The following is a 72,089-nucleotide window of genomic DNA, read 5'->3' as shown; positions in this document are numbered from 1 at the left end:
TCTTCTTGGGTAGTGAAATCATAGTAATATCCCCAAAAGATGATCTTATAATGGGTCAGGACAATACCTTATCCTTGCTCAGGAGCTAAAATTATTAACAAGACAAGGACATATTGATTTGCAAGCTTTGAGGGATTTAGTCTTTGGCACCACTCTTAGATCATATTTTTCTGGCAGAAATCTGGATTTGATCTGCACTCATATACACATTTTTAAGTAGAGCATGTTTTGTAATTTGATGAAGCTGAGGATTAAAAAGTCGTGTGTGCCTCGCTATGCATCCTAGTCCTCCTTTCTACTTACGTTCTTCCTCTCCTTTCTAGCATATGAATTAAGAATCTGAAAAACACTTTATTTTCCCTTAAATATAGACATCACAAGCTTACTGCTTGTGGTAGTGAGTTTCAGCCATGTTGCAGTAAATGTTATAAAAATATTAAGAGTTCTTTTAAAACTTTATTTTAAAAAACAAAGATAAAAGAAAAATTTTTAAACATTTTTTGCATAAATGTATACAAATACAATTGTGTCAGTGCTTGGGTTTTTCTTTTTTTTTCTTTTTTTTTTTAAGGTTTGATACTCTGCATTAAGGTCTTACTAGTTACAATGAACAAAAAGTACATGTAAAACAGGATGTAACCCAGAATTAGTCAACCTGTTGTGTGTAAGGATTGAGCATGACTTTGTTTGTTTGTTTGTTTTGTTTTGTTTTCTTCTCTTTTTTTCTTGGACTTCGCACAGTCTGTGAGTTGTTTCTGGGTCAGTCCAAGCCTCTGGGGTTAGCATCCCACTATCAGTGACTCCATATTATGTCTGTTCTTTTGTGACTAGGTTATCTCACTCAGAATGATATTCTCTAGATGCAGCCATTTTCTTAAGAATTTGGTTAAGTCATTGTTTCTGGTGGCTGAGTAGTATTCCATTTTGTAAATGTACCACAATTTTTGTATCCATTCATCTACTGAAGGACATCTGGGTTCTTTCCAGCTTCTGGCTATTATAAATAGAGCTGCTATGAATATTGTGGTGCATGTATCTTTGTTGTATATTGTAGTGTCTCTGGGATATATGCCTAGAAGTGGAATAGCTGGATCTTCACGTAGTACTGCATCCAATTTTCTGAGGAATTGCCAGACTGATTTCCAGAGTGGTTGTATAAGTTTACAATACCACCAACAATGGAGAATTGTTCCTCTTTCTCCACAACCTCGCAAGCATCTGCTGTCATCTGAGTTTTGGATCTTGGCCAATCTGACTGGAGCAAGGTGGAATCTCAGGGTTGTTTTTATTTGCATTTCCCTGGTGGCTAAGGATGTGGAGCACTTCCTCAGGTGTTTCTCGGCCATTCGGTGTTCCTCAACTGAAAACGTTTTGTTTAGCTCTGTACCCCATTTTTTAATAGGGTTATTTGATTCTCTGGTGTCTAGCTTTGTGAGTTCTTTGTATACCTTGGATATTAGGCCTCTATCTGATGTGGAGTTGGTAAAGATCTTTTCCCATTCTTTTAGCTGCTGTTTTGTTTTCTTGGCAATGTCCTTAGCCTTACAAAAACTTTGAAATCTCAATAAGTCCCATTTGTTAATCTTTGACCTTAGTGCTTGAGCCATTGGTGTTTTGTTCAGAAAATTTTCTTCTGTGCCTGTGTGTTCTAAGGTTTCCCCTATATTCTCTTCTAATAGTTTCAGTGTATCTAGTTTGATGTGGAGATCTTTGATCCACTTACACTTGAGCTTTGTACAAGGAGATAAGAAAGGGTCTATTTTCATTCTTTTGCATGCTGAGTGCCAGTTGGACCAGCACCATTTGTTGAATAGGCTGTCCTTTTTCCATTGAATGTTTATTGCTACTTTGTCAAAAATCAGGTGACCATATACAGGAGGGCTCATTTCTGGATCTTCTATTCTATTCCATTGATCCACTTGCCTATTTCTATACCAATACCATGCAGTTTTCAGCACAATTGCCTTGTAATATAGCTTGAGGTCAGGGATAGTGATTCCCACAGATGTTTTCTTGTTGTTGAGGATAAATTTTGCTATTCTAGGTCTTTTGTTATTCCAGATGAAATTGCACATTGATCTTTCCAATCAATGAAGAACTGGGTTGGAATTGTGATGGTGAGTGCATTGATTATTAAGGGTTTTATCTCTCTATTGGCCCTAAGCTCTCAACTCCTCAGGCTCGACATCTGGTGTCAGGTCTGAGCCGCCAATGTGGCCCACCTTTTCCATGAAATTCCCTTCCCTCTCAGTTTTCTACCACCTGTTCTGTGCCTCTGTCCGGGGTTGTTTCTGTACCCCAAAATCCCACATAAATACAACTCTACAGCCCGATTGCTCTTCACTCAGGTTTATGTATTCAATTCTAAGTCCACAAACCCTCTTAACAACAAGACTGAATCAAATGGACAAAGACACAAACTGCCCTTCTCTATGGGATATTAGACCTGTAAAATACTAATGTTCATAGCTTTTTAACACCAATCAATCCCACCTGGTTCTTGCAGGTCCTTGGGAAACTCCATGTTGCCGAGACCTTCCCCCTCCATCCTCTGACATCCTCAGCCCTCTCAGCCTTCTCTACCTCCCTCATCCTGCCCAGTCACTGGCTTTCCTTTATTTTACTGATTAAAATGGAAAGGTTCAGTTAGAGTCATATGGCTAGGCAGTCCTTCTTGGGGAAGAGGAATTAACATTAAAATACAAAATGCTTCAGGACAATCTACACAGCCTAGCCTTCACACAAAAGTCAGGAAGGTTGTTCCACTACTATTCCGTAACACATGCAGGTTCTTCAACATGAGTAAAGCCAGATATTTAAATATATACCCAAACCAATCTGAAAATGATTACGAATGATTCAGTTAGTGAATATTTTAATATAGATCATATGCAGTCACTGAAGAAGGAAAAGCAGAAGAATGTAAGTGAGGTTGTTTCATCTTCAGACCTGTGTTGAACCTGAGCCACTCTTCTCATCCTTCTATTTTGAGAAAGAGTCCTTTTGTACAGCCAATCCTCTCTGAGAATAACCTATAACAGGCTGGTGATGCTTGGTCTCATCAAGGTTTAGAACCATCCAGCACACACACATACATTTAAGCATGTCTCTAAAGCTACCATCTTGATACTGCCATAATAAACTGTTAGTGAACTTATGTTTCTGTGGCCTCTAACAGATACTTAACATAAGGAAATACTCAGCGAATGCCAGACTTTAAGTATCAGAATAAGATGCTTCTGTAGCCAGTTTACAAGCTCAGCATAGCATGAAAGTTATCATTGTGGGCTATTGAATCTCTATATCCCTGACACATACCCACACTCTCACACAACAGACAGACAGACACACACACACACACACACACACACACACACACACACACACACACACACCTCTGCTGCCTCAGCTGCTAACACTGACCACCACCACTACTACCACCAAACTACACCATATTCTTTTCCACTAGGGAACCCTGTCTAATAAAACACTTCAAGTTTACAGTTTCTGCATTTTCAACATATATTTGTATAACCATGTTGCAGAATTCCATTATTCTGCCATCTTAACAGAATATCTGTTAGGTTCATTGAGGCCTTGCTAAGACATTTTCCATGAAAAAACACTTAGTGTGTTCTGAGAACTATGCTATTTTGCAAAAATTTACTGAGATACCCTTTCCCTATCCAGAAACCATGTTTTCACCTTGTGGGGTTGTACGTGGATTTTATTGAATCAATTCCATGCAAATTATTGCTACATAATGAATTAATGCAATGATTTGTTGTCAATATCTCACAGCTTCTATTGGATAAGGTAACATATATAAGTTCTACTTATGAAATTTCAAACCTCTGCACTGAGATATGACCAAATTCGAAGATATCCTTAAATATCAGCATACCATATCTTTTAAATAATGCATGCTCAGTTTCCAACCCAGAAAAATTCTGCATTCAAAAAATTCAATAATACCTGCACTTGATAATCTGGTCCTGTTCTCCTTTTCTTAGAACACTTAATAAAAGAACTTAAAGCCATAAATTGTCCTTCAGTCCCTTGGAGATAGGCTTGTATCTTCTCTAATTCAGAGTATTCCGGTAAGAGATGTAAACAGTTCGTGTTTGAAGTATGATCATATGCAAGGCAGTGCTCCTGACTTGTATCCTTTGTGGAAGAGCAAAATCCTGTCTTCTTCTGTTGCCAGGTTTCCAGCAGATGCCGTTGGTCCCATCATGCTTACATGGACCAATTCTTTGTGATTTTCCACCCCCTGTCTATTTGATCCCAGCTTGCTTGATACCCCCTCCCTCATTCTCTCTTTAAAATGTCGAATCATCTCTGCACAAATGGGAATAGAGCACAGAATTTTCTCTGCTGTCAATCATTGCTGCTCTCCCTGCTTCAGGCAATGCCTGTCTGGTTTATCTTTGATGCTCTGCTGGGTGCCTCTCACATCATTCTCAGGACATTACAAGAAAGTTGTTGCCTGAAGTCATGGCTTTATTTTGAGTTTTTTCTATAAAGAGTGAACATAACCAACTCGTTCACGTATCGTGACATTGCAAGTTATTGTTCCCTTGCCACACTGTCTTTTGGGCATGACTGCCTCATGAAACAGTGTAATGAAAAGCACTGGAAGGAGAGGCCAAGCATTCAGTGCTGTCACCAACCAAAGGAGATTTCTTTTGTTGTTTTCTATTAGGCGTGAGTTAGCCTATGTCCCATAGAAGGATAGTATAAGATGATGATCAATGAAACCTTTCAGATCTCTGTGTACTATGCTAGTTTTCTAGTCCACAAATCCACTTCATGTCATTCATATGTGCACACCAACCAAAATCTCTTTAATACAGATCAGACTCACGGCAGGTGATACATCAAAACAATTAGAGTCCTGGCAAACCTTCCTATCACAGATAGCTCACTAATGTGCCAAGTATTATGTAGAAAACAGTGGAAAAATCAAAACAGACATGTGAAAATACAAATATTCAAAGATATTAACTCAAACATAGCTTTTATGTTCAAAGCACTGTAAAGTTAGGTAGCTTGGTGTCTTGAAAATTTGAATGTGTAAATGCTAGGAAATTATATATATATATATTTTAAAAACCAGGATACATGTACAGATTTTTAAAACCATTTTGTTTTTTTTTTTTAATTTTTGTTATTACTTGTTTTTTTTAAAGGTTTGCTAGGATGCATTGAAATCTTACTAGTTACAATGAGCAGAAAGTACATGTAAAACAAAACGTAACATGGAAATTGTCTAGGTTTTCTTGGTATGTAAAGATTAAACATAATGATTTTTAAATACCAAGAATTGCCAAAAGGCTGCATTTTTAGCTCATGAATTATTAATTAAGGTCTAGGTGTAGCAGCCTTTGAGAGGGTGCAATACAATTTTTTTTTTTTTTTTTTTTTTTTTTTTTTTTTTTTTTTTTTTTTTTTTACTAAGAAGGACTGAGGCTTCCACCTTTTGGTCTTTCTTTCTTTCTTTCTTTCTTTCTTTCTTTCTTTCTTTCTTTCTTTCTTTCATTATGTCTTTCTTCTTTCTTTCTTTCTTTACTTCCTTTCTTCTTCCTTCCTTCCTTCCTTCCTTCCTTTCTTTCTTTCTTTTCTTTCTTTCTTTCTTCTTTTTTTTTTTTTTTGAGCTTCGTATGTTCTTTGAGTTGTTTCTTGGGTATTCATAGCTTTCTGGGACTAGTATCTAATTATCAGTGACTGCATATTATGCCTGTTTTTTTATTACTGGGATACCTCACTCAGGATGATTTTCTCTAGATCCATCCTTTGCCTTGGAATTTCATAAAGTCGTTGTTTCTAATATCTGAATAGTACTCCATTGTGTAAATGTTCCTCAATGTGTAAATGTTCCACAATTTATCTGGAGGACATATGGGTGATTTTTAGCTTCTGGCTACTATAAATAAAGCTAAGAATATTTCATATTATAATTGCTTACTGGTCATTAATTGATATCGCTATTATTGTGAAAAAATAAAAAAAATCTATTTACTCTATAAATAAGATAAACAACATTTTCTCAAAATTGTAGTTGAATGATCATATTTGTCTTTTTAAACATAATATCTACAACTCAAGGGTACAAAACATTTGTTCCATAATGTGTATTTTGGGGGTCAGGAACTAGCTCTGTTAAGAAAGTGGTTGCTCAATCTTTAGAGCCCATGTAAATACTGTAGAGATGGATGCATGCAGATTGCTGGATACAGTAACTAGCATAGATAGTTGCATAGTTTCATTCCAGTCCTTGGGGATCGCTTGACTCAAGAAAAGTGATGGATATCATGTGATGAATGACGTTGTTTTTTCCTGCATGAATACATGAATAAAATGCACATTCCCATGAAAACATATAGGAATGCACATAGTATGAATGTAGAAAATCACCACGGACCTATGATGCCAGGAGCATGTTGGTAGAGCAACAACTCAGTAATGCCCTAAGCTTGCGTTTGGTCTGCCTACCTTCAATGAATAAACATAGTCAGGATTCCTTGAATTTACCTTGCCTATTTTCAACTTTACATACATTGTATATATTTTAGTATTTCAGCTGTCAGTCTTTATTATTAAAGACCAATCAAAAACATCCATTTATATCACTGTATGCTCTAATATATCTACACCATATCCTACACGCGATTTGTAGGTTATATTACATTTAGAGCACATGGATATTGTGAAATTGTCAACTCATAGAACTATTAATGTTTAGTCCTATATTTCCAACCACCTTTGCGCAACAGTATAGCACAGATAATAGCCTTTTAGAATTTATGTCAGAAATACAGTTATATAGAATTGATAATGTTCTATACAGTAGAACCTCCAATTCATCAGATGTAAAGAAAATAAATCAGAGTACATTGACCATATTATGGGATCCTCACTGCTTCAGATGTGCTCAGACATTCTACTCACAATAGGAAATACATTTGTGTATGATCCTAAAGAGATATAAACTTAAATTTCCAGGCAAGTAGATAGTATCCATTTGATGTTAAAACTGTCATAATTGTTTGAACCACATACATATACATTCTCATATGTTCACATAGTAGTACATTCTAAAAGAAGCAATCATGATTTTCTTAATCTCTGGCATTAAGAAATTTGTACTTTTAATCATGAATACTCAAATTAAAAGATACGTTTTTTTGTTTACCTGAAATCAATGAAAATTCTAGTGTAATAACTGAATAAAAATGTTAAACATGGATATATACCTTTTTATATCTAAACATTGAAACATCAAAACCTCTCATTGCTATCAATCATCTAATGCAAGTAAGTTTTTTAAGAGTTCATATTAGAATTTATACCCAGACATGCAGAGCAATTTGAGCAAGGTTCAGGAGTTAATGTAAGAACAGTCTTCAGGTTTTTTATGTTTTATTCAACTTTCTATGGTCATGATATTATCTCCCTGACTTAAGAACTTTTAATTCTGATCCAGTCAACTGAAGCAACATGGAGTGGGGGGAGGGTCAATGTCAAGACTTCCAGCCTTTTATTTTTATTCTTTGCATAGTTTTATGAACTCATAAGAGGTATGGCTGAATCTCTTTGCTTATTCTACTATTCATCTGTGCATGAGCAAAAAATGGTAGTATGTATCCTGCCAAGTGCTCAGTTTGACCTTTGAAAGTCATTTGATCAAATCCAAAGAAGGGGTTTATCTTCATATTGACTGGAGTTTCTCCATGTTTGAGGTGATTGTACAAGATATAAAATACATAATGTGTTAATTATTTTCTTTGTAGATTTTTTAAAATATGCCTTAGAAAAGAAAGACTAATTGATATTATTTCTTTTTATTAGAAACTTAGGTATTTATTACTATTATTTATTTAACCCAATCAGATTTTTTTTATAAAAAAACTTTATTTTACAAAAGAAAGATAGATGTACAGATTTTAAACATTTTTTGCTTAAAATTATACATTTTTGTCAGTACTTTTTTTCAGATTTTAACATAATTTTTACATAAAACTATATGAATATATTTTTTTAGTCAGTACTTGATTTTTTTCAAGGTTTGATTGTATGCCTTAAAAACATAATTGTTACAATGAGCTAAAGTACATGTAAAACAAAATGTAACATGGAAATAGTTAAAGTTTTCTTGTTTTGAAAATATTTTTTTGTTTTGTTTTGTTTTCTTTATTTCTTGGACTTAATAAAGTCTGTGAGTTGTTTCTGGGGGAGTACAAGCCTCTGGGGTTAGCATCCCAATATCAGTGACTGCATATTATGTCTGTTCTTTTGTGACTGGGTTAGCTCATTCAGAATGATATTCTCTAGATGCAGTCATTTTCTTAAGAATTTGGTTAAGTCATTGTTTCTGGTGGCAGAGTAGTATTCCATTGTGTATATGTACCACAATTTTTGTATCCATTTATCTTCTGAAGGACATCTGGGTTCCTTCCAGCTTCTAGTTATTATAAATAGAGCCACTATGAACATTGTGGTGCATATATCTTTGTTGTGTATTAAAGAGTCTCTGGGGTATATGCTCAGAAGTGGAATAGCTGGGTCTTCAGGTAGTACTATATGAAATTTTCTGAGGTATGGCCAGACAGATTTCCAGAGTGGTTGTATTAGCTTGCAACCCCACCAACCGTGGAGAAGTGTTCCTCTTTCTCCGCAGCCTCACCAGCATCTGCTGTCATCTGAGTTTTGGATCTTGGCCAATCTGACTGGTGTGAGGTGGAATCTCAGGGTTCTTTTGATTTGCATTTCCCTGATGGCTAAGGATGTGGAGCACTTCCTCAGGTGTTTCTTGGCCATTCGGTGTTCCTCAACTGAGAACGTTTTGTTTAGCTCTGTACCCTCATTTTTTAATAGGGTTATTTGATTCACTGGTGTCTAGCTTTTTGAGTTCCTTGTACACCTTGGATATTAGGCCTCTATCTGATGTGGTGTTGATAAAGATATTTTCCCATTCTGTTGGTTGCCGTTTTGTTTTCTTGAAGATGTCCTTAGACTTACAGAAACTTTGCAATCTCAATAAGTTTCATTTGTTAATCTTTGACCTTAGAGCTTGAGCCATTGTTTTTTTCATGAAATTTTCTCCTGTGCCTATTTGTTCTAAGGTTTTCCCTACTTTCTCATCTAATAGTTTCAGTGTATCTGGTTTAATGTGGAGATCTTTGATCCACTTACTTGAGCTTTGTACAAGGAGATAAGAAGGGTCTATTTTCATTCTTTTGCATGCTGAGTGCCAGTTGGACCAGCACCATTTGTTGAATAGGCTGTCCTTTTTTCATTGAATGTTTACTGCTCCTTTGTCAAAAATCAGGTGACCATAAACATGAGGGCTCATTTCTGGATCTTCTATTCTATTCCATTGATCCACATGCCTATTTCTGTACCGGTACCATGCAGTTTTCAGCACAATTGCCTTGTAATATAGCTTGAGGTCAGGGATAGTGATTCCCACAGAGGGTTTTTTTTTGTTGTTGAGGATGGATTTCGCTATTCTAGGTCTTCTGTTATTCCATATGAAATTGCACATTGATCTTTCCAATTCCATGAAGAACTAGGTTGGAATTTTGATGGGGTTTGCATTGAATCTGTAGATTGCTTTTGGTAGGATGGCCATTTTTAAGATGTTGATTTTTCCAATCCATGAGCATGGGAGATTTTTCCATTTTCTGAGATCCTCCTAAATTTCTTTCTTTAGAAATTTGAAGTTCTTGTCATACAGGTCTTTCACTTGCTTAGTTAGAGTCAAACCAAGGTATTTCATAGATTTTTGACGATTGTGAATGGTACCTTTTCCATAATTTCATTCTCCACAAGTTTGTCTTTTGAGTATAGGAAGGCTACTGATTTGTTTGAGTTCATTTTGTATCCAGCCACTTTGCTGAACTTGTTTATCAGCTGTAGGAGTTCTCTGGTGGAATTTTTGGGGTCACTTAAATACACTATCATGTCATCTGCAAAGAGTGATGTTTTTACTTCTTCCTTGATCTCCTTTTGCTGTCTAACTGCTCCAGCCAGGACTTCCAGTACTATGTTGAATAGGTAGGGGGAGAGTGGGCAGTCTTGTCGAGTCCCTGATTTTATGGGATTGCTTCAAGTTACTCGCCATTAAGTTTGATGTTGGCTGTTGGTTTGCTGTATATTTCTTTTATTATGTTTAGGTAAGGGCCTTGGATTCCTGTTCTTTCCAGGACTTTTAACATGAAGGGGTGTTAGATTTTGTCGAATGCTTTCTCAGCATCTAGTGAGATGACCGTTTGGTTTTGGTCTTTGAGTTTGTTTATATGGTGGATTACATTGATGGATTTCCTTATTTTAAACCATCGCTGCATACCAGATATGAAGCCTACTTGGTCATGATAAATGATCGTTTTGATGTGTTCTTGGATTCGGTTTGCAAGGATTTTGTTGAGCATTTTTGTTCATAAGTGAGATTGGTCTGAAGTTCTCATTCCTTGTAGGGTCTTTGTGTGGTTTAGGTACGAGAGTTATTGTAGCCTCAAAAAATGAGTTAGGTAGTATTCCATCAGATTCTTTCTTTTGGAATAGTTTGGAGAGTATTGGTGTTATATCCCCAATAAATGTCTGATAAAATTCTGCAATGAACCCGTCTGGACCTGGGCTTTTTGGTTGGGAGGCTTTTGATGACTTCTTCTATTTCTTTAGGTGTTATAAGGTTATTTAGATGGTTTACTTGGTCCTGGTTTAACTTTGGGACCTCGTATCTATCTAGGAATTCGTCCATTTCCTCCAGATTTTCCAATTTTGTGGAGTATAAGTTTTTGTAGTAGGATCTGACGATTTCTTGAATTTCCTCAGTTTCAGTTGTTATGTCACCACTTTCCTTTCTGATTTTCTTTATTTGGATACTCTCTCTTTGCCCTCTAGCTAGTCTGGTTAAAGATTTATCAATCTTGTTGATTTTCTCAAAGAACCAACTCTTTGTTTTGTTGATTTTTTCAATGGTTCTTTTTGTTTGTATTTGGTCTATTTCTGCCCTAATTTTGATTATTTCTTGCCGTCTACTCTTTTGGGTATATCTGCTTCCTTTTGTTCTAGGGCTTTTAGCTGTGCTGTCAGGTTGCTGATGTGAGCTCTCTCCAGTTTCTTTTTGGAAGCACTTAGGGCTATGAGTTTTCCTCTCAATACTGCTTTCATTGCATCACATAGGTTTGGGTATGTTGTGTTTTCATTTTCGTTGAATTCTAGAAAATCCTTAATTTCTTTCTTTATTTCTTCTTTGACCCTGCTATCCTTTAAGAGAGCGTTGTTTAGTTTCCATGTGTATGTGGGCTTTTTGTACTCTTTGTTGTTGTTAAAGAACAGCTGTAGACCATGGTGATCTTAGAGGATGCATGGGAGTATTTCAAACTTCTTATATCGATAGAGGCTCGTTCTGTGTCCAATTATGTGGTCAATTTTCGAGAAGGTGCCATGGGGTGGTGAGAAGAAGGGGTATTCTTTTACTTTAGGATAGTATGTTCTGTATATATCAATTAATTCTAGTTGGTTCAAAGTCTCTACTAGTTTTGCAGTGTCCTTGTTCAGTTTCTGTTTCCCTGACCGGTCCATTGGTGAGAGTGGGTTATTAAAGTCTTCCACTATTATTGTGTGGGGTGAAATGTATTTTTTGAGCTTTAGTAGGGTTTCTTTTATGAATGTGGGTGATTATTATTTGGAGCATATATGTTAAGGATTGAGAGTTCCTCCTGATAGATTTCCCCGGTAATGAGTAAAAAGTGTCCTTCCTTATCTTTTTTGATAACTTTTTGTTGGAAATTTACTTTATTTGATATTAGGATAACCACTCCAGCTTGCTTCTTGGAGCTGTTTTCTTGGAAGTTATTTTCCCACCCTTTTACTCTGAGATAGTGTCTGTCTCTGTCTCTGAGATGAGTTTTCTGTATGCAGCAAAAGGCTGGACATTGTTTATGTATCCAGTCTGATAGCCTATGTCTCTTTATTGGGGAGTTGAGACTATTTATGTTAATAGATATCAAGGAATAGTTGTTTCTGTTTCCTGCCATTATTCCTTTTTTGGGTTGATTTGTGTCTGTGTTTTTTTCTTCTTATAGTTTTCTTGTTTAGGAGTTTTCTTGTTTTTACTAGGCTTTATTTTTCCTCATTGTATTGGGTTTTCCAGCTATAATTCGTTGTAGTGCTGGGTTTGTGGTCAGATATTGTGTGAATTTTGATTTGTCTTGAAACATCTTCGTCTCTCCATAGATGGTGATTGATAGTTTTGCTGGGTATATCAGCTTGGTCTGGCACTTGTGCTCTCTTAAAGAGTGCATGATGTCTGTCCAGGCTTTTCTAGCTTTCATAGTCTCTGTTGAGAAATCGGGTGCGAGTCTGATTGGTCTGCCTTTATATGCTACCTGACCTTTTTCCCTTACTGCTTTTAGTATTCTTTCTTTACTTTGGGCACTTGATGTTTTTACTATTATGTGTTGGGAGGTATTTCTTTTCTGGTCCAACCTATTTGGAGTTCTGAAGGCTTCTCTTATGCTCCTGGTCCTCTCATTCTTGAGGGTAGGGAAGTTTTCTTCTATGATTTTTTGAAGATATTTACTGTGCCTCTTACTTGATACTCTTCTCCCTCTTCTATTCCTATTATCCTTAGGTTCAGTCTTCTCATTGTGTCTTGTATTTCCTGGACATTTTGGATTAGGAGCTTTTTATTTTTTGCATCTTCTCTTGTTGTTTTGTCTATGTTTGCAATGTTGTCTTCTGCCCCCGAGATTCTCTCTTCCATCTCTTGTAATCTATTGGAAATGGTTGCTTCTGTGACTCCTGATTTCTTTTTTTTTGTGTTCTGACTCAAGGGTTATCTCTTTTAGCGTTTTCTTTATTGTGTCAATTTCTGTTTTAATTTCCCTCTTCCATTTCTTTATTTCTTTGGTACTGTTTTCCTCTAGTTCTTTGAGTTCTTTGAGTGTTTTTCTTGTTTCTTCTTTAAAAGCTTCTGAATCTTTTTGCTTTTCCTCCCTTTCTTGTTTAAGTATCTCTATCAGTGTCTTGAGGTCTGATTTCATGTCTGTTTCTTCTTTTTCTGGAGTGTTTTGAATTCCGATGTTTGCTGTTATGGGAGAGTTTGGTTCTGGTGTTGCTAGATTGTCTTGGTTTCCTTGGGATATATCTTTCTATTTCCTCTTGCCATTTTGATGTCTGTGATATGTTCTTGCCTTTCGCTTGTCTCTGGTCTATGACCCTGGATCTCCACTGGTCCAGGTGTCAGATGGGCCAAGCCCTGTTTTATGCCTCAGAGTTGTCCAGTGTGAGCAGAAGTTCCAACGTTTTGTTTCTGGTTGCTGGATCGGGCAAGGCAGGGCTGGGCAAGTGAGGGTGTGCACTTTCCATGTGCACTCCGCAGAGATCTCTCTTCTCCCCGGTAGCCCAGGTCTCCAACCCACCAGTTGCTTAGCCTCTATGCGCTGCCATTCCGGGTGGCAGATGGGCCAGACGCCACTCTGTGTTATGAAGTCGCCTCTGGGTGGAAACAGAATTTCTAATTTTCTGTTCCCAATCGCTGGATCGGGCAAGGCAGGGCTGGGCAAGTTAGGGTGTGCACTTTCCGTGTGCACTCTGCAGAGATCTCTCTGCTCCCCTGCAGCCCAGGTCTCCCACCCACCAGTTGCTCAGCCTCTATGCGCCGCCGTTCCAGGTGGCAGATGGGCCAGGCTCAGTTCTGTGTCCTGAAGTCGCCTCCGGGTGGAAACAGAAGTTCTAATTTTCTGTTCCCAATCGCTGGATCAGTTGCTCAGCCTCTATGAGTCGCCGTTCCAGGTGGCTGATATACCAGGCTCTGTTCTGAGTCCTGAAGTCGCCTCCGGGTGGAAACAGAAGTTCTAATTTTCTGTTCCCAATCGCTGGATCAGTTGCTCAGCCTCTATGTGTCGCCGTTTCAGGTGGCAGATGGGCCAGGCTTTGCTCTGCGTCCTGAAGTCCACCCAATCAGATTTAATGTATACCCGAATTTGAATGATACCTTAAAGATTATAAAATACATTTAAATGTTTTTCATATGTCCTCTGGTTAGGTGTGCGGGAATCAAATTCTAAGCCTAACAGTGTCTACTCAAATGTTCTTGCAGTCCAATGCTTACTCACTCATTGAATTTCTGTCTTCCTCTCATTTGTTTTTTGGTATTCTTAAACATGTATTCAAGGCATTTTCATTATTCTCTCCCTCAACTCTCTTGTTTCTCCCCAATTTTTGTCACCTTCCTCTTTTCCTACCAGTATGTATCATACCTCATCAAGTTTAACCTGGGATATTTGTGGAATTAGAACTATTCATCAGAGTGTGGGTAGGTTACCAGTAGGTACATCAGAAGACAATGGCTCTCCCTCTTTCTAAATCTTTTAATAAGACATAGCCTACCAAAGGGAATCAAGGAGCAATGACCCTCTTCACCACCAGTGCCTAACTACAGATTATCCCATTCTTCTGGAGGCATTTGTAACAACTGTGAGTTCATAATAGCCAGGGCTTTGTCTTTACCAAAATATAATATTTTATTACCATTCTCACATTGTCCTAGCCACCAACTCCTATTCTGCCAGATTTCCTGAGTTTAGTCAGTGATGTCACTAAGATCTAGTATAGATCTGATCTGATTCTTGTGTTTTCTGTATATCCAGCTCCATATCAGTGCTTTTAGACATCTTATCATAGACACGGCTCCTTCCCATATAAAAAAGCAGTATGCATTTCCATAAATATTTTAAAATTTCAGGTTAATGATCTCATACACAAAAAATAAATTTTACAGAATTTTTTTGAAAACTAGTTTTGAAATGTTTCAAAATTTTTTCTAATTTAAGGACACAGAGTTCCATCAAACACCTTTGCATATATTAAGATCAAACATAATCAGGAAGGATCCTAATGAGGAAATGATCTAGCCATGGAGTGGAGCTAAAAGTTAATTTATTTGACATAAAGCAAGGGGTCTAGCTATGATCAATTTACTCATTTTAACAGTGAAAGCTATAATAAAGACTATGAATTGAGGGTCAGCATTTAAAATTTTTCCAGTAATCCAGTCTCATAAATATTCACAGGTTGAAAATAAGATATGAATATTACTTTAAAGTGAACATTAGCTTCTGTTTATATTCTGTTGCTCTCATGTGTAAATAATGTGTCTGTCACAAAGTTAATATGAAAGAAACTAATCATAAATTTTAGATAAATGGTTCTATAAATCTTTAAAGAAAGGCATCTCATATGTGAAATATAAAAATTTTGTCCATTAGATTTGGGGATCAAATGCTGGTCAGTACAGATTAGGGACAGAAGAAGATAGTGAGAGAAAAAGAGGTGCTAACAAATGATTCTTAGTCTTAGAGTTTGCATGGTAGGTAACATGGATAAATATAAGTGCTATACCTTTTGAATTGCAGCCTCAATGAGGATTTTGAATGTTATGCTATTAGGAAATAAAAATTATTTGAAGAATGTAGATGCTTTCAAACTAATTTCAACCTTAAATAAAGTATAGAAGATTCAAAACCTCATATGATTCAATACCCTCAAAAGCCCATAGGTTTTTTTTTTTATTATTATTAGTATTTTAAGTACCATAAAGCCCTAAATTTGGCCAGGTTACAAAAAATAAAATATTTATCTCAAACCTCCCCAGAATATTTATAATACATTTCTATCCTACCAAGGCTTAAGATCTTTGTAGAAAAGAGCTAGAAAAAGGTGCAAGATAGAGGTAAAAAAAATCAAGCAAAGTTTCTCTAGACATAGTAAGGCAACTGTAAATATGAAATCACAGTCATCTCACGATAAAATGAACAGGAAGATATGAAATTAGAACCTATGCTGGGGAGATATTGTCAACTAATAGAGAATCAGATTGGGAATGCCTGTGTGTGTGTGTGTGTGTGTGTGTGTGTGTGTGTGTGTGTGTGTGTAAGTGTGAATATTTGTTTTTAACCTTGCCTTTTAAGTTAATCAATCTCCAGAAGTCCACAAATCGAAGAATATGTGGGCAGCACAAATTTGACTTTATGGGTATAAATTAAAATATGTTTGAAAATAATGATGATGATGATTATTATTATTGTTATAATCCAAGAGCTATGATAATAGCCTTGTGACAATTTTTGCTATTCACAGATCATTATGCTTAATCTATGCCCAACAAGAAATGTATTTACATGTTATATTCTGTCCTACATGTACTTAATGCTTATGGTAACTAGTAGGATTTTTATGCATGCTATCAAACCTCTAAAATAATTAAGTATTGACAAAGTTATTCAAATAATGATATGCCAAAATACCCTTAAAAATCTGTAAATGCATCACATTTTTTTAAAAAAAATAAAGCAGTAATAATAAAAAATAAATAAAATGAGCACAATTTTTAAAAAGGAGTAAATGTTTGGTAGGTAGTCCACAGAGGAATAGATCCAGGGTAAAACAGAAATGGCTGAATGAAAATGATCATTACACACGGCATGGAATTCCCAAAGAGCTGAAACAGAATCAGAGAAATTCCAAGCAAGCAACCTGCCAACATACTAAAAAGTATTTCACAAGATTTATTCTTTTTTCCTCTTACAACTTTATTTTAAAAAACAGAGATACATGTAGAGATTAGTAAAAGGCTTTTAGCATTAAATTATATAAATATATTTTTATTAGTCCTTGATTTTTTTAAAGGTTTGATAGAATACATTGGGATCTTACTAGTTATAATGACCATAAAGTGTATGTAAAATGAGCATAACATGGAAATATTTAATGTAGTCAAAGTTTTCTTTGTGTATAAAAATTAAACATAATGAATTTTAAATACAAAAAATTGCAACAAGGCTATCTTCTTAGCTCTTGAGTTATTAATGATTTAAGGTCTAGGTGTACCACACTCTGAGAGGGTGTTATACACTTATTGTTTGTTTGATATTTTTGTTTCTTTTTTTTTTTTGAGCTTCATATGGTCTGTGAGTTGTTTATTGGGTATTCAGAGCTTTCTGGGACTAGTATTCAATTATTAGGGACTGCGTATTATGTCTGTTCTTTTGTGACTGGGTTGTCTCACTCAGGATGATATTCTCTAGATACATTCTATTTCCTAGGAATTTCATAAAGTCATTTTTTTCTAATACCTGAGTAGTACTCCATTGTGTAAATATTCCACAATTTCTGTATCCGTACATTTACCTATATATGGGTTTTTTACAAATTCTGGCTATTATAAATAAGGCTGCTATTAACCTGGTGAAGCAACTGTTCTTGTTATATGTTGGAGCATCTTTGGAGTATATGCCCAGAAGTGCAATAACTGGTTCTTCAGGCAGTACTATGTCCAATTTTCTGAGGAGCTGCCAGAATGATGTCAAGAGTGGTTGTACCAGTTTACAACCTCACCAAAAGTGGAGGAGTATTTCTCTTTCTCTGCATCTTTGCCAGCATGTGCTGTCATCTGAGTATTTCATCTTAACCATTCTGACTGGTGTGAGGTGGAATCTCAGGGTTGTTTTGATTTGAAATTCCCTGATGTCTAGGGATATCAAGTATTTCCATAGAGACTTCTCAGCCATTCAATATTCCTCAATTGAGAATTCTTTGTTTTGCTCTGTACCCCAATTTTTAATAGGATTGTTTGATTCTCTGGAGTCTAACTTCTTGAGTTCTTTGTATATATTGGTTATTATAACTCTATCAGATGTGGGATTGGTAAAGATTCTTTCCCAGTCTGTGGGCTGCTATTTTGTTCTCTTGACTGTGTCCTTAGACCTACAGAAACTTTACAATCTCATTAAATCCCATTTATCAATTCTTAATTTTAGAGCACAAGCCATTAGTTTTCCCTTCAGGAAATTTTTCCTTGTGCCAATATATTCTAAACTTTTTCCCACTTTCTTCTCTAACAGTTTCAGTGTACCTGGTTTAATGTAGAAATCTTTCATCCACTTGCACTTGAGCTCTGTACAAGAAGATAAGAAAGGATCTATTTTCATTCTCCTGCATGCTGAGTTCCAGTTGAGCCAACACCATTTGTTTAAGAGACTGCCCTTTTTCCAGTCTCTTAAATATTTGACAGAAAATTTGTCAAAAATCAAGTGAACATATGTATGAGAGTACATTTCTGGATGTTCTATTCTGTTCCCTTGATCTACCTGCCTAGTTCTGTACAAGCACCATGTGGTTTTTAACACAATTGCTTTGTAATATAGCTTGAAGTCAGGGATGGTTATTCCAGCTGACATTTTGCTGTTGTTGAGGATAGATTTTGTTATTGTTGTCATTTTCCTATCCCAGATGAATTTGAAAATTGCTCTTTCCAACTCTGTGAAAAATTGAATTGGGATTTTGATGGGGATTGCATGGAATCTGTAGATTGCTTTTGGTAAGATGTCTATTTTTACAATGTTGATCCTTCCAATCCACGTGCAAGGGAGATCTTTCCATCTTCTAAGATCTTCTTCAGTTTCCTTCTTCAGATATTTGAAGTTCTTGTCGTACAGGTCTTTCACTTGTTTAGTTAGGGTGAGACAAAACAAATCAGTAGCTTTTCTCTACTCTAAGGAAAAAAGTGTTGAGAAAGAAATTAGGAAAAAGACACCTTGACAATGATCACAAACAATATTATATGAGTTTTAATCTTCTGGCAATGGTTGATCAGGATAAAATACTCTCCTTCAGATAGAAGAACATGCTTGTAAGTGTTCTACATAGTTAAAAATGACACAACAATGCCAAATTGTTGTTTCAATCTAATATCCATAGGTTCTAGATAATGATTCATCAACTGAAGGTGCACTCTGCTTCCCAGAGGACCAAACTTAATTCTAGCACCCATGTCTGGTCACTCACAACTGCCTGTAACCCCAGGTCCATGAAATATAGTGCTTTTCCTGGCATCTGCAGGCATTGCACACATCTTAACAAACCATCAAAGAGACATTTAGATATAAGTTAAATTAAAAGCTCTAAAATACCTTCATAGTATTCTGTTCATTTTCTCAACATAACATGTTGCAACATTTTCATAAATAAGAAAATATTGTTTTCTTAATACCAATGGCTATCTTACTCTGAGGATAATCAGTGATTATCTCCTCTATAAATGTGAACAATTTTAAGATGTTTAGTTTTCGAAACTAATCTTGAATCTTTAAGACTACAGCTATAATAATGTCAATACTGTAAAATTAGTCAAAATGGGAGAGTTAATTTATGTTTGCTAAAGTTCTTCCTTAGTTATAATTATTTCACTAATATTAATTATTATTTACACTTCAAATGTTCATTTTGAGTCCCTTTCACTCCATTAGCTTTCTTACCCCTTCCTCTTTCCCCTTCCCCTCTAAGAGGGTTCTCCCCAACCCATACACCTAGCCATTCCCAACTAACCCCTCTACCATCCCCTATCTCTGGGGAATCATGCCTCCACAGGGCCAAGGGCCTCCCCTCCCACAGAGGCCAGACAAGATAATCTTCTTCTACATATGTAGCTAGGGTGGCAGACAAGCCCATGTATACTGTTGGCTGTTAGTTTAGTTCCTGGAAGCTTTAAGAGGTCTGGTTTGTTGATACTATGGTTCTTTCTATGGGTTTGCAATACCCTTCAGCTCCTTTAGTTTTTCCACTAACTCTTCCATAGGAGTTACAAAGCTCAGACCAATGGTTGGCTGAATCTGCATCTGTCTTAGTGTTGGTCAAACCTCTCAAAAGACAACTGTGCCAGGCTCCTATCTGCAAGTACCTCTTGGCATCAGCAATAGTGTCTGGGTTTGGAGTCTGTGCATGGGATACATCCCAACATGGGATAGTTTCTGGGTGGCCTTTCCTATAGTCTCTGCTCCATTTACACAGCATGTTCTTAATGGGATGCTGCACACAACTCATGTGGTCTTCTAATAAGGCAGACAAGTAACTGTTTTCATGTAAGAACCGAAAGGCAAAAGAATACTAAAGTTAGAATAGTTTCTTACAATGTTTCAAAATGTATGTAAGTAAATAAGCTAATCCTTTTTGATATCTCTCTAGGCATTGCCATCTCCAATTATTTCAAGTAAATAGAAGAACAAAGTACTCATTTTTTTATGCTTATGCATCAGCTTTTAATTCTCTTATCATTGTTTCTTCATCCTAGATATCCATGGCCATTTGTACTCTCTTTCTAATGCTGTTACTTCTTGGTCTTACACAAGCCTTTCTCCTGTAAGATAAACCTATCTATCACTTGCCACTTCCTTCTTTTCTATAAATTCCTCTTTTTTTATTCCTATCTATGCCTTTTCTTCTTGAGACCACCTTAACTCTCTATCCTTGAAGTCTCCAAATTCACCCTAATTAATACAGCAGTCACTGGACTGGAAGGTACATATATCTCCTCATAATGACAAGTTTGACAAAGTCTTGAAATAAGCAAATTCTACAAAGTACCATGTCGGCTTTAATGCTATATGTGGTTATATGTGGGATCCTGTCCCATGTCTCTGAGGGCCAAGCAGAAGGTCTGTTCCTAGTTCACCACAGCCTCATACCACCTCCATTCTTCATTCTTGAGAAACACATGTTTTATTTATTTTGGTGTAATTAGCCCTGAATAATGTGTATAGCATATTCCCAAGAAAGAGAGATTGAAAGTAAAATAGCAGAGACCACAGATCAATTCCAGGCCAAAAGGTAACCATCCACGAACACAAAACTCAACTTCCTGGCAATGCTCAAAGGAGAGGAAGTGTGTCACATATTCCCTTACATGCTGGTCCCACATATGTTCGGGCCCAAAGAATGCAAGACACATTATGGGTTTTGTCCTAGTGTGAGAGAATTCTGATTAAAATAAAATAAAACTATCATTAATTCCAGTTTCTCAAATTTATATTTGCTTATGGGAAAGCCTTATTAACATTATCACATCTTGCAATGTCTGATCTAAATTTTCCCGTTTCCTAGTATCAACATATCAACATATCATAAATTCAAAAAATAATTCCTTTCTAAACTATGTGGATTCTGATTTCACATGTTTAATATGATGCCAAATGTGTAAATACCACTCATAATACTAAATATATATTGTATGTAATATAAGCCTCCATGTAAATTTTTTATGAATTTTCTGTATTTACAGTATCACCAAATAATTCTTTTAGAATGTACTACTATAAAATGCACTTTGTAAGTCAGGATTCCTTGCAGTGACAGCAGTAGTTTCACATATCTCCTACCTGCCAAGTTTATTTATTGTATCAATGGGCAAATTTCAGTGAGTGGCCTACATTATTTCTGGTATGAGATGAATATTCAGTGGCATTCAATGACAGATCACACAAGGGCAATATTATGCACTGATGACACAGGACTACATAGTAAAGGAGTAAAACCCTAGTGTGTTGTAATAAGATGGTTTTATTGTGTTTATTTACTTTCATCACTTTAAAAATATTCAATGTAACTAATTTGTACTTACAAAATTTGTACAGGAATATAATTAAATATGACCATATGCACCTTACATTTGCTCTTTTAAATTTCTCTTGAATACCAACCCTGGCATCCATTACTAATTTTATGTCATATTTTAAAAAGTCATTTAGCAACCCTCAAAAAGATTTTGTAGTCATCCCTATATGTGCACTTTTATATATACAGTAGAGCATGAGCAATCCACAAGAGAATTGAAGGTCAAAGAAGAATTTATCTCCTTTCCCCAGAAAGTATCAAATGCCAATAGCACCTTAGATAAAGGTGGGAGTTTGTCAGCTCCTTCCCCAACTACACTGGGATTTTAGTTACCCTTCTATAGAAAATAGCAGAATCTGTGAGTTTGTGTGTGTGTATAAATCATGTCCTATCCAAAAGACAGCATTTCAAAGTACTCCTGCCCTTCCATTGGGACTTAATTCATTCTACTTTTCTTTTTTCTAGAAAGCTTTTTTAGCACTTAGTCTTGGCAGGATTTGTCCAAAGATTGATAAAGTTCTTTCTTATAGGTCTTAGCACTCTAAGGAACTTATTCTCAGAACTTTGAACAGTTACAAGTTTTTGGGATGACTGCTTCTCACTGAAAAATCTCACTGCAAAAATAAAAAGTTTGTGTGACCGAAGGTCAAAGAAGCCCAGGTCCAAAAATGCACATAAATATTTATAAGGGTATTTGACAACATGGCCATTTGACAAAATAAAAATAGCAAGCTTTATCTTTTGGTCTAAGAGCTAAGCAGCAACAAAATTTTGATTAGGGTTACAGTTCCAACCATGAATTTCTTCCTATGGTGTATGGTTAAATTCAATAAGAAAGTAGGAATATACCCCATAACTGTAGAGTTAGTATTTCATCAGTAGACACATCTTGCTTGACAGGTTGGTGTTGTAGCATCCAATGTCAGAACTAGTTGAGAATATTAATATCCCCAGGAGCCAACATACAAGCTCTGACATTATGAAAGCCAGCCACCAAGGAAGATATTTCCTGGTCAGTTTAACATTGATTACACTTGTAGTGTAATTTTCTTTTGCAAGTTTTGTAGGAGAGATGAAACCAATAGAAATAAACACAGTAGGTGAGTTCACAGATGATATGGGAATAAAGTAAAACAATATAGACTGAATGAAAATAAATATGCTTAACAGAAATCTTAAGGGTCCTTAACAACACAGTCATAGTAATTAGAAACCTTATAATTGCATGAGAAAGATAGGAAAATGGATTTAATGGAGCATTAATTTTATGGATATTTTAATACTTTAATAATGTTATCTATTATATAATTATTATCTATTTTAAGTTTTTATATTGATATTATTCTAGTATAGAAATTTCTTTTTGGATCACATCAATTTTCATTTTCAAGTCACTCAGAGTTTACATTTAAAATAATTTTTTTTGTTTAAAAAAAAAAAAAGCTCGGTATACAGTTTTCCTGGCCAGACAATGGAGGCAGAGTTTGAGCTGAGATATAATGACCCTAGTTTTGTACATTTGAAACTGTTCTGTCAGGAAATATTTCAGCATGATCATTCAACATACAGAGACTTAATGGGTTGATGTGAGAGCTCATTCCACAATGTCTAAACTTTAGACCCTAGTAGAATTAGTAGTGTGAGTGGATCTTGAAGAGAGATTCACAGTATGAACTTTAAGTATAAGTGGATAACAAGAATGAGCACAGAACATACATGCTGTTCTTGTAAGAAAAGGAAGATTTGTGAGCACAGTGGGTCAAAAGATGTCAGAAACTGGTCAGAACTGGAAAGTCATGAAGAAAAGCCATGAAGAAACAAAGTTTAATGTCATTTTGGTTATGTACTTCCAGTATACAAAACTCAGAGAAAGCAAATTCATGTCATTTGAGGAATCAACCTGAATTTTATCAGAACAGTTTGTACTAATCAGTTTTTCATTGATACAAGATTCCTAGGTGATGAGTTAGATGTTGCTTTAGCTTACATGTTGGTGTTTTATACAACCTCCAGTGAGAAGATCTGATAGCCATGAGAGTAACTTGATGGTGAATTATCTTAAGACAAAGGAGAAGAGAGACAGAGAATGAATCTCTGATGCTCCACAGTCACTTTTGAGATCATACCCCTGAGGAGACCCCATTAATCTACAAAACCAAAATGTTCACAGCAATTCACAATGCTAACATAATGAACATGAAATATTTATAATTGGAAATATTGGGGACACTGCTCCAATCCATGGCAAACTACTACAAATGTTTACATATTCATTTATAATCACATTGTAAAAAATGTCCCTTATTATAAAAATATTGTTGCATAATGGAAATGTAGAAATAAACCATTTTTTGAATTATTGGAAACTATTTAAAATGTTTGTTCTGAAATTGACTATTGACCCTTCCGTTTTCTTCATTATCAAATCTCTTTCTGGCTAATTATTGCAACAAATGATGAAAATAAATTAAGAAAATTACATAAATCTAGTGAGTGTTTTCTAGTTGGATATCCTATGATGATGTTCAAATATGCATTGTCCAATTGATTTTATCTGGCCTTGTACTTGAAGCCTGAAGTAAAATAGTGACTTAATGTGACGTCCAAGTACAACGACCATATATTATCTTAGCAGTTACCTGACTCGGCAATTAAAGTCTATTCTACACATTCCCAGAATGTATTAAATCCTGCTTTTAATTTTTTTTTTTTTTTTTTGGATAACACATAGCAGTTGAAGATGTAAAATCTCTCCTCTTTGCCAAGATGATAAAGAAGTCCAATATGTTCTAATTTAATTAGTTTTTATAAGCAGTTATAATCAGCACCTCTTCCTAGTTATTCCTTGAATAGAAAATACTATATAGATTTTAAAATGAGATGTTATTTATATTTTTCAACACTTGGTTTCTCAAGATTAATCTTATCTGAAATACATTGTGCATAAATACCAAAAAATACTACATCATCAGTAATGCAAAGTTATATAGAGATAGGAAAATATATATCATTAATATTTCAATAATGCAGCTACTATGAAAATGAATTTTCAAGCCCTAAACCATATTATGTATTAGAGCTTTTTTATCCCAGGTGTTCTTAAGAACTGATCATAATTTAATGAACATATCTCCCATGTAATCATCAAAAAAATCAAATTTCCAGCCTAAAATCTGAATTTGATATGCTGTTCACAGATAGGAAGTAGTAGATAAGACATAATTGGGGGAACCTGGGAGGGCTTGGGAGATGGGGAAACCATCATCAGAATGTATTTCATGAAAGAAATGATTTTCAGTAAACAATAAAAACTATTGGTTTTTGTCAAGAGAATCTCTCAGGTAACAATTTGCAAAAGAACATGACAATATAATTAATAGAAAGAAAATAATTTTAATATTTTCTAAATAAAATGATTAGGCCTATATTGATTATACTGAATGATGAACAGGTAACTTCTATGAACTTTAGAAGAATCGAGGAAATATAATTCACTTGTTAATTCTTGTATGTGCTCCCTTGGACTTAGCTCCTAAATTTGAGAATATGTCCATTAGGGATGGAGCCTAGGCACAGAAGGTAAAGTCCTGGCAATGCCAGCTAAGGATCTACACAGAGGTTTGCAATCAGATCTCTAGGGAGGGGCACACTGGAGGATTCCTGCAGCTTGGCCTTCAACCCAGCTAATTGGAATAGCTCCAGGTTTGGATAGATGCTATTTTTTTCTCTCAAAATGTAAAGTATATAGTGATTGACGAAAACATGTATGTCAACCACCATCCCACAGGCACACAGAGTCATATATACACATCATACACAAACCCACATTTTCATTCTGATTAAAATCATTAAGGCTTTAAATTAAGTGTTCTTTTCCATAGAATAGTGAGTGTTTATAGGAATACAATCAGTAGATATGGTACAAACTGGGGGCATTCTAATATTTTCAAGAAGTTTTATAAACATTCAAATACCTGAGGGACAATGAATTACATTAATTTATGAAATAATTATAAAGCATTTGTACTTTGAAAAAAATGCATCCAAATAAATGGACAGGTATTTGCAACACAAGTTTCTTGCAAACACTGATAAACTAAATATTTTGGCATTTTGTATTAGTTATAAGAACTTACATATAAACTTATGGCCCAGTCTGGTTGGTGCAAAAATGTGATTCACTATTGTTCTGCCTGCCAATAAATACAGTATCAGAAAAATTATATGTATTCTGTCTCTCTGTCTCTTTCTCTCTCTCTGTCTGTCTGTCTCTCTCTCTCTCTCTCTCTCTCTCTCTCTCTCTCTCTCTCTCTCTCACTCTCTCGCTCTCTCTCGCTCTCTCTTTCTCATAGAAGAAAACTGAGTTTTCAAAAAAGAAACCCCAGAAATTCTAAATTCAAAGGATTCTTCCTAGAATTGAAGAGCATGGGTGCTTTAAAATGAAAGATTTTATCCTTCCCCCTTGTTGGCTGTGCCATTTCCCCTAATGAGAATTTTTGAGTTTTAACACATATCTAGGGCTTAGTGTATCAGCAGACTGTAACCCATACTTCATTTGTGTAGTAGAAGCACATTTATCCTGCATCAAAATTATTGATATCTTTTCCTGTCAGTCATGATAATGTTCATTTTTTCCTTTCCACACTGAGTCTTTTGCACAGTGCCTTTTTCAGATTTCTGTGCATTCGAGACAGCTATGTTAAACCGTGGTTTTGACAGTTTCATGCAAGATACACTCTCAGATGTCTCCTTGACATTTTTACTCTAGCCATGAAGTAGACTCTGCCTACAGATTGTAGCATTTATCCTCTGTCAGTCACTGAAAACTTTTCTGTCACCTTTGCTTTCTCCACATCTCTTCCTGTGCTGGCTTTAGGGAACTACTTTCTTGGAAATTTTTCCCATATTTTAATTTTCAGATTATGTATGATCCTCAATTTAAAGGTATTTTTCTGTAACTCTCAAAGTACTGCAATTTATTTTTTAAATCCTTACAGAATATATTTTATTCATGGTTTTAATCTATTTACATGATGTAGACTAACATTTTCATTTTATTTCATCATGTATCTCTAGTTTTACATTGTCCCTCTCTCCCCATCTTTCTTTCATTTTAAAAGTTATTTTATAGTTGATAGAGAAAACATTATTATCTATGTTCTCCCAATACCATGGCTCAAAGAACATGTGAATTCAGTGCAACATTGCCTCTACACTAGGTTTTAGTCCAACCTGAGTGCATTGGGAGACTCTGATAAAAAAAGTAAAAAAAGAAAAAAAAAAAACCAAAAAAAAAAAAAGCATAGAGATTTTCTGTAACAATTGTGCTTGTTGCCTTCTCCTAAATTTCATGTGGTTATCAAAGTATATCAGTGATCTAACTAAAATTGTTATTTATTATCATAATGCTTACCTAATGACTGTTTTACTTGAACTAGGTGAGATTAATTTTAATTCAACCCTTGCACTCTCTTTTGCTATCAAAAACTGTTTATTCAACTTCAGAGGCTTATTTCTGAGTTATGGAGGAGCTAAAAATTGGAATTTTTTAAATAAAATAACACTCAAAATACTAGATATTATATAATATCATATGTATTTGTCTCTAGACACAGAAAATACTTTCCTTGTAAATGGTAAATTCAAAATCCCTATGACATCAAAAGCTCATGGTTTTCAAACTGGGTATCTCTTGGTTTTACTTATGTTCCTAAATCGTTCTACTTACATTACCAAGGCTGAGTCTGTGACATTCAGTGTGAAAACATTGACCCACTGTCTCATTTTCTCTCTCATTTATCATCCTTCGATTTGCCTCTATTCACAAATTGAATTTAGCTATACCACTACAGAAGATTACCTAAAGGAGAAATAAATAATGTCATAATTAATATATTTTAAATGTTCACGTTCATATAAAATACTTGATAGGTAAATCTTATTTATATCAGTAAAACAGTCCTCACATATATGTATACATTTCTATGTGCATGTATGTATTTTATGGTGCTAAGGATTGGATCCAAAGTTATGTACATTGTATGCAAATGATCTGCCACTAAATTATGGTTCTAAGCGACAATACTATTATTTATAGAGTAGGTTTAGTTTTCTTGTGGTTTTGAAAATTATTTATAATGACTTCATATGAGAGGTTGTTCAATTAAAGTATTTTTGACATTGTTTATTATTGTGGCTGAAAAGTAAAAGTATATATTAAGAAACTTTTAGACTTTATTTTTTAAGTATGATTGTATTAATTTTTTGAAAATAACTCTATGGAATGGAAATCAAGTTTTCATTTTACAGTTTATAATTAATATATTTGATTTTATTAACCGATTTTAGTAAATGGCTTTATTTTTACAGATACAAAATATTTTTTATTTCTACAATGTATATTTAAGAATACTTAGAAACTTTGGAAATCTATGAAGAGTTTATCAAAAGCTCAACTCTAGTCTGGGATTCAAATGATATATAGAACACTCTAGACAATTTAGTGAGATTCAGTATAAATTAAACCAAAATGTTTGGTTTATTACATATTACTAGTGTGAGAGGTTTCTTGTAGAGTTACAAAAATTCATGAATAGTACCACAACAATGGTTACTGTTTTCTAAATTTACAGATAAGTTTTTAACATCTTTGTTCTTAGAAACAGTAAAATAGTTGATTTATTCTTTATCATGCATTCAAATTATGGTCAATTAAGAAAAGGCAAAATTCTTGTAAAAAAAAAAACACAACCTCCTCATTCTTGGAGATGGTTCCTTATCCTTATTATTATTGGAGATATAAGCAATTGTGAACTGCCCTTTTCGGTGGCTTGGAAATGACCCCAAGTTCTCAGTAAGAAGAGTTTGCATTATTAATGGGTTATCTCCACATGTCTCCAAATGTATACTATAATTTTTAAAGTACTTAAATCATTTTTATGTTATTTCAATAATTTATAACTGATATTTTTACAACACTCCTATTTTTCAAATTATTCAGCGTATTTAAATTAGAGTAAAATTTAGATAACTTTGGCAGGTTATATAAAGTTGGTGAAGACCTTTCTCTCAGCCAGTGAAACTCCTTGAGTATCTAAAACCACTTTGAACTTCCTTACCATACTAGAAGTTGTCAAGCTGCATGATTTTTTTCATCTCTTCAGGAACTATATGTGCAAGATGCATCATTATCTTCTCCTGTAGAATAATTTCTGTTTTAATATTAGAGCAAAGGGCATTGAAGAATAAATGGATAACTTTCTAACAAAGTAGATGGGACATCTTCTATGGCAATCTTGAAATCTATATTTATCAATCTAAGTGAAATTTGCCAAGTTACTAAAGTTTAAAAAAATTGCATTTCATGAACCTCAATGGTAATGAGCTGTCCTACATGTCAAAGCCAATTACTGGTGGAATTTTCATTTGTTTTATATTTGAAAAATTCCTTTTATTGTTTCTTTTGTAATTTTCCCAAATAAAATGTTAGGTTTCAACTATTTAATATGGTTCAACAATGCATTGTTCAGATAATATTATGTAGCATATAATTTTGGTAACATTTTATATTCTACTATACATTTATTTTTCACATTTTTGTCATATGTATATGACACCATTGCTCTCTTGAAGAAGTACATGTAGCTACTTGTATTGTCATGGATAAGATGTTCAGCAATATGTAAATATGTATTAATATTATGTTCTTAACAAAATATTATTTACTATGTTTATAAAAACATATTTTGCTAAAGCCAATGCAATTACCACATTATTTTTAGTTAAATGTTATTTCATTTTAACAAAAGTTAATCATAATTTTATTTCATATGACCATGGAGAAGAGCTATAAAAGTTCACATTTTATAAACCAAAATATATTCTAAATGTTTTCTCATGATGTACAAATACAGCAAAACAAATTGTCCCACAATGTATTGGATTTATGGAGTTACTACCTAATGTCATTTGCTGTTCCTATTGTCTTGCTGACAAAAGTACCAATATGAACTTAATTGTGATCCAGTCTATTTGCATTGTTGACAGTGTGTCTCCAAGGTGATATTTGGGATCAGAACACATGTTTTACAATCAAACAGTAAACAGTGTTCTGCTTCATCCCTCAGCAAATTCTGAAACCATGGCGATGTTCCCATATCCAGTTGTTTTGAACTACGCGGGAATTTTCATCAAAGGCATTTTCTACTATCAGAAATCTTTTGTCCTCTTGACTCATTTCCTGAAGCACAGTATCATCACCATAAATTTTTATGATGTAAAAATGACAATTTAACATTTTAATAATTTAATTATATTTACCAATGACCTAAAGAATATCCATATTTTAATAAACCCAATTGGTGTCTATTTCCAGGATTTTTCTTACATAGTTATATAACTAATGAGAAATCCCTGGGTGTATCACCGCTGTATCTCTTTGTGCAACCTTGATAATGGACATGCTATTTTTTTTTGCCTCTATGAACATGATCATGCTATATTTTACATTAATATAATCCCTCATACAACTTTTGTCTTGCTGCACCTGGTTTGTTTCAGTTATTAGGGTTTGTTATTTTTTTCACTGCAAAAAAAATTTAAAATGCTTGAGAAAAACATAGATTTATTTTGGCTCATTATCATGTCATCTTCTAGTCCTCTTCTGAATGGAAGAAACATCATTAGGATTTTAATTCTTTGAGGAAAGTATTTTGTTTTCATACCACAACACATACGAGCCACAAACTCATTCACAATATGGTAGAAGTCAGTGTTTGAAAAGAAAATGCAGTGCCATGTAGTATCATCATAACAATATTACCGATCAGTTGGCAAATGTCTTGAATTGCATCTAGTTTAGCTATTGTAAATCATTCTGTAACAGACAGGAGTATACAATTATGTCTTCAGTGCAACTGCTTTCTGCCAAGCCCAGTGTGGCCCTGGGGAGACAGAGTGACTTGATAACTTGGTTCCCTCCCTGGGACAGGATCCTGGTATGATCCTCCATGAATGTTGATGGCTGCTGTGTGTGTAAGACTTGATTTTTGTTATATTGCACAATATTGTCACTTTTCTCCAAGAGGATCCTCTCTGCTAATATTAATGACTCCTTTGTAATCAGACAGCAGGAATCTAGGAGGTGAAGTGGCAGCTGATGTCTCAGAAAAATCTCATAAATGCTGGCATCTACAAGACAGCCCATAAGACTATGGAAAAGGAGCTCTAAGTACATAACTTCTATGCAAAATATAAGAATGTAGTATGAATTATGATGGGTGTCACTAAGCTAAAGGAATAAAATAACTGAATTCAGATGTCAGAATGATACAAAGGCTGCCTGATATAAAGGCAGGTAAATTCCTGTATTCAAGGTCAGCTTGGGACTCAGCTAGGTTAGGCCCAGTGTGATACAAATTGTAATTTCAGAGCAGAGTCCTGCCCAACTAGCTTATCCCTGTGCTTAATAAAGTCAGACAGATCCTCGAATTATTTTGCAATGTTCCCAAGATAAACAAAAGAAAACCTGGAATAAATGACTAGATTGATATGTGAATAAAAACTGGGCTTTCAATTTGCCTGAGATAAGCTAGCAAAAAGAGACAACAGTTCTTTCTTAGTGTTTTGTCTAGTGAGACCTGAGGTGTCTGCAGATACTTGGACACCAACACAGCTCTTTAAGAATTTTGTAACAAAATTTCTGAATTGGTCAGAAGATCCAATAACTTTTTATAGCATCTTTTCTGACTTTGGTCAGAAAAGCTATGAGCTATCGAGAGAGCTTTCTGAATTTTAACTAGCAGACTGGGGGAGTGTGGTCAGCAGAAGCTAGGACATCAGCATCACCTTGGCCTCAAGGTTTGGCTATGAGTTATTCTTTTAACCATTCCCAGACACCCCTTTTCTCAGAACCCCTACCTATGCTGAGGCAAGTTTCTTTCTTTCTTTCTTTCTTTTTTCTTTCTTTCTTTCTTTCTTTCTTTCTTTCTTTCTTTCTTTCTTTCTAATTAATCATTCCATTCCTTTACATATCAAATTATATCCTGCTTCCACGTAACCCCTCCACCATCCCCCCATCACTCAACTTCCATCTCCTTCCTCATCTTTGCCTCTGTGAGGGTGCTCATCCAACCATCCTCTTTCGCCCCACCCCTACAGCATTACCTTATACTGGGATATCAAGACTCCACATGACCAAGGGCCTGCCTTCCTATTGATGTGAGACTGGCTATTCTCTGCTACCTATGTTCCTGGAGCCATGGATCCCTCCCTGTACACTCCTCGCTTCACTCGTAATCTAGTCCCTGAGAGTACTGGGTGGTCATGCCAGCTGTGGTTTTTCTTCCTATGTAGTAGCAATCTCCCTCATTCCTCCATTCCTTCTGCCAGCTCCCTGTCCAGGGTCCTTCCACTCAATCTGATGACTGGCTCCAAGCATCCACATCTGTACTAGTCAGTTGCTGGCTGAACCTTCCAAGGAGCAGTCAGTCATACCAGGTTCTTGTCAACAAGTGCCTATTGGCAATGGCAACATTGTTGGGTTTAGTGTTGGTAGACAGGATAGATCCTTAGTTGGGGCAGTCCTTGGATAACTATTCCTTCTGGGACTGCTTTTGAGTTCAATATTTGGCATGAGTATTTTGCACCATCCCACCACTTGGGGCCATTCCTATCTTCTGAAGGTGGTCTCTATAGGTTCTATCTTTGCTTCTCTGTTAAAATCATCACCATTGGGTACTGGGACGTTCTTGTTTCCTTGGTGTCTGGGGCACTTCAGTGGCTATCCACAGTTCCTCATCTCCCTTCCCCTTCTGCTACATATTTTTTTTCTGGTTTCCTGATCCTCTGTACTTTTCCGCTGTAACCTCTAGTACCTGATACTGTTCCCTCCTTATTTACTTCTCTCCTCTCACCCTCCCAGGTCTCCCATTCCCCTACTTCCCATGATTATCCTGTTTGCCCCTCAGTGCAGGACTGAAGCATCAATACCTTGTTCTTCCTTCATTTTAAGTTCTATATGATCTGTGGAATTTATACTGGCATTGTGAGCTATTAGGCTAATATCTGCTTATCAGTGATTATATACCATGTGTGTTGTTTTGTGTTTGGGTTACCTCACTCAAGATGATTTTTCTAATTCCATTCATTTGCCTAAGAATTTCATGAAGTCATTGTTTTTATTAGCTAAATGGTACTCCAGTGTGTCAATATACCACATTTTCTTTATCCATTCTTCTATTCAGAGACATCTGTGTTGTTTCCAGCTGGTTTGAAGAGGGTGGAACAAATGTTTTTGTTATATATTGGAACATCTTTTGAGTGTATCCCCAGGAGTCATACAGTTGGGTCTTCAGGTAGTGCTATGTACAAAATTCTGAGGAACTGCCAGATAATTTTACTAAATGGTTTTGCCAACTAGCAATCCTATCAACAATAGATGGATTTTTCTCTTTCTTCACATACTTGCCAGAACCTGCTGTCACCAGAGTTTTTGATCTTAGCTGCTTTGACTGGTGTGAGATTGAATCTCAGGGTTGTTTTGCATTTCTCTGATGACTAAGGATGTTGAAGTTTTCTTTAGTTGTTTCTCAGCCATTTGGTATTCCTCTGTTGAGAACTCTTTGTTTAGCTCTGTACTCCACTTTTTAAAAGTGCTATTTGGTTCTCTAGAGTCTAACTTCTTGGGTTCTTAGTATATATTGGATATTAGCCCTCTATCATGTGTAGGATTTGTAAAGATGTTTTTCTAAATCTGCTGGCTGCTGTTTTGTCTACTGGTAGTGTCCTTTGCTTTACAGAAGTTTTTCAGTTTTATGATGTCCTGGTTGTCGATTTTTTATCTTAGAGCAAAAGCCATTGGTGTTCTGTTAAGGAAATTTTCTCCTGTCCCCATGTATTAAAGGTTTTTCTGTACTTTCTCTTTTATTAGACTCAGTGTATCTGGTTTTATGTGGAGGGCCTTGGTACACTTGGTTATTAACTTTATATAAGGAGATAAAAATTGCAAATTTCAAGTCATTGGAAATTTTTTGAAATCCTTAACTTGTACTTGTATCTTAACTCTGCAGGTTTGGGAACACAGATTTCTAGATTTTATAATATTTATAATCGTGGGGTTTTGTAGGTTTATGTTAAGGTGATACATGGTTAGACAGTAGAGTTGTAAGCTGGGCAAAGTCTTAGAAAGCAGAAGAGTAGGTAGGAGGCAGGGATGAGGAAGGAGATGGAAGCTGACAGATATGTTCCTCTCAGCATATTTCTAGTTTGATGAGGTTGTCATGATTCTTTCTAAGGGTTTTTATGGGTCTAATTCATCTCGTATAGATGGGCATTTTATATCTTTGTTCATTGATTATAAACTTATTGTGTACAGGGTATGTGGAATAAGAATTTAACATATGAACCTGTTTAATGAGTTAATAGATGTGGAATAATGTTTCCACTGAGTAGTGGAAAAAAGTGATTGAAAACAACATCCACCTGGAACAGAAGCAGAAGGGGCTGTGGAGTGAACTGTGCCTGAGTTTTAGAGGAGGCAGGGAGCCTCAAGTTAGAGATCCCTGCAATGCCATATGGCTCCCGGGGGGGGGGGGCAACACTAGTGGAGAGTGAAAGGCTACCTCTTTTAAATATTTACAAGAGGGTTTGATGCTCTTGATATTCTTCTAATTTGTTACCACAGTAGCACTGATTAGAAAATTTTATTATTAGAATTTAGAAGTTGTTTTCTGCAATTATAATGCAGATCGGGTGAATGGTGCTGAACATCTTCTAATGCTCAGAAAGGAGTTTCACATCTAAAAGTGAGCAAGTTCAAGAAGTTATTGTGATTGCCTCTTGTTTACAAATGTCTAAATGGTTCTTTATACACCATGACTTCAAACTTTTCATCAGAACTATTATTTATCATTTATTTTTATCACTGAGTGTATAAATTTTAGTTTATTATATTTCTGCACCTGGGGATAAAATATTTTAGCAGATAAATGTTAATTTATTCTTTTACCTAGTTCAGCTATAATTTTTATAGATCCTTAGATATTCGTACATTTTTCAAATCATTTGTGTGTGTGTGTGTGTGTGTTTCACAAGATAATGCAGTCATTGTGGGGACATACATCTCTAACCTCTTTCTATTCACAATGTTTTTAACAATGATGTTAGTTTCATCAGGGAATCAATTTTAAAACATCAAAAGAAGGGTGCTCTACAACACTGATTGACATGTACTAAAGTCATAGAAACATTTTATCCATAGTGTTCTCACATTTAGATTATGTTGAAATAAATAGATTTTTTTTCCATAAAGAGAAATTTTAAATCAGCCTACTGAAAGGGCAATATAAACCCTATTTTTCTGCATTTAAAATCCACATTTGTCTTCATTTAAAGACCATGCCTGACTTCAAAAAAGCCTTAAGGCACCAGCTTAAGAAATAGATCATAAGTTCCAGAAAGTAAGTCATGAGACACTAGTTCTAGTAACAAACCATAAAACCCAGAGCAAAATCATAAACCCCTCTCCCAAAGAACAGCCTGGGGATAACCACAGTGGAAAAATATGGTATCTTACAGGGGGCTATCTGCACTGGCAGCCTTACTTCTTCACATCTTTTCAAGGTCAGGACATAGAAATTCAGACCACTGACCACCGATGACCCTTTAGATTAAGTAATCCTTTTAGAGAATTAACTTAGTTCCCTATAAGAAGGCAAGTCTGACATTGTCTGGGGTCACCATTTTAGAGAATGGTTGAAATAGCATTCTGGTTGCTTCTGCAGAAAAAAAAAATTCTCTTTATTTTTGCATACTATCTGAATCTGGGATGTTTCTTAAGTAATTTCCTGATCTTTACACCATGAAAACTTCAGTAGTTGCCAAGGTACATGGTGAAACCCAGACAATTTTACCATTTTGAAGTAGAAGACCTGTCAAAATTTATAGGCAAGTATTTTACATTTGCTATAGGGATCTATAATACATGTTAATGATATATCTTTCCCCCTTTCATGAATAATCCTTAATGATATACTATTGTTGCATGTTAAAATTAATTTGTTTAATGAGCTTTCCATAATAATTTGAAAGTATATAAAGCATGCTTATGGGTACAGAGTCTGAAAATATACTTATATACTAAATATACTAATGAAAGTATGAGCACACTATGTTTGGTCCTGAGGTTATAAGGGGATTAGGCAGCCCAGATAGAACATATCTCATGTACAGGCAGCAACGTTTAGGATAATTCCTGTTCTAGGTCTTCAGCACCCATATGAAGGCCAAACTGCACATCTGTTACATATTTCAGGGAGGCCCATGCATAGCGTGTGTGTTCAGACTCTGAGATTGGTTGCTAGTTCAGACTCTGAGATCCCAAGAGTTAATGTTAGTGCTTCTTCTCTTCTGGGTCCAATGTCTTTCCAATATAAAAGAAATATACAGAGAAAATAAATAGACTATGCCAAAAAGAAAAATGCACATGGAATAAAATAATAAATATACGAAACATACAGGAAAATCAACAGTATATTAAAAGCTTAAAAAAGGACCAACTAAACAATAAAACAGACTTATTAGAATAACATTTGGAGTTTCAAATTGGAGACACTAAAAATTAGAAGAACCACTACAAAGGTAAGAATTCTAGAGACCACAAATATTAGCACACACTACTATAACCATCAAAATACATACACACACACCAATAGAGAATTCATTTTAGAGAAAGAAGCCAAAACTATACAATGAAAAAAGAAAGTGTCATCAAAACATGGTGCTGCTTTAACTCAATGTTTCTAAGTAGAGGAATGTAAATAGATCCATATTTATCACCATACTCAAAACTCAAATCAAGCACTTCAACATAAAACTGAATACAATATAGTTGATAGAAGAAAAGTAAAGAATTGCCTCGCATATGTAGGCACAGGAAATAACTTTTTAAATAGAACACTTAGTATTTAATCACGTTGATTAAGAACAAATAAATGGGGTCTCATGAAACTACAAAGCTTCTGTAAGGTAAAGAATACCATCAGTAGGACAAACTGACAGCATCCAGAATGAGGAAAGATCATCAACAATCCTAGATGTGACCAAAAGCTAATATCTAAAATATAAAGAATTTAAAAGATAAGAAACTAACAAAAGAAGCAACCGAATTAAAACAGGTTAAAAATCTAAACAGATAATTTTCAACAGAGAAATAACTAAGAGCCAATAAAGTACTTAAACAAAATCTCAACCTTAATAGTCATTATTAAAATGCAAATCGAGAGATCTCTGCAGAGTGTGCACAGAAAGCACACTCACTGCCCTGCCTGATCCAGGGGCCAGGAACACAACATTGGAAACTTTGTTTTCACCCGGCAACATTGGGGTACAGAACAGGGCTCGGCCCATCTGCCACCTGGAGCAGCAGTTTCTAAAGTTTTAAATATTGGTGAGTAGGAGATCTGGGCAGCTAGGGGGCAGAGAAATATCTGCGAGGTGCAAACGAAAAGCTCGCCCCTGCTCTGCCTGATCCAGGGACAAGGGACACAGCATTGGAAGTTCGGTTTTCACCCGGCGACTTTGGGGCACAGAACAGGGCTAGGCCCATCTGCCACCTGGACCAGTGGAGATCCAGGGACACAGGCCATGTACAAGTGAAAGGCAAGAACATATCACTGACAACAAGATGGCAAGAGGAAAGCAAAGAGTATATCCCAAGGAAACCATGACAACCTGGAAACACCAGAACCCAGCTCTCCCATAACAGCAAACATTGGAATGCCAAATAATTCAGAAATAGAAGATGCAGACCTGAAATCATACCTCAAGATGCTGATAGAGATACTTTAACAACAACGGGAGGAAAAGCAAAAAGAATCAGAAGCTTTGAAAGAGGAAACAAGAAAATCACTCAAAGAACTCAAAGAACTACAGGAAAAAGGAACCAAAGAAATGAAGGAAAGGAAAAGGGAATTTAAAATAAAAATTGACACAATAAAGAAAACATTAAAAGAGATAACCCTAGAGGTAGAACACCTAAGAAAGAAATCAGGAGTCACAGAAGCAAGCATTTACAATAGACTACAAGAGATGGAAGAGAGAATCTTGGGGGCAGAAGACAACATTGTAAACACAGATAAAACAGCCAGAGAAGATGCAAAAAACAAAATGCTCCTAACACAAAATGTCCAGGAAATCCAGGACACAATGAGAAGACTGAAACTAAGAATAATAGGAATAGAGGAGAGAGAAAAGTATCAACTAAGAGGCACAGTAAATATCTTCAACATAATCTTAGAAGAAAACTCCCCTACCCTTAAGAATTAGATGACCACAAGCATAAAGAAGCATTCAGAACTCCAAGTAGGTTGGACTAGAAAAGAAATATCTCCCGACACATAATAGTCCAAACACCAAGTGCCCAAAGCAAAGAAAAAATTCTAAAAGAAGTACTGGAAAAAGGTCAGGTAACATATAAAGGCAGACCAATCAGAATCACACCCGATTTCTCACCAGAGACTATGAAAGCTAGAAGAGCCTGGACAGAAATCATGCACACCCTAAGAGAGCACAAGTGCCAGCCCAAGCTGCTATACCCAGCAAAACTGTCAATCAACATAGATGGAGAGATGAAGATATTTCAAGACAAATCTAAATTTACACAATATCTGAACACAAACCCAGGACTACAATGAATTATAGGTGGAAAACCCAATACAATGAGGGAAAATACATCCTAGTAAAGACAAGAAAACTCCTAAACAAGAAAACCAAAAGCAGAAAAAAAAAACACTCAGTCTACTAAATCCAAAAAAGCAATAATAGCAGGAAACGGAAACAACAATTCCTTGATATCTATTAAGATAAATGGACTCAACTCCCCAATAAAGAGACATAGGCTATCAGACTGGATACATTAAAAAAAAATGCCAGCATTTTGCTGCATACAGGAAACTCATCTCAGAGACAAAGACAGACATTATCTTAGAGTAAAAGGGTGGGAAAAAACTAACAAGAATACAGCCCCAAGAAGAAAGCTGGAGTGTCTATTCTAATATCGAAAAAAGTAAATTTCCAACCAAAAGTTAGCAAAAAAAGATAAGAAAGCACACTTTTTACTCATTACCGGGTAAATCTGTCATGAGGAACTCTCAATCCTTACCATATATGCTCCAAATAAAAAAGCACACACATTCATAAAAGAAACCCTACTAAAGCTCAAAAAACAAATTTCCTCCAACACAATAATAGTGGAAGACTTTAATACCCCACTCTCTTTAATGGACAGATCATGGAAACAGAAACTGAACAAGGACACTGTAAAACTAGCAGAGTCTTTGAACCAACTGGAATTAATAGATATCTACAGAACATATCATCTTAAGTAAAAGAATACACCTTCTTCTCATCATCCAATGGCACCTTCTTGAAAATTGATCACATAATTGGACACCGAAGGAGCATCAATCGATATAAGAAGATTGCAATACTCCCATGCATCCTCTCAGATCACCATGGTTTATGGCTGGTCTTTAACAACAACAAAGACAACAAAAAGCCCACATACACATGGAAACTAAACAACGCCCTGTTAAACGATAGCAGGGTCAAAAAAAAAATAAAAAAAGAAATTAAGGATTTTCTAGAATTCAATGAAAACGAAAACACAACATACCCAAACCTATGGGATGCAATGAAAGCAGTACTGAGAGGAAAACTCATAGCCCTAAGTGCTTTCAAAAAGAAACTGGAGAAAGCATACATCAGCAACTTGACAGAACAGCTAAAAGCCCTAGAACAAAAGGAAGCAGATACACCAAAGAAGAGTAGACAGCAAGATATAATCAAAATTAGGGCATAAATAGACCAAATAGAAAAAAAAAATAACCATTGAAAAAATCACCAAAACCAAGAGCTAGTTCTTTGAGAAAATCTACAAGATTGATAAACCCCTAGCCAGACTAACTAGAGGGCAAAGAGAGAGTATATAAATTAGCAAAATAGAAAGGAAAGTAGAGACATAACAACTGAAACTGAGGAAATTCAAGAAATCATCAGATCCTACTACAAAAACTTATACTCCACAATATTGGAAAATCTGGAGGAAATAGACGAATTCCAAGATAGATACAAGATCCTAAAGTTAAATCAGGACCACCTAAACCATCTAATTTACCCCATAACTCCCAAAGAAATAGAAGAAATCATCAAAAGCCTCCAAACCAAAAAAAGCCCAGGTCCAGAAGGGTTCAATGCAGAATTTTATCAGACATTTATTGCTGATATAACACCAATACTCTCTAATCTATTCCAAAAGATAGAATCAGATGGATTACTACCTAACACATTTTTTGAGGCTACAATAACCCTCGTACCTAAACCACACAAAGACCCTACAAGGAAAGAGAACTTCAGACCTATCTCAGTTATTAAAATTGATGCAAAATACTCAACAAAATCCTTGCAAACCAAATCCAACAATACATCAAAACGATCATTCACCATGAACAAGTAGGCTTCATCCCTGGGAAGCAGGGATGGTTTAATATAAGGAAATCCATAAATGTAATCTACCATATAAACAAACTCAAAGAACAAAATCATATGGTCATATCACTAGATGCTGAGAAAGCATTTGACAAAATTCAACACCCCTTCATGTTAAAAGTCCTGGAAAGAACAGAAATCCAAGGTCCATACCTAAACATAATAAAAGCAATATACTGCAAACCAACAGCCAACATCAAACTTAATTGTGGTAAACCTGAAACAATCCCACTAAAATCAGGGACTCTAAAAGGCTGCTCACTCTCGCCCTACCTATTAAACATAGTACTGGAAGTGCTGGATGGAGCAATTAGACAGGAAAAGCAGATAAAGGGGATACAAATTGGAAAGGAGGAAGTAAAAACATCATTCTTTGCAGATGACATGATTGTGTACTTAAGTGACCCCAAAAATTCCACCAGAGAACTCCTACAGCTGATAAACAAGTTCCACAAGGTGGCTGGATACAAAATTAACTCAAACAAATCTGTAGCCTTTCTATACTCAAAGGACAAACATGTGGAGAAAGAAATTAGGGAAAAGGTACCCTTCACAATAATCACAAAACTAGGAAATAACTTGGTGTGACTCTAATTAAGCAAGTGAAGGACCTGTATGACAAGAACTTCAAACCTCTAAAAAAGGAATTTGAGGATGATCTAAAAAAATGGAAAGATCTCCTATGTTATTGGATTGGAAGGATCAACATTTTAAAAATGGCCATCGTACCAAAAGCAATCTTCAGATTCAATGCAATCCACATCAAAATTCCAACCCAGTTCTTTATTGAGTTGGAAATATCAATGTACAATTTCATATGCAATAACAAAAGACCTAGAATAGCGAAATCCATCCTCAACAACAAGAAAACATCTGCGGAAATCACTATCCCTGTCCTCAAGCTATATTACAAGGCAATTGTGCTGAAAACTGCATGGTACTGGTACAGAAATAGGCAGGTGGATCAATGGAATAGAATAGAAGATCCAGAAATGAGCCCTCACGTATATGGTCACCTGATTTTTGACAAAGGAGCCATAAACATTCAATGGAAAAAAAATAGCCTATTAAACAAATGGTGTTGGTCCAAGTGGCACTCAGCATGCAAAAGAATGAAAATAGACCCTTTCTTATCTCATTGTACAAAGCTCAAGTGTAAGTGGATCAAAGATCTCCACATTAAACCAGATACACTGAAACTATTAGACGAGATAGTAGAGAAAACCTTAGAACACATAGGCACAGGATAAAATTTCCTGAACAAAACACCAATGGCTCAAGCTCTAAGGTCAAAGATTAACAAATGGGACTTAATGAGATTGCAAAGTTTCTGTAAGGCTAAGGACATCCTCAAGAAAACAAAACAGCAGCCATAAGAATGGGAAAAGATCTTTACTAACTCCACATCAGATAAAGGCCTAATATCTAAGGTATAAAAAGAACTCAAAAACTAGACACCAGAGAATCAAACAACCCTATTTCAAAATGGGGTACAGAGCTAAACAAAACGTTCTCAGTTGAGGAATATCGAATGGCTGAGGAACATCTGAGGAAGTGCTGGACATCCTTAGCCATCAGGAAAATGCAAATCTAAACAACACTTAGATTCCACCTCACACAATTCAGATTGGCCAAGATCCAAAACTCAGATGACAACAGATGCTGTAGAGGTTCCGGAGAAAGAGGAACACTTCTCAACTATTGGTGGGGTTGTAAACTAATACAACCACTCTGGAAATCAGTCTGGCGATACCTCAGAAAATTGGACATAGTACTACCTGAAGACCCACCTATTCCACTTCTGGGCATATACCCCAAAGACACTTTAGTACACAGCAAAGATACATGCACCACAATGTTCATAGCAGCTCTTTTTATAATAGCCAGAAGCTGGAAAGGACCCAGATGTTTTTCAGTAGATGAATGGATACAAAAATTGTGGTACATTTACACAATAGAATACTACTCAGCCACCAGAAACAATGACTTAACCAAAGTCTTAAGAAAATGACTGCATCTAGAGAATATCATTCTGAGTGAGATAACCCAGTCACAAAAGAACAGACATAATATGCAGTCACTGATAGTGGGATGCTAACCCCTGAGGCTCGCACTGCCCCAGAAACAACTCACAGACTGTATGAAGTCCAAGAAAAAAAGAAGACAAAACAACAACAACAAAAAAATAAGTCATACTCAATCTTTTCCCACCAAGAACACATTGACTAATTCTGGGTTGCACCCTGTATTACATGTACTGTTTGCTCATTGTAAAAAAAAAAAAAAAATCTTTACACACCAAGAAAACTTTTACTATTTCCAGGTTGCATCTTCTTTTATATGTACTTTATGTTCATTGGAACTAGTGGGATCTTGATCACACTATCAAACCTTAAAAAAAAAAAAGTACTGACAAAAATGTATTGTATACTTTTATGGAAAAAAATGCTTAAAATCTGTACATTTATCTTTGTTTTTTAAAATAAAATTGTTTTAAAATAATCCAATGACACATAAAAAAATAAAAATAAAAAAATATAAAATGCAAATCAAAACAACTTTGAGATTTTATATTATATTCCTGATAATGGCTAAGATGTAACACTCAAGATGTTAAGCAAGGGGAATACTTCTTTATGTTGCATTTATGGAAATGCAAACATAGATAATGACTTTAAAATCAGTTGGAATGTTCCTCAGAAAACTGAGAGTATTTCTGCTTCAATATCCTGCTATATGACTCCTTGGCATATACCCAATAGATGTTCCACCATACTATAAGGACACTTGCTTAACTATGATCATAGGAAATATATTTGTAATAGCCAGAAACTAGAAACAAACTAGATGTTTCACAGCTGAAGATTGAATTAAAAAAATGTAATGTATTTACACAACGTAGTACTATTTAGCTATTAATAACAAGGACATCATGAAATTTGCAGGCAAATGGAAGGAGCTAGAGAAAAATCATTCTGAGTGAGTTAACCTAGACTTCTGAATTGTATTTACTTCTATGTGGCTATTAGCCATAAAGTACAGGATAGCCATGTTTAATAAGAACAACTGAAGCTAAATAACACAGAGAACCTTAGGGAAGATTCTTGAATCTCACTGAGAGGCGAAATCACATAGCCAGGAGACTGTGTGCATGGCTGTTACTAGGTGAAAGAGGAGGACCAAGAATAAAACAGGAGTGATCCAGTGTGGGGTGGACAAAGGGAGAGAGATTTGGGAGAATGATTCCGGATGGAAGACATCTTTGGGACAAGTTAGAAACCTAAGACAAGAAAAACTCTCAGGAACCTGTGAGTGTATGACTCCAAAAATACTGGATATAGAATCTAAAACAGCTACCTCTTAAAGCCAAATACAGCTTCCCCTGGAGGTATGGGTAACACCAATCAACCCACAAAACTTTTAACCTCAATTTTTTCTACTTGCAAATAAAAATGGCACAGAAATGAGTGGCCAACCAATGACAATCCCAACTTGAAATCCATGCCATGCGAGTCTACTCCTCACACTGTAAATAGTGTCCTCTACTTGCTCTTCTATATTGCAGACAGGAACCTATCATAACTGTCCTCTGAGAAACAATACTAAGTTGCTGATGGTGAAAGATAAACAAATAAACTTTAGGCAGAGTGGGAAATTTGTGGAGGAGGGGAAGAAAGCATTGAAGGAGAGAAAGTTCAAGGATTCCACAAGACAAACATACAGAAGGAATTAATGAAGGCCCCCAAAGGACTCACAGACTATATTTGCCAGCCAAAGAACATGCGTTGGACATACCTAGGCTGCCTATGCATATATCACATGTGTAGCTGAGACTTCACTTGAGAACCCTAACAACTGGACAGGGACTTACTCCGTTAATACATTTGGACCACTTTTCCTAACCAAGTTGCCTTCTCTAGGCATAATTGGTGATGCCTAGCCCTCCTGCAATATAATGTGCCAAGATTACTTCATATTTATGGGAGAACATATCTTCTCTGAGGAGAAACGAAAAGTGAAATGGGAGAGGGAAGGGGAAAGGGAAGGAATGGAAGGAGGGGAGAGGTGAAGCTGAGATAGGCTTTAAAGAAAAGAAAATGAGTACATTTTTGATTGTTTGTTTGTTTTGTTTTTATAAATAGGGAACTTTATATCTCTCTTTGCCCACATTCAAAATAAAATCGGAAATAGCTTATAATAGTAACTGCAAAACAAGTCTGAAAGCCTTAGAATTAAAAAAAAACACAAACACAAAAACACACCGAGAGAGAGAAAGAGAGAGAGAGAGGCAGGCAGAAATAGAAACAGAGACAAAGAGAAAGGGTAGGAGGTAAGTAGTAACCAAACTAACAACAAAAATTAAAAGAAAAAAAAAACTTGTTTTTATGGGAAAATCAACAAGATTTTCAATCTTTAGCCAAATTAGCCCCAAAACAAAGGGAAAAATTAAAATTATAAACTAAAGAGGAAAAGTGTGACATGACAACAGAGAGCTGAAAAATATATCTGTACTGCAAAAAATTGAAAAATCTAGAAGAATGAATAATTTTAAATATACATAACATAGGTAAGGTGACTGAATATTAGATAAACAATTTAAAGGGACATAAAATCCTTAGTAAAATAGAAGTAGCAATTAAAGTATTTCTACACAAACATACAAACAAACAGCAGAGGGTGAGCTAGTTCATTGTAGAATTCTACCAGAATGTCAAAGAAAAGTTCATACCAATATTCTCATTAAGTTTACAAAAATGGAAACAAAAGGAACATTGACTAATCATTTCTGTTAGGTCACATTTACCTTAATACTTAAAGAAAAAAAGAAGACAATGAAAAAGACAATTACAAAATAATTTTTCTTTGATCATAGATGCAAAAATTCTCAGTAAAAGACTTTCAACCTCCATACAGCATTTTTTCCAGCCCAGTCATGTATGTTTCATCAAAGAGATTTAAAAAGACAACACATGTAAATGCATAAATGGGCTATTGTCTATAGTGTCTTTATCCTTGTGTTCTGTTACAAAATCCTCAAATTCTGTCTCCCTGATCACTTTCTCCATCCCTTGATGTTCTCTTGCTGAACTCTAGACTGTGGCTCCAACAATTTTTTTTTCTTCCCAGTCTGTTAAATTATTTTATCAAAAAAACATGAAAGCTTTAGGCATTGCAATTCTAGTGAGGCCTGAACTCAAGAGTTCAGTCTTTTGTCTTTTTTTTTTTTTTTTTTTTTTTGTGCAATCCCTGTTTGCCTCACTAGTTACTTACGAGATATTGGAACTTTCTCTGTTCTCCAAATTATTTTAACAATCACATAACTAAGTACTTTTTTGATTTTTTTTATATTTTTCATGTATATTTTCAATGTTATCCCCTTCCCCCTTCTCCCACCCTCTCTCCCTATCTTCTTGTTCATGAATATTATCCAACTCTCACCCACCCACCCCTACCTCATTGCCCTGACATTCCCTTACACAGGAAAAAACGTCTTCACAGGACCAAAATCTTCTCTTATTGATGCCAGACAATGCCATCCTCTACTACATATGCAGCTGGAGACATGGGTCCCTCCATGTGTACTCTTTGGTTGGTGGTTTTGTCTTTGGAAGCTCAGGGGGTGGTTGTTTGGTTCATATTCTTGTTTTCCATATGGGGCTGCTAACCCCCTCAGCTCCTTCAGTCCTTTCTCTAGCTCCTACACTTAGATAATATTTTTAGATTCATTTTATAATGTGATTTCTTAGAAAAAGTAGCACACCTCATATAACATCTGATTTCCATGGCTAAATCTCAGGGCATTTTGATTTTATATACATAGAGCCCATGTCTACTTTATACTCATGTCTAACTCATAAGTCTGCAACATAATTTCCATGCATATGCTCAACCATCAGTGCTTCGCTCATTTCCAGGCATTTCTCTAACACAATGATGTGAAGCAAGTTGTGTACTTTTATCAGTCACGAAAATAAGGCACCTTAGTCCATTTTCTTCTTGTTATCTGTGTTACATCTTTCACACAGCACATTACTGAGACTTTCATATTCAAAACTTATAGAAATCGCGTATACAGGGTTAGTGTGCACTGACTTACCAGCAGGATCACTGAATAAGTAAAGGTTCTTCAAAAATAATTTGAAAACTAAGTATTCTTTATCCGTGGAACCACATGGAAGAAGAAACCAAGTTCTAAAGAGTTTTTTATGGCATACACACACAAAAAAAGAAACTCACTCATACACACACACACACACACACACACACATACATACACACACACACTGAGAGAGAGAGAGAGAGAGAGAGAGAGAGAGAGAGAGAGCATATAAGAGCTCAGAAATCCATGTATTCAAACAAATAAATATCTGCTATTAGATATAAATTTAAAAATTAATCTCCTACTGATTAGCAATAAAATAAGTGGCTACTTAATCATTTCTAAATGATTTCAAGAACATTTGTTTCTTATAAGAAAACAATTGGCCATTGTTTCCTGAGTTATATTTTTTTAAGTTTAGCCAGCAATAGCCACCACATTCAACTATTGTTTCTCAAATAAAGTATCCCACAGTTATCATCTTCGAAGAAAATAATGATTTCATAATTATTATCACTAAAATATTTACCATATGTATTTAATTATATTTAATTAATGTATTTATAAATTAATTACATGTGATTATATATTTAATTATTATAACTAAGAAATGGTTTTCCTACAAGTAATATAGAATACTAGACTTCAAATATTACTATATTCAGCATATAGATTTCAAGATTTTAAAAAAATATACCACCTCAATATTTTAAATTTGATGTATTAATATAAATAAACATAAGTACAACGTCCTAGCATCACATTTGATGATTTACTCTAATAAACATTTATTTTCTTGTTCATGGTATAGTCTGTTATTTGACAGGTTTTAGGATAATGAAATCGTCATTGTTTCATTTTATCATTCAAGCATATAAATTCAAGCATTCAAACCCCACTAGACTGTGGTTATCACTTTCTCTAGAAGACGTGGTGATATACTGTTTATTTGTGGATGCAGACAGGGAAAATAGGACATGGAAAAAGGCAAAACTAGTCTTAGAATTAGACAGACACAAATAGATCCAGGTTGCCAAGTTTCTATTAACATAACCTTAGTCATTCCACATGAAAAGCAGGGTGTCTTAGTCAGAGTTTTTATTCCTACACAAATCATCATGACCAAGAAACAAGGTGGGGATAAAGAACTAGTTCAGTTAATACTTCCACATTCCTGTCCATCACTAAAGGAAGTCAGGGCTGGAACTCACACAGTGCAGGAACATGGAGGCAGGAGATGGTGCAGATGGAGGGGTGATGCTTACTGCATTGCTTTCCCTGGCTTGCTCTATTTGCTGTCGTAGGGAACCCAAAACTAGCAGCCAAAAGTTAGCACCACCCACAATGGGCTCACCAACCCTCCATGACTAACTGAGAAAATGCCTTACAGCTGGATCTCCTGGAAGCATTTCCCAAAGGGAGGCTCCTTTCTCTGTGATAATTCCAGCGTGTGTCAAGTGGACACATAAACTCAGCCACTACCAAGAGAATTCTGAGTAGAATATGATGAAGAAATTAAGTAGCAAATAGAGAAGATAGGCATGGCAGGTGCTCAGTTATATATATGAGAAAGTAAAATTAAATTAGTTCTGTACTCATACAAAAAATAAACTTTATGGATATTACAGACATAAACATAAAATTAAACACTTTACATTTTAAAAAGAATTATTGCAATGCAGTGGCTTCAGGCTTGAAGGATTCCTTAAGAAAAATCCAATAAACTGTACCTGCAGTGAAACACATTAATACTCATATGCATAAGAGGATTTTTAGAAGATTTGCTCATAAAAAGAAATCATACAGGGTTTCAGTAAAAGAAAAAAAGATTCAGCATGAACACATGAGCAGCAGTCCTCTCTTACTTGGTCTGCTCTCAGAAGTGTATAACAGAGCTCCAGCTTCTCTCTTGTACCTGGAGAAATGTACTTGGTAATGGTATTCTGTCCTCCCTAAAGCATCTTGTTAAACGTTTAGTTCCCACAAAATATCAGTTCTCTTTTTTTTTTTTTTTTTTTTTTTTTTTTTGGAGAATTTTAGATATAAATTTGCTCAAAGACACTCTCTACATTTTTACATAAAATGAGCTATTGACAAATATCAACTCTTATTTTATTTTACATAATTCATCTATGTGTTGCTTTGTAGGGGAAATTGTGTGGGAAAGTTCAACTTAGGGACAAATATATGAGATACAGCTTGTGTCAACAACAACAACAACACAACACCCTGCAATTTATTCTTAAATTCAAAATGGAAATTTTTTGACTAGTCATTTCATTTCTATGTATCTTTTTGATTTATGATTCAGTTGTAGATTATTTAGTGAAAGAAATAAAATGTGCATCTTTAAGTACAGCACAGTGACAAATATGCAGAATGTTAAAGCGATTGATATCAACTCATGTCTATGAATCTTGAAAAGCATCTTTGAGCTTCTGGAAACATGGTTATAGGCTTTGAGTTTACTCAGTTCATAATGACTCGGAGCCAAAATTATCTGCTTGCACACTACCTAGCATTACCTACACATAAGAAGTGTTACAGATAAAAAAAATCCTTTTATTAAATGTCATGTTGGTAAACAGCCTTTCATTTGATGACTTCCCCTTGCTAAATATTAAACTAGAAATAATAGAGAGAATAAAACTGTTATCTGCTTTCCCAGACCCAACCACATGAAATTGAACTGCAGCTCTCTCTCTTCCTTGCCACATCTCTATGGGTACCACAAACCATCCATTCCTAACTATCCTGGTCCTCCTCATTGCTTAATCACAGCCCCCAACTCCGTCACTCACTTCCCACTAAACCTTCTGTTACTAGTGCGTACCAGAAAACCAAGTAGGATAGCTGCAGACTATTTCTATGGAGCATTCCTGCAGTCTTGTCCCTGGTGCTGCAACAGAAAATGAGCTGAAGCCTTCTTTTTCCCATGCCCACAACCCTTCTGTACCCTACAGACTATCCCTACAACCCTCTCTACCTCATCTTATTGCTGTGTCCCAGAACAAACTCCAAAGAGCACTCCATGCTAACCCAGGGCATCAAGTAATCTGACTCCAGACCCACATCTCTCACAATTCATCTTGAGGAGCAATCGCCCCTTCCCACCACCCCAAGTCTGTTATCTAGATATATATCTGGAAACATGCAGTGGTCTCTTATTCATCTCTGACCCAATCAACCAAAGGATCATAGAGGCCTCCTTCAACCTTCCTTCCCACAACTCTTCAAAATGTAGTGACCTCTAAAACTAATATAGTCACTGTGAACAAACCAGCTGCACAGTTCCGATAGACAGAAAATCCATAGGTATCACATTCTCTGTTAAGTCATAAAAAACAAATTGAGTATGCACACATGAATAGAAGTGCACTTTAACTTGTTCTGCTCTCATAGGTGTCTAAGATTTCTCTACTATCCCTCTAGAATAAATATAGCTGGGAATGGTATTCTTTCCTTCCTCAACCATCCTTTTTCATGATTTTTATTGGATATTCTCTGTATTTACCTTTAAAATGCTATCCTCCCCACTCTGATCCCCTTCCCCCTCTACTTCCTTCCATGAATGTGTTCCCTTTTCCAACCCCCCTCCCACCTTAGTTCCCTGCTTTTTCTCTATAGTGGGAGAACATGCCTTCAGTGGACCAAAGTTCTCTTCTTCCATTGATGCCAGAGAATGCTATCCTCTGTAACATATGTAACTAGATCCATGTGTTTCTCCATGTAAGTTCATTGGTTAGTGTTTTAGTCCCTGGTAGTTGTGGAATGTTTGGTTGGTTGATAGGGTTGTTCTTCCCCTGGGATTACAGACACTTTTTGCTTCCTCAGTCCTTTCTCCAGGTCCCTCATTGGGACCCCCATGTTCAGTCCGATAGTTAGCTGCAAGCATTCTCAACTGTATCTGTATGACTCTGGAAGAGCCTCTGAGCAGGCATCCATATCAGGCTTCTGCCAGTAAGGACTTCTTGACATCATAAATAGTTCCTGTGTTTGGCAACTGTATATGGGGTGGATCCCCAGGTGAGGCAGTCTGTATTTTTTTCTTCAATCCATGCTCTTCTATTTGCCCCTATATTTCCTTCCCTGGGTATTTTCTTCTCTCTTCTAAGAACTGAGGCATCCACATTCTAGCCTTTGTTCTTTTTGAGTTTCATAAGGTCTGTGAATTGTTTCTTGTTATTCAGAGCTTTTGGGGAATGGTATCCACTTATCAGTGAGTGTTCTTTTATGACTGGGTTGCCTCTCTCAGGATGCTTTTAGCTCCAGCTATTTTCCTAGGCAAAGAACTCAGTGCAAGTGCTTCAAAAATATGCATAGTAATGGCTACCTCAGTTAGCAATCAGAGTGAAAATTATTAACCAAGAAGAGTGTTTCCAATGTGTAAGAGAAGTTTACCCATGGTAATACTACAAATGAGTGGAAAACTCATGCAATACTTACTCCAGCGTTGGAGTTATTGAAAATAGCTGCAAAAATGGGGAGAAACAATTTAATATAAAATTTTAGCTCATAAGTAGATTATACTCCAGTGGAAGACCCTACCTACAACTAAGAATATTGTGAGCAGCACAAATCGAAACTCTTTGACTCTCACTCTTCTTGGAACTCTCTTCTTCCTGTTGGCTTACTTTGTTCACCCTGGGTATGAGGGCTTTTGCCTTGTCTTGTTGTATTTTGTTTTGCTTTGCTTTGGTTGTTGTCTCTTGTAGCTCTGCTCTGTTTTATAAGAAAAGAAAGGAAGAATAGATTGAGGGGAGAGGGGGAAGCAGATAGGGTAGGAGTAAAAGCTGTGGTCATGTTTTCTTAATGGGAGAATAAATTATTTTTAATTTAAAAGAAGGCAGGTTTCCTGTGTTGGGAAGGGTAGATAGATCTGGAGACAGCTTTAAGAATGGGAAGAAAACAAATATTGGGATGTAAGTATTTTCCAAGAACTAGGTGATGAATTAGGAAAAGATTGTGTCATAGATCTTGAGGAGATTAGGTTAGTTTATATACTAACTCAATAATGAATTCCTAGTCTGACAATGCATTAACTAGGTCGTTGATATTTGGTAGTTATTGCCAAGTTCAAGAAAAAAGAATATATTTAGTGTGACCTAGAAGGAAATATCTGGTTCTCAGGCCTGTTCTCAGTTTCTCTATTTTCTTTTTCTTTCTGCCCACCAAAGGGTAAGTCAGCTTTCTTCTGTCAACCATCCCTGCCCCATGGTGGACTTTGCATTGTTGTGGGCTAGCCACCAGAGAAGATGGCTCCCATCTAGTTAAAACCAACAAATTGCTTTCAAATCAATGGAAAATTCTTAGTGACATGACAGCCAGCATACCAAATACTAGGTATCCCAGTGTAGACCTAAATCTTTCTTAGGATAAGCATTTCAGCTTTATAAAACAAAACAAAACATTGTTGATTTGGATAAGTAAAAGAAGCCATTAATCATCTCATCACACCTTTGTGAGCCCATCAGTTTGTAAATTCATATATATATATATATATATATATATATATATATATATATATATATATATATATTTGTTTCTTTGGTGTGAGTAATGTTTTGTTCACACACTCACCATTCCGATTCATGATTGCAATGTTCAAAAGCTAGGTCCAATATCAACCTTTTGGCTCTAATGGATATTTTTTATCAGTAACTTTTTATCTCTGAGTTTAATTTATTTTTTATATGAAATGATGTAATTTGAATTTGTAATTTCTTATAGGATAGGCATATATGAACACATGGAGTAAAATGACATTATCTGGTTAAACATGTTTATCTTAATATATTTGGAGTTAAATTTATATCCGGTTTTATTCTATAGGATAAAATATTTTAAATTTCAGAAAATACTACATGTGGATTTATAATATTAAGTACCCATTCATAATGCGTACATAATATACTTGACACATTTTAATTACATAAATCATAATATCTCAGTAATTCTAACATAGGTACATAAAATTGTGAAGAATTTTTCGGTGGCTTATATTTTGTCAGAAAAATTCTCTTAATTAAACATCTATCCTGTCACAATTGTGTAGGATCAGACTAAACATTTTCCTTTATTTTACACTTGTACATGAAATTTGACAGACTTAATGGTTTGGCTGCAGTTTTATATTTTTCTTTGTTCCTTATTTTGTTGTTTTTTCTATTAGCCACGGACAGAGATATCTATCATATCATTAACTATAATACAATCCCATTTATTAAAACAAATTAAATTTCACTATAGTTTAAAGAATGTTATAATTTAAAAAGATGCTACATATTCTTATTAACTTCGACAGAACATTCATTTTAAACACTGAAGTAACAATATTTTCTGGTTTACCAGAGGAGTCATAATTTCTCAGTTATAAGTCTTCTACAAAGTTCATGGTTTAGGGGATAAATACATTGACAGATACAATTTAAATTTTTTTTGGAAAGACTTCTTTCTGTGAATTTATGTCTATAAAGTTTTAACTGTTAAGTCTTGGTCCCATAATAAGTAATGCTTAAAGTACTGGCAATTTTCATCGTTAATGAGAAATTATAAATCTGAAACACTTAAAAAATATTCTGGATAAATTTACTTCAACGAACAAGAATAGTTAACCAGAACCAGAATGACAGAATCCAAAATTTAAGGTTAGTACATTTAAGGAATTTTCAAGAACTATGAAGTTTGGTGAATTAAGGTTTGTTTTTCATTTTCACAACTGGTGCTGTCTACATGCTGAGTTTCATGGTCTAAATGGTATTTTGTAATGAGATAAGTTATGCGAAGGTTTCAGATCCTATGAAGGTCTTGGTCTTATTGTAGCATCAATCTCAACATGATTTGATAAATAACAACTGATTGATCCTTCTGATATAATAAACTATGCTTCTGTTAATCAAAAGAAATTAACCATTGGACAAACCAATAGACTAGAGTACTGGACAAGAATTTTATCAACTCTCACTATGAAGAGGGCTAATACTGAGAAGAAGTAAAGATCTCAAGAAACTATTAATATAACAAATAATTTAATTAAAACATTGGGGGTGGGCAGATATAAAGAGTGAATTTTTTATAGAGGAATGTTCAATTATTGAGAAACACTAGTTCTAATGATCCACATCATTAGTCCTCAAGGAAATGCCAATCTAAAGTATTTTGCTATTTCAACTTACACAGATCAGAATGACTAAAATCACAAACATTCCCAGCAGGTGATGCTAAAGATGTGCAACAAAGGGCACACACCTCCATTGTTGGTAAGAGTGCAAGATTTTAATCATCATTATTTGAAGTAAATATGGAAATTTCTCAGAAAAATGGACATTGATCTACCTTTCAATTCAGCCGTACCATTGTTGGGCATAGACACTTGCTCAACTATGGGCTTTGCATCTTTATACATGATATCCAGAAACTAGAAAACACTTAGATATTCCTCAGCAGAATATGGTACATTTACAAAATGTACTATTCCTCAGTTGTTAAAAAATGACATCATGGAATCTGTAGGCAAATGGACAGAACTTGAGCAATCATCCTGAGATGATCTAGACCCAGCAAGACAGATTTAGAATATATGCACTTAAAAATGTATGTGTCTGTTATGTAAATGATAATCAAGCTAAAATACACTGATCCAGAGAAGTTATATAAAGAAGGCTATGTGGGGATGTCTGGATCTCCATATGAAACATGTTTCCTTCACCTCAACTACCCAGATATAATCCCCTACCATTTCTCTTAGGAAAAAAGCAGACATTTAATCGAAAACAACCAAACAGGACAAAACAAGAAAGAATACCACAAGGCAAAAGCACTCACATCAAGGATTGATAAGGCAAACTAATAGGAAGAAAATATTCTTGAAGGCAGGTAAAAAAGTCAGAGCTACACCTCCTTTAACACCAAGCTAACAGGTAGAAGACATGGTGTTCATACTTGTGACCCTGTGCTTGCTACTTCAGTCTGTTAATCCATATGAACTATGTTTAGTTGATTCAGTTTGCCATGTTCTGATCTTCTCCAGATTTTCTTCATACCCAGGAATGTCTACAGTTTTATCATCTTCTTCCATGGTGTTTCGTGAGCCCCGAATAGAGGTACCAAATGGAGATCTTAAATTCAGGCTCTGTTTTCCCATAAACTGTACAGTTAAAGAGACTAGAACATAGGCCTGAAGGGACCATCTCAACCTCTCTAAGCTTTATAAGCAATCTGGATGCCGCCCTTGAGAAAAGGGGCATAACTGAATTTTTGGGCAGTTACACTTTGTGTGTTGTAGCATCAACCTAGGCTATTTAGAGATCTCCACAGGACCCTCTCAACCAACAACTCAATCAACGCACTCCAGTGTCAACACTGGAAGCTTGCCTTGCTATAAAAGATAGTTCAGATTCCATATGCTACAGTACTAGGAGTCTTCACTAGGGTCACACTCATTGATTCCTGAAACTTACCACTGAGCTAAGTTTTTCTATACTGTCCCTCAATTTCAAATGTCTCTCCCCACATTCTCTCCATACTTTCCTTCTCCCCAACACTTCTAATCCTTCCTGCTTCTGTACCCCCTCCATACCCAATTCATAAAACAAGGACTAGATTGCATCATGATTTGAAATTAGTTTTGTCAATAGCTAGCACATGTGAGCTCTCAAGTGTTCATGATAAAAAAAAAGAGGTGAAAATACAAACTTTCTATTCAAATGCTATTATTTATTTGTTAAGATGGAAACACACACCGGTCTTTAATTTTATAGAATAAATGATTGTTTTTGGTTGTTCTGCAATGAAAATGTAGGTTAGCAGGGGCTTACAAGTAATCTCTGTCTACATCCTGTGTTTAATCTACTATGAAAGAAATGTCAACACTTTGTGTATATAAAAAATACACTACAAACTTGTTTTTGAATTCACACTTATCTCTAGTACATTTGAATCATCTGCATAGTTCACTTAATTTTCTTTCATATTTTACACAATATATTTTGATTATGCTTTTCTCCCTCACCCAAGGTCTCCCAGATGCTACCCGTTTTCCCATCTACCCAATTCCACTTCATTCTCCTAAATAAATGGATTGAAACCAAATTTGTGGTAAGTGTTAGTAAGTGCTGTGACTCAAATCCAGGTGAGAAACAGTTACTTGTGGAAACCATTTGCTAGTGCTCACATCGGAATCCGGACTCTCTTTCAGCAGGTACACTACCACAGGTGTGAAACAGCTGATATGGCAAAAGTTTGCTCTAATGAACACATTAAAACAATGAGTCAAGGAGAAAAAAAAGAGTGCTATTTCAGTGGATTGGGTAGGTATCTTTTCTGCAAATCTTTATTTCCCATTTGAATCACAGGCTAGATTGGAATTGGCTGTTTATAACATGCCCCGATCTGCAGACAGAAAGTACTACAGCAGGGACGATACCAAAGAAACAACATTATTCAAGAGGTCTGCACCTATAGGGAAGAGAAAGATGAAGCAAGGACAGAAAAGCCAAAACTCTACGCATGGTAGCAGTGCCCAGAAATGTTCACAGATGTACAAACAGCAGGAAAAATGTGTGAGAGAATCAATAAAGATAGTACCTAAACAGCAGGAGCAGGCACAGTAAGTTAGCAATGAGAAGGGAGAAATATGGGCACTCACAACATGGTTTGAAAGTGCTAAAATGTGTTATAATAATTCTGGTGATGGGACCTGAACTAATTAAAGTTAGAATATGGTAAAAACATAACTGTATACGTAGAAGTAGTCATTAATGCATAGAGAACTGAAAATAAAGTGTCACACAGATAGCTACATAAATCCTCCATTTAGAGGTGCACAAGTGTCTTTAGTACAGAAAAGAACTCTGCATTTTACCAGAGGAGAAACTTACACACCAGGACAGCAACAAAGTCTTTGCTCTACAGTGGTGTCCTGTCTTCAAGGTACACTTTGGCAAAGATGACAGAAAACTTGTGGGAGAAACCAGGCACCATATAATTTGACTTAGGCTACTTCATGAGATGGAACCAACACTAAATACAACTTGCATGACCAAGCAACAGTGCCTTACTCTGTCATCATTAGAGAAGCATCCTCCTGCATCAGATGGAAAGAAAACAGAGCCAAACATTACACAGGAAGTGAGAGGCTTTGGAGCATTCAGCATTAAGTAGGATGTCTCCATCAAATCCTTTGCCTCATGGTTTAAGAAAACCTGCAGAAGATGAGGCAGAAAGAGTGTAAAAGCCAGAGGGAGGAAGGACACCATGCAAAATAAGGCCCTTTAAAGCAACAGGATCCATGCACGTATGAACTCACAAAAGTTAAGGCTGCATGCAGATAGCCTTCATGTTTTCTACCAGATGAAGTCTTACTGCTGAAAGTAGAAGTGGACACATGTCCCCACCTCTCATCCAGAAGTTATCTTCATTAGTAATCATGTGCTAATTAAAATTAATTGTTCTCTGATAGAGTCTCACTGGGAAAACAAATTAACCTCAAGATTTGGATGAATGTCCAAAACAAACAATGCCACCTTTGGAGTTTCCTTTCCCAGGCTTTTTAAATATCATTTTAAAATGTGTACAAACACAAACACACACACACACTCACACACACACACACACACACACATACAACTCTACATAAACTTCAGGGGCCACACAGCCAGAAAGGTAACTCCTAATGGGGGACATAATTGAAGACTGCTTGAAAGACCAAGGATTGTTAATACAGACAATGCCAGCCAAACAGTAACTGCTGTTTAGAAGAGAACATGCCTTAATTCAAGAGGGCACAGGGGGAGGTTATTAAAGAAGCTTGTAGCAGTGTTCAGATGACCTTGTCGTGACATTCCTCACATGCTCATGGAGTCTCTGCCTTTAGTTCCATGACACCTCAACGCCAAGCCCCAAGGACAAGCAGAGAGGTACAGCAAACTCTCCAGGACATATGCAACATATTTTCATTTATTCTTCCTCTTCCTCCTCCTTCTCCCCCTCCTCCTCCTCTTCTTTCTTTCTCCCTCCATATTCCTGCCTATCTCCTTTCAGATACATTAAATATAAAGTATCTAATGTTGTTGTGGGACTTCTCAGTATGCAAATGAATGGGTATTTCATTCAACATCTGTTTCATGTGCCTTTTCGTGTTCTCTTCCTTTTGGTAGGTTTTTTTTTTTTTTCTGATGAGTGTGTGAAGTTATTTTATTATAGTATATTTTATTGTTATCAGTTAAGAGCCAGTTTGGTTTCTAATGAAAGACAAAATGTGGGTAGATTGTAGTAGGAAAGGAAGTAAGGAGAAATTGAAGGGGAATGAAGTGCTATAATCAAGAACTAAGAAAATATTTGGTATCAATAAAAGAAAAAAATTCATTATTCATGAATCATTCCAATTTCCCATATGGACTAATATAAAGTTTCCTGTGGAATGATCATTTCATGTCTAGGACTGCTTTGTTGTGTCACACCATCAGATCTGACACATTTGTAAATAATAAATAAACATAATCCATGTTAATGTTTCTGACTGTTATTTGCATGTTTATACATAGCTGGACTATAGAAACCTGGTATTTCAAAGTACTGCTAATTATATTCCTGTGGATATCATTTTTATGTGATTAACATTGAAATCACAAGACTTTGATTAAAGCAGTTATTCTACAGGTTCCATTGAGTTTTTGATATTGGAATAACTTTTTTTAAAATATTTCTTGCCTTCACAAACTGAACTGCTAGACCATGAAATCAAGTTAATATACCTTGAGAACATTTAAAACTGTGTACTCAGTCTTGCTTATTATTGTTGGATCATCCTGTTTAGATTCACTTGTCTTTGAGTAGATCACAAACCTTACAGTGTTTAAGAGCTCCTAAGTACTCATATTTAAAGTTAACCCAAATGCATAGCTTCAATCTTAAATTATGTGCACTTCTATGCTACTGATTGAGGATGTGTATTTGTGTGTGTGTGTGTTTTCTTATTGTTGTTTGTTCTTGCAATACCCTGTTAAAAGCAGGACAAAAAAAACCTGAATTAAAAATTTTAAATATTCATCTAAGACATTGGATGTAATAGATTGAGGTTGATTATTTTCATTTGTGGTTCTATTGTTTTCATTCACTATAAGTAATTAAAGCAACTCCTGGCCTTGTGAACTCTGGTAAAATGTCACGTAAAAATGAGATATCAAATTCTTCTTCCACACTATTATTTCTTTACCCTATTATAAATATAAATTAAAGCCCCCTTTTTATGGACAGATAAAAAATTTGGTAAAAGAAGCAGAAACTTGAAATGTGGGTCACTTTTTAACTATTTCAATAACTTGATATACATGGTATTTTAAATAAATGTATAGGAATTGAGTGAGAAGGATGATAAATCTGAAATCCTTAGGTATTATGCATACAGTTAAGGGAAAATATTTTAACAAAGCATCTGATTACATATCTTTCTTCCTTTTTATAGTCTTTTTGAACATTTGTTTATAATACAGCATTATTCCTTTCTCAATTCCCTTCCTACAGTTCATCATCCCTGACATCTCATTCTTCATCTCCCTGTCTCCTGTGAGAGTCTCCTTTGCTACCAAGCCTACTCCTTCTCCTACAGAGACCAGACTAGGCAGTCCTATACTACATATATTTTGAAGACCTCAGACAAGCTCATGCATGATGCCTGGTTGGTGGATCAGTGTCTGGACTGAAAAAGCATTTGGCAAAGTACAACACCTATTCATGCTAAAAGTATTGGAGAAATCAGGAATTCAAGACCCACACCTAAACACAATAAAAACAATTTACTGCAAACCAACAGCCAATATCAAATTAAATGGAGAGATACTTGAAGCAATCCTACTAAAATCAGGGATAAGACAATGATGCTCACTCCCCCTGGATCTTTCCCATATAGTACTTGAAGTTCTAGCTAGAGCAGTAAGACAACAAAAGGAAATAAAGCTGATAAGCAACTCCAAAACTACTACCAGAGAACTTCTACAGAAGATAAACAACTTAGCCAAAGCGGCTGTGTTTAAAATTAACTCAAACAAATCTTAACAAATGGTAAACAGGCTGAGAAAGAAAATAGTGAAACAACACCCTCCACAACAGTCACAAATAATATAAAATATCTTGGTGTAATCCTAATGAAACAAATGCAGGATCTGTATGAGAATATCTTCAAGTCTCTCAAGAAAGAAATTGAAGAACATCTGGGTTCTTTCCAGCTTCTGAGTATTATAAATAAGGATGGTATAAACATGGTGGAGCACATTTATTTGTAATATATTGGAGAATCTTTGGGTATATGCCCAGGAGTGGAATAGCTGAATTTTCAGTAAGTACTATGTCCAATTTACTAAAGAAGTGTCAGACTGATTTTCAGAGTCATTGTATCAGCTTACAACCCCAACAACAGTGGAGGAGTGTTCCTATTTCTGCATCTGCTTGCCAGCATTTGCTGTCATGTAAGTTTTTGATCTTAGCCATTATGACTGGTGTTAAGTGGAATATTAGGGTTGTTTTGATTTGCATTTACCTGATGACTAGGGATGTTGAGAATTTTTTAAGTGCTTCTCAGCCATTCAATATTTCTCCACTGAGAAGTCCTTGTGTAGATCTGTACCCCAATTTTTGATAAAATTATTTGATTCTCTAGGGAATAGCTTCTTGATTTCCTTGTATATATTGGATATTAGCCCTCTATCAGATGTAAAGATCCTTTCCCAATCTGTAGGCAGCCATTTTGTCTTTTTAACAGTGTCCTTAGCCTTACACAGTGTAAAGGGATAACATCTCAAAGGTAAATACAGAGTATCTAATGAAAAAAAAAAAAAAAAGAGAAGAAAAAGAAAGAAAACTACTATGCCAAGAATTAGATTAATAGATCAAATAAAGTACATATTAAGTAAAATTTTGTTCAAATAAAAAATTTAAATTAAAGAAGACCTCAGAAATTGGAGAGATCTCCCATGCTCATGAATTGATAGGATTAACATATTAAAAGTAGTCATCCTATCAAAAGCAATCTACAGATTCCATTCAATCCCCTCAAAATTTGAACACAATTCTTCAAAAACATGGAATGAGGAATTCTCAATTTCAATGTAAAAACAAAAACCCAGGATAGTGAAAATAATTCTTAACAATAAAAGATCTTCTGGGACCACTGTCCCTGACTCAGCTGTAGTATATAGAGCAATAGTGATAAAATATGCATGGTATTGGTACAGCGACAGACAGGTGGATTAATAGAGTGATTTTGCTTCTATGTTCTGCCTATGTATATTAAATTTGAATAATTTTATATTTCTTGCTGCTCTGTTGTACATGTAAAAATCATTTACCTATCTATAACATAAATTCAGAAACACATCTATGTCACCAGATAATAGTATTCTCAATTTAATTTTCTCTTTTAGCTAAATGTTGCAGACATTTTTCTACTATATGATAAAAAATGTCCTTTAATCTTTTTTTTTAATTAATCAGTATTATATGTCTCACATTTTACTTGTCTTTTTGTGTCTACAATTGTACATTATACAGATTACATTCTTGGAATTTAAAAAAGATGTACTCGTGATTTTCTCATCTAAATATAAACATACATAACCCTTTTAAATTTAAACAAATTGTAATACTGAATTGATAAACAAAGCTATTTGACTGCCTTTTTTTCATTTTGTACAAAACTCCAAACTATGCTTCATAACATCTGCTTTAGCAATAATTCCTAAATATACTTTTAATTAATATTAAAATTATTACTAATATTGTTCCATATTTATACACATAGTGCAACTGATTTCGTATTGTTTCTTTGTGTATGCTTTATTGTTTCACACACATCAAAAGAGACATGCACACAACACAAATATATGAATCTTCTGAACATTAAAGCATACAACCCATATTATGTTGGGGAAGCCAACAAAGTAGGATAGAACCTTGGCCAGTTATACATCTGATAAAGGATTAATGACAGAAATGTATAGAGAACCAAGGGACCAGAGTAGTACCCAGGTATGGTAAGGGTGGGGTGGGGAGAGAAATTTCTGGAGAAACAGATAGTAGACTCTAGGCTGTGATCAGAGACAGGAGTGATACTGAGAGGGTTACTTAAGCTGAGCCGAATTCAGGAAGGATACATTAGAGGGAGTAGGAGGAAGAAATACAAAACCAGTAATGCTTGAGAAAGCCACAAAAAAAATGTTGTTTTTAAACTTAGTTTTTAAGTCATGCATAATACTGTATATTATCACCATACTTAATTTTCTCTTTGCAGTTCAAGACATTTGGTTAACTGTTAAAACACTTGTTCACAGTTAAGCAATTACTAAAGATTCGTGACTAAAATTCATTTTAAATGTTTTATGATGATATTTCTTTGTTAAAAAAATTACTCCATTCGTGTACATCACAAATGATATCCCACTTTCCCTGTTACTCCTTCCCTGGATCCCCATCCCACATCTGTCCTATCCCCTTCCCATTGCCTATATGAAAGTGTTCCCCCATCCACTCACAGTCTCCTGCCCCACAACTTCAACATTCTCCTATGCTGGGGCATCAAGCCTCATCAGAACCATCGGCCTCTCCTCCCATTGCTGTCAGGCAAGGCCATCCTCTGCTGCATATGTACCTGGAACCAAGGATCCCTTGTCCTGGTATACTCCTTGGTTAGTGGTCTAGACTGTGGAAGACCTGGGTGGTCAGGCAAGTCTATTTTATTCTTCCAAATTTTGTTGCAATCCCTCTCCACTTCTGTCCTTCCACCAGTCCCTGACTAGGTTCCCTGAGCTCAGTTTGATGGTTGGTCCCAAGCATCCTCATCTACATTTATCAGTTGCTGGCTGGGTTTCCTCTCAGGACCCATCACACAAGCTTCCTGTCAGCCAGAGCCTCTTGACCACGGCAACAGTGTTGGGTTTGGTGTCTGCAGACATGATGGATCCCCAGTTGGGGTAGACTCTGATTGACCCTTCCTTCATTCTCTGTTTCCATGTTATGTCCCTGTTATTCCATTGGACAGAAACATTTCTGGGTTAAAAACCCTGAGATTGGTGGGTGTTCTTATACCTAGACGGGGGACTGTGCCCATCTGCTAGAGGAGGCCTCAACAAGATCTATCGTTCTTGTTCTCTGTGCATTTCTGCTAAAATCATCTCTGTTGGGTCCTGGGAGCATCATGTTTCCCTGTGTGTCTGGGACCATCAAGTGGCTGTCCCCAGTTTCTCATCCCCCTGCTAAATATTTTGTTCAATTTCCTGACCCTCTGTACCTCTCTCACATTTTCCCCATATTCTGGTGCGGCCACATTCATTTGCTCAGCCTCCTTTCTTTCTCCACAGTCCCCCATTCCACCCCACCTCCAAGTTGTCCAGTTTGTCCTCCTCAATGCAAGACTGAAGCATCACACCCTGATTTTTCTTCTCCATAAGTTCTGTGGGTTGTATCTTGTGAATTGTGTCATTTTGGACTAATATTCACTATTACTGAGTGCATACCATGTGTGTTCTTTTGTGACTGGATTACCTCACTCAGGATGATAATCTCTAGCTCCATCCATTTTGTGAAGTCATTGCTTTTAATTTCTGTGTAGTACTTTCTTAAGCTGAAGGTCTACACAGCTTACAGAAATTTTTATTTGGCATTCTATATCTGTCATAGGAAATATAGTGTAGTGTTGGGAACCACCTGCACATTCACCTTGACAACCACAGTGATGTGTGATGCTTTCAGTACAAATGATTTCTGTAAGTGTTCTCGCTTGTTCCCATTGTTCATATATAGATGTTTCCTTTTTTTCATCCATAACATGAATTTGTTGATCTCGTCCTTTTGAGCACCCGCTGGGGACTTTCTCAGTCCATTACCCCCATGTTTCATGTTCCTTCATACATCTCATTTCCAGGAGCTACCTCCTAGTCACCCATAAACATCAAGCCCCTGCCATTTAGACATTATAGAAATAAATAAAACCAATATTCACTTCGTCCCTTTCTTGCCTACATATGTCATGACATATACCTCTTTTCCTCTATAACAAGGAGCCAGACATAATGGCCTATTCCTGTTATTTCTCTTAACCTTATGATTACTTCTTCCATCTGAGACCTAATCTTTACTTCTGTCACTGAATTTCTTAGGGGTCCTGTTAACTGTAATTTCTAACAAAAGACATCTTTTAAAGTTACAATTCATTTGCTTGTTGGTGTTTTTGAAAGTTCACATCCCCAATCTGTACTTTCTTTGATGTTTGGCATAAATCATGGCTCAGTCTTAAAGTTCTGGGTCACTGATACCTATCAACTAAAACTTCTTCCCTAAATCCCATTATGTTTTTCTTTTATAATTAACTTATTTTAGAGCTTCCACAATGAAGCTTTCTGATCCTTGAAAACGATGTGATTGTGACAGAGAGTTGCTTTCAGAATATGTATACAGAAAGATCAAGATGATAAGAAGTAGCTTTTACTGGAATACGGCACTGGAGCAGAACTGAAGATACTGTGTTATTGGAAAACATTCAATATTGATAAGACAGAAATACATTTTTTTGTGGTTGATCTATGCAATCCATTCAAAACTGAGCCTAACTCTAATTGAACAAGTGATAATCATTTATTGCATGTAATGTAGAAATTTTAATGTTGTTAGTTATAACCTTCAGCCTGTATGAACACACTTTAAGTGAGTCTTGATATTCAGCCTTAGTTTTAATTAAGAAGCATCCTATAAACCTTTACCTGCTTGGAAAGCTAAGAATGAGATGGTCTTCATCCTCCCAGACACTGATATCATTCGTTTTTAAACTAACATCTCTAGATAACATCTATTTACATCTTCTTCATGACTAAAATTCACGTTCTGCTACTTGCTCTTTTGGATCATTGATATTTAAATTCAGAGGCATAACATAATTACACATTGAATGTGTACATGACTTTCTCTGTACACATACAGAGTAGTAGGGAGTATTTATTTAGTAAATCAAAGAACTGATTATAAATGTGGCAGCTTATAAACACTGACATGCATTGTTTTTATAACCAATAATTTAACATTTGCATCAATAAAAAGGTGAATTTGAAGATGATAATTATGTTTTAATAGATTAAATAAATTTTATTCATATGGTAAAATAATTGTGTTTAATCATTTTCTAGTATCTATCACAGTACATTTTCTTGACTCTAGTTTACAATTCAAAATATTTATGATTTATGAAAACTCCTTATAAATTTTATTCTATAACTCAAGCAATAAATATAGTAAAATTAAACAGCACACAATTTAATCTTTGTACAAAATTATTAAACATGAGTGATAAAACTAATCCCTCAACCGCACCATATTATATTTATTGTTTCTATGTCTTATTCCAACTGTAAGATTGTGCTCAGTACTTTTTATTAATAATTAATCCAATGAAGATCCAAAATAATCAAAAATTTTGATTTGGGGTATTTTTAAGAACAAATATAAGATAGATAGAATGGTGTTCCCTTTTTGGTATAGATGTACAAGTTATTCTTTATTTCTTTTTTTAAATTATGTTTGTCTCCTGTGTAATATTCAAAATTTTTACAAAAACATATAAGGTATGGTGTGTGTGCATGTTTCTACGTGTACTTGTGTGCATGTTTGGTGTGTTTGTGTGTGTGTGTGTGTGTGTATGTGTGTGTGTGTGTGTGTGAGGCAGGGAGAATGGGTTCACTATAAGGTCAAATATAGCATGTTACTTTGCTGAATTTCTCTAGTATAGACTTCTTATTGTTACCAATTACCAGATTTAATATTTAGTTCTCCATGTCTATACAAACTCTAGAGAAGTAATAAACTTCTGAAGGCTGCTATACATAGAGATGTTTGTGATAAAAATAACTCTCTCTCACACTCTCTCTCTATCTGTGTGTATGTGTGTGTGTGTGTGTGTGTGTGTATAACTCTCTCTCTGTATATATATATATATGTGTGTGTGTGTGTGTGTGTGTGTGTCTATATAATTATACAGTAATATATCATATAATACAGTCTGTAGATAATATATTCGTAGATCATTTTAGTGTTTATGTACACTTAAGATAGATATTGTAGTCAAGTCATATAACTTTTCTTTAAGAAATATTCAGATTTTGAAATTTACATAGGGCTGAGGCTCTGGAGAAGAGAAGCTACGGGCTACGGCAGAGGGTGGAAACTGAGGAGGGGGTGAAACAGCTTCACCACGGACAAGCACCGATCTTCCAAAAACCTCACAGCACACTTAGCTTCAACCAGTCAATGTAAGACAGCTCGATCGTTCCGAAAGCTACAAGGCTTGGGGCTTCGATCTCAAAGGCACTTATTTGCTACTTTGTTGGATAAAGATGTAAAATAGGAAAAAAAAAAAAAAAAAGAAATGTACACTGTGGTCCCCTACAATAAATTAAGAAAAGTTAAACTTCTGACATCACATTGCAGTTGCAAATGAAACTCCTGTGCAAGAAGATCGGAAGATCGAGAGCCGGTACGCCAAGGTGAGGCAGCAGAACCTGAAGCTGCAAGCATCAGACAGGAACCTGTCGCAATCTCAAAATAAAGTGTCGCAATCTCAAAATAAAGATGTGCCTAAAGAAACAGGAAAAGGTGTAAAAGCTAAAAAGGCCATGAAGCATTCTACAACTGTAGGCTCTAAGCACTAAGTAGAGGCATTCCTGAGGAGACCATGGAAAACTCCAAAGTTAAAAAGTCACCCCCCCATAACTTACAATTGTAGCCAACGGAGAAGCAGCAGCAACGCCGTCTTGTCATTCAGAACTAAAGTAGAGAAAGAATAAAAAGAAGAAAATGGCAAATGATTCTGAGCCTGATACCGACAAAGCAAGAACCTGAAGGAAGCGCTGTGGCTTTCGAGGAACTAGAAGATAGTGTGAGGAAGACAAATGACAGAGAGGCCCAGCCTGCCCCTAGGACTGACAGGTGCTTTTGAGGACACTTCATTTGCTTGTCTTATCTCATCAGTGAGAACACCCTGAAGGCCACAGAAGAAATCGGCTTCAAGCCCATGATGGAAAACCAGCATAAAAGTGTCAGGCTACTACTGGAAAGCCGAGATCTTTCAGGAGCTGTGAAAACTGGCAGTGACAAAGCCCTTGCTTTCCTCATCCCTGTGATCGAGCTCACTGTCAAATTGGAGTTCATGTCCTGGACTGGAACTGGAGGTTATTCTCTCTTCTACTAGAGAACTGGCCATGCCGACCTTTGGTGACCTTAAGGAACAGATGGCACACCATGTTCACACATGTGGGCTGATCATGGGTGGCAGGAACAGGTCTGCTAAAATACAGAAGCTCCTCAATGGCATCAACATCATTGTGGCCACACCAGGCCAACTCCTATACCTCATGCAAAACACACACCAGGATTTATAGAAAAGAACCTACAGTGTCTGGTTATTGAGGCTGACCAAATCATGGGTGTTGGTTTTGAAGAAAAATTAAAGCAAATTTATTAAACCTTTGCCAGCACGTAGGCAAACTGAGCTCTTCTCTGCCACACAAACTCAAAAATTTGAAGACTTGGCAAGAATTTCTCTGAAAAAAAGAAAGAAAAGCCATTGTATGTGGGTATTGACAACAATGAAGAGGTTGCCTCCATGGATGGCCTTGAGCAGGGATATGTTGGTTGTCCCTCTGCTCTTCACAGTCCTTAAGAAGAACGAGAAGAAGAAAGTGATGGTTTTCTTTTCATCTGTGAGATACCAGTGTAAGCTTCTGAACTACACTGACCTGCCTGTCTTGGCCATTCTTGGAAAGCAAAAGCAAGATAAGTGAATGCCTCTGTTCTTCCAATTCTACAAAGCAGATTCAAAGAAACTGTTGTGTACTGATGTAGCAGCCAGAGGGTTGGGCATCCCTGGAGTGGACTGGATTGTCCAGTAAGACCCTCCCAATGACCAAGAAATACATTCATCCAGTAGGTAGAACAGCCAGGGGCCTGAATGAAAGAGGGCTCACCCTGATCATCCTGTACTCAGAAGAGTTGGGTTTCCTTCGTTACTTAAAGCAACCCAAGTTTTTACTGAATCAATTTTACTTGTCCTGGTCTAAAGTTTCTGATATTCAGTCTCAGCTAGTAAAACTGATCGAAAAGAACTAATCCCCCTACAACTCTACCTAGGAAACATATGACTCCAACTCTCTCAAGCACATCTTCAATGTGAACAACTTAAATTTGCCTCAGGTTGCTCTGTCTTTTGTTGGTCTGAATGTGAGCAGTCATGATGGCAAGCTTAAAAAGAGAGGTGGTGGCAGGAGGTTCGGCTACCAGAAAACAAAGAAAGTGGAGAAGTCCGAGATCTTTAAGCACATCAATACGAAGCCAGCAGACTGCAGGAACTTTTCTATCACTGAGGCAATCTGTCTTGTGCCTAGACTCATGTTGCCCAACATCCCCCTCTCTGTAGTACCCATTAAAAAGAAACTTTTATCACATTTAGAATTTTTTGTCTTTACTATGATGATAATATTTTATTTTTAAGCACTTCAATAAAACTAATTATATAATTTTAAAAAAGGTAAGGTTCTTCACCATGATGCTGGTGTAACACATGATAGTTGACTAATACTGCCATGCTGCAGTGAAAAATCATTATTGAAGCTATTTCTGGAAATTTCCACTGGAAAGAAAATTTAAACTACATTCTGTAATATTCTGATATGAATATAAAATATTCTTGTTTCAACTACGTGTTGAATTATTGAACTCCATCTAGTTGTGTTTACTGGATGATGATTGAGGTTGTTTGCAGTGAGGCCCAGTTGCAGAAATTAAGTCATTAGCCACATGGTTCTGAAGATAATATTCAGGTCTATTGTCTTCTTTCTGTCCTAGCCTGCCAGCCGCTATGGCCTGAATACTCTCCCTTACTATATGCTCTTACAACTGTCATAATCAACCAAATTTAATGAGTGTATGTGGTTTAAAATTTTAAACTATGAGGAGAAACACATTCTTCCACCTATAAATAGTTAAAGTTTGATCTATAAATTTACTTATTTCACTAAATTTCTTTATCTTGCCTGAAAATAAAAGGCAAGACTGGAGGGGTTATTATTTTATTCACATATTTTTCATTAACACTTGAAACTTTATGTAAATATGTATTATACCTGACATACAATGTAACTGTATTGAAACACTGTAAAGAGGAATAACAAAGAATTCCCATGATGCAGTGGAACACAGAATCTTAGCTTTGTCCATGTGCTCTGAGAAATATGGTGTCAGCTGAGCTTAGTGTCTTCATCTACATTGCTGTTTTCACCAGATGATATATGATATGTAGTACAAAAGTATAGAGAGACTGACTGGTTGTTTTGTAAAACAATGTACATAAAGACAGTTACCAAAATATATACATTGAAAGTTTTTGAGTATAAGAAATTAGGACTTTTCTTGAGCTATTTACAATAAGCTGAATTTTAATATGTAAGGTATATTAAATTGGAAGTTTTTGTATTGATCACACCAGTCATGTGGCATTAGTTAACCTTCAAGTTAGTGGGCAGCCAAAGTCTCAAGAGATGTATATTTGATGTTGACTTTAATGCCCTAGATTCTGTTCCTTTTCTTGTCCAACAGATGAAGACTAAGTGTCTTATATAAAATGAACATTTTGCCTGGTCATGATTAAGCATATATCTTTATCAAATTTGTTTTGAACATTTACTAGGTCTTGGTCAAAGCACATCAGTTAACCAAACTAGATCCAGTAAAGAGAGAGAAAAACAGAGTAACCTGTTGGGAACTACTAAGGATAATTCACCATTTCCAGTGCAATTTATGTGTAGGATATTATTGAGAAATTAGAGTAAGCTACAACTCACGCCAGATTGTTCTCCTTGAATGTATCATGATTTTTTCCCTACTTAATTCTGTATATCTGGCCATCACCAATGTATGAATTTTGCTTTTCTAGAGGTACCATATTCAGTGAGATATCAAATGATTTAAAACTATGTTTTTGGATCAACAGCAAAACTCAGTAGTCAAAGGAATCTGATATCAAGATTATGGACCTGAGTTCAATATTCAGGACTCAATGATAGATGGGGACAACTGACTCTTACAAATTGTACTCTGACCAAAACACACCTATCACGTATTTAGATGCAAAGAGACAAGCAGAAGGCAGAAAAGAAAATTTTGTTTAACTATATAGAAATTCATCCAGCTTATATTTTATTAAAACAATGCACTAGCAAATTTTTAGATACCAAGAATACATTTATGATCTTCTTCATGTGCACATATTCAATAAACTTATTATTTAAACCTAAAACCACACGGGAAAATGCTACATAGAACTGTTGTCAATGAGAAAGTCTTATGTCTATATCAAATTCTATGTTTCAGTACAATTGATACGATGGTAGTGTCACACAAATTTCAGAACAGGACTGACATTGATTGTCATGAATTTTAGAAATACAGTTATATAAGAATGGTCACACTCAAAGTGATGAATGAAAAGATGTAAAGGTTACTTTGTTTCACTTTTTGGATCATATTATAGTTAGATAATTACTAAAGCTGCTTTTTTATAAAATTAACATGTGAAAGATAACAAATTGTACATCAGATGGTTATGGAAACTGACATATCATTACTATGCTTGTCATTCTGAATATACTACTTCATTTTGGTCCTCTCTTTTACCCATTTTAAAGTATCTTGTTACTCTTTTAAAGTATGTGCATATATATTCTTCAATGCATATAACAAATTTGTTTATACTTGTTTGTGTATACATATTGTATTCAACAAATGCAATATGACATAATAATTATGACCTAAATAATTTTTAAGTTGTTTTATTTTAGCACATTTAGAATATTACAATACTTGTTACCTTAAAATGGTCTAATTTTATTTTAATTTGAATATTAGGAACATCTCAGTAGCATTCTGTGTTGATGTTGTCATTATAATTAACATTCAGTGACATTTTAAATCCAATACAAATATTTGTGCCTTTAACATTATGTCATGCATTTACATGGCCTATTTTGTTAAATTTCTCTACTAAATTAATCTCCTAGTTCACTGAAACAATAGAGGAAATTTTAGCAATATCAAAGACAATTGCTATCTTTTGAAGCTTCATAAAGAAATTTCATATCTAGAGAATTTCAAGCAACTTTGAGGATTTTCTGAAACAAGCTAAAAATAAAAATTGTGTTAATTCTAAGGATAACATAAACACAGCTGTATGTACAACATTGGTTGACTAAAATAAGGACCACATTATTGACATTTTATTTTACCTACTTTGTTGAATTTGTCAAACATTAATATATGCACTTTTACTGTAGCCATGTTTCTCTATTTGAAAAATATTCACTTGGAGTTCATCTTTCAGGAGAGTGGAGACATAAGGGGAAGTAGGCACCTTATAATATAGTTATGCTATAGAATTAGGTCCCATAAAAATTAGTTAACCTTGTTATTGAAAGTCTGGAGACAACATGCCCATTCTTTTCACCATACAAAGATTCAGCTAGAGGGAGCTGTGTTCCACAAAGTCTTTACCAAGTAGTGTCCTTTTATTATTATTATTATTCCTTACCGCTTTAAAAAAAAAAAAAAAAAAAGAGGGATATATTTACAGATTTTTAAAGGCATTTGGCATTACATTATATAAATAATTTTGTCAGTACTTAATTATTTTAGAGGTTTGATAGCATGCATAGAAATCCCACTAGTTGTCATAAGCATGAAGTACATGTAAGACAGAATGCAACATGGAAACATATTTTTTGTATAGATTAAGCATAATGATCTGTGAATACCAAAAATTGCCATAAGGCTATTATCTTAGCTCTAGGATTATTAACAATTTGAGGTCCAGGTGTACCACACTCAAAGTAGTGTTCTAATGAAGGTCCTAGCCTCTAAAACTCTAGGATGTGAATTCTGCTCATGAAAAATTTGTCCATATATAACTAATGAAAAATGTGCTTATATGACTTGGGACTAAGGAATCTGATGCAGAACCTGAATATTCTTTGTTATAAAACTGATAGTTCAGGATATTCTTTGTCTGATATACTTAGCAAGAATAGCTTACAATGAAAGTTTATTTAAAGGGTACAAACAAATAATTAGTAAAAATAATAAAACATTCAATTATTACAGATGGCAATGTGATACTGAATGAATCCGGTAACCGAAGGAAGAATGTTAGAGATTTTTACCCAAGTAAATGCACAAAAATGTGAGGCAAAGGATCTGGTAAGTATCCTGTTTTGATTATTGTATTTTATGTTTAAATAATAAAAACATAACATCATGTCATATTCTATAACTATGTATAATTATTACATCATAAGTGAAACTTTTCTTCCATGGAAATTTACTACAAATTCTTTACCAAACCCATCTCAATATCTTGGAAATATTGAAAATAAAAAAGCATCATAGAAGTATCAAATTTATAAACATTAACAGTCTGAAATAATGAGCCATCCCAGGAAACACACAACAGAGAGTTTCTCTGTCACTAATTTTTCTACAAAGCCCAGATGAACTGACAAATGATATGCATCACTAGAATGGCAGAAAGAAAGAATCCCTGTCAAAGAATCTCCACATGAGTTTCCCAGGACTCTTCCTTAGATCCCTGCTTGCCAGTGGGACTTTCCCTTAACAATTTTTCTTAGGCTTCACTATTACCTTTAAATGCATTCCTCCATGATGGCTTGTAAGGCTAATAATTATTTACATGAAACTTCAATGTAATCATATTGTGAGATTGTGATCCTTGAAGCCACAGTGTCTAACCTATCTAGCTTTACTTATATGTGCAGAATATTGCATAGAGGCTTTTTTTCTTAAAATTAATTCTGGACTATATGAACATTTATATAACTTACAGTATGTCCTTTTCCTGTAGTAAAATGTTTATTTCCTTTCTCAGAAATTATTCTAGAATATAATTTGGAGA

General features: G+C 35.4%; 1 pseudogene across 1 annotated transcript; it reads left to right on the top strand.

The window, feature by feature from the left end:
* Positions 1–29,596: 29,596 nt before the first annotated feature.
* On the top strand, positions 29,597–67,621 carry LOC308433779 (ATP-dependent RNA helicase DDX18-like; annotated as a pseudogene). The gene is made up of 5 exons: positions 29,597–29,731; positions 55,230–55,298; positions 55,453–55,706; positions 62,768–62,853; positions 65,564–67,621. The product of its transcript is annotated as an ATP-dependent RNA helicase DDX18-like (transcript).
* The last annotated feature ends 4,468 nt before the right edge of the window (positions 67,622–72,089 follow it).

This window comes from Micromys minutus (genome assembly GCF_963924665.1).
Source record: "Micromys minutus genome assembly, chromosome: 20".
Lineage (NCBI taxonomy): Eukaryota > Metazoa > Chordata > Mammalia > Rodentia > Muridae > Micromys > Micromys minutus.
The sequence above is the reverse complement of the archived record's forward strand: the minus strand, read 5'-3'. Positions and strand labels throughout refer to the sequence as shown.